The sequence below is a fragment of the Arachis hypogaea genome, chromosome 3, assembly GCF_003086295.3.
Source record: "Arachis hypogaea cultivar Tifrunner chromosome 3, arahy.Tifrunner.gnm2.J5K5, whole genome shotgun sequence".
Lineage (NCBI taxonomy): Eukaryota > Viridiplantae > Streptophyta > Magnoliopsida > Fabales > Fabaceae > Arachis > Arachis hypogaea.
This window is the reverse complement of record NC_092038.1, coordinates 57,748,006-57,820,094: the sequence shown is the minus strand read 5'-3', so window position 1 is coordinate 57,820,094 and position 72,089 is coordinate 57,748,006. Positions and strand designations below refer to the sequence as shown.

Here is a 72,089-nt window from a genome sequence, read left to right as displayed (position 1 = left end):
CCACTTAGCCTAAGACATTCCATGTAATTACAATGAAAAATCTAACTGCCCATTAACTGTGTTTACCACATATTCATGCATCCCAAATTCAAGTACAACTCATGTGCATTGATATTATTGCTTAACTTGGGGTATTTTATCCCCTTTTTATTATTTGCTCTTTTTTCTTTTCTTTTTCTCATCAGTTTTTTTCTTCATTTTCTTCTTTTGTTTTTCTCAATGCATATGGTTAAGGTATTGCATGCATGAACATGTTCTCAACATTCTTTCACATTTTTAGAAAATTCTAACATACTCAATTCTCAAACCAAATATTTCCAAACCCAATTTTCCCACACTTAAATCATAAGCACTCTCACTAGTCTAAGCTAACCAAGGAGTCAAATTAGGGACATTATTGTTTTCCGCTTAGAGTTAATGATGTGCTAAAATAAAGAATAAAGGGGTAAAATAGGCTAAACTTTGGTTTGCAAAGGATAATGAAAGGGTAAGGCCATATGGGTATGTAAGCTCAGTGAAACAAAGGCCTCAATCATATAAGTGTATGCATACATCAAATAATGAAAATATAGAATTAAGCAAGACAAAGATTACAATTTTAGAGAGAATAACACACACCAAAAATAAAATATTGGTTGATAAAATGCAACCAATCAAATAGGCTCAAAATCTCACTGGTTTTGTGTGTTCGAGCTCTAAACCATGTTCCAAAATAAAATTTCTTCAAACAAGTTTATCAAAAATTTAATTTCAAATTAGTGAAATACTCTGAAGTAGTTTCTTGAAAAGAAAATCATTACTTCAACCAAGTAGTGGTAAAATATGCACAAAGTCTATCTATAATGCAATCAAACACGCAAATGCAACAATGAACTAACAAAGAAAATTAAACATTGGTGTTGAGAAGAAAAAAACTAACCCGCAGAAGTTGGTATCGACCTCCCTACACTTAAAGATTGCATCGTCCTCGGTGCATGCAGAGATGTACAAGTAGACGGGTGGCTCCAACTGATGCTTTTTCTTCAAGGATCGTGCGCTAGACTTGTTTACTGCTCCAGTTAGAAACCTTTCCTTTTCCCTCTTGGTGGCCATCCTGAAAGAAGAGAAAAGGGAAGAGAAAGAGCCCACAAGCAAAGATATGAAAAGAAATTAAACATATGTGGACTAGTGCCAAATAACAAGGTTCTCAACTACATGGTCGCGACAACATGTAAGTGAGAAAATAGTAGAAGCACATGGCATGTCAACTAAATAGCAAACAAGTCAAGGTGCACCCAAAATAATGCAAAAATATGCAACAGTTGAGTAAGAGAATTTTAACACCAATGTGAAAACAACAAGTATAGAAAAGAAGGGGAGAAGAAAAGGAAGAAGAAAGGAAGGGGGAAAGAATAAGAAAGGAGAGAAGAAGGAGTAATATGGAAAACAGGACGCGACGCGTACGCGTCGCTCACGCGTACGCGTGGGTGAGTAGAATCACAAATGACGCGTAAGCGTCGGTCACGCGCATGCGTGACCTTGGTCGTGCTACTCGCGCGAGGCCAGCTCTGCACATGCACAACTCTCTGTTTGCTTCGCGCTGTGGCCAAAATTGCATTCTTCGTGTGCGCGTCAGGCACGCGCACGCGTGAGTGGCCAGAAATTGAAAATGACGCGCACGCGTGAGCTATTTTGGTCCTCTAGTACAGTACCAGCATCAAGCCATCATAACTTTCGGGCAAACACCTTTTTACGCCGATTTTCAGGGCCACGCGTGCACGTCAATCATGCAAAAATCCCAAGTGACGCGTACGCGTGGGATATGCGTACGCATGGTAATGCTTGTGCGATTGGCACACTTTCTACACTGCTCGCACGTAACTTTCTGCCACTTTTTTATGCAATATTCAGATGAAGATGCAAACTATATGTACTAATAATGAGAAGAGTCACTTAAAAAGAAAACTAAGAAGAGAGAAAAGAACGATCATACCATGGTGGGTTGTTTCCCACCTAGCACTTTTAGTTATTGTCCTTAAGTTGGACATTTGGTGAGCTCCTTGTCATGGTGGCTTGTGCTTGAACTCGTCTTGAAACTTCCACCAATGCTTGGACTTCCAATAAGCTCTATCAATACCAGGTAAATTCCTCATGCTTTGATGGAGTTCTTCACAAGCTTTGAGCCCCCAAAATTGATCGTCATATATTCCCGAATCCCAAATCTTGATACTACACCTGTCTTTAAGTTGATTATCATGGTTCCATCCGGGTGGTAAGCAATCCGAATTCTCACTAAGGCATCCAAACAACTTCATAGACCTATTCAATTGAGCTCTACACCAACCTTTGCAGTTATACTTTAAGCTTTTAACCATATTGCACCTTGCATGACAACTACTACCACTAACCATCTTCCTCTTACTCTTAAAGCTACAAAGAGCTTTAAGTTGACCATCCGTCTCCAGTAGCCCATATTCAAGTGGGAAAGTAAAGGTTAAGGCTAAGAATTTTACCCACTTGAATGTTGTATTTGATGGTAATGGGTTTGGGAGAGGTGTTTCTAATGGTCTTGCAAGCTCCACTCCCTTGTGCTCTTCTCTGACAACTTCCACCTTCTTGCAAGCCTCTTCAATTTCAACCTCTTCCTCTTGGTAGCTTTCTTCCAATTCAATCTCATCTTTATTGCCTACCAAGGGCATGGAAGGTTGTGCTTCTTCTTCTTTAATCTCCATGTCAAGTTTAATGGGAGAGGATTCAATTGTAGATAAGGATTTATCAATGATTGAGTCTATCTCTTGATCAACCTCTTTAAAGTCTTCAACCAGGCTATGCCTTGGAGGTTGTACACCCTCCTCAACATCAATTTCAAACGTCTTTGAAGGAGGCTCTATAACTTGACTTTCCCATGGAAGTTCAGCATCTCCTAAGTCTTCAACCACTTTTTCCTCTTTAATAATTACAGCTTCCTTTAGTTGTTTTAGTATAAAATCGTACTCCTCCTTGATGATTTTCTTTCTATGACAACTCCCTTCAACTACTCCTTCATCTTCAAGGGTCTCTCCTACCTCCACATTTTGGGCCTCTTCTTGCTCCCTTGGAAATAAAGCCGCGTGTAACCGATCCATTACGATTGCATCCCTAAGACGATCCCTTCTCTCTTGTTCCATGTCCATAATATAATTGAGATCATCTTGCTCTTGGATTGATGGATGTGGGTGCTTTTCCATGGAGGGTGGTGGTGTGCTAAAGCTTGAGGGTTGAATATTGGAGGTGGAGGGTTGGTTCATGCGGGATATAAGATTTTGGAGTGTAGAGGTGAGACCAATGATATTGAAGATGAGTGTGATGTTATCCAATGGAAGTTGGGGTGGATAGGAGGGTTCATTTGTGGGAAGCAATGGCTCATAGTATGGATGTGGTTCTTCTTGCTAAGGATATGGAGATGGTGAATATTGAGGTGGTGGTTCCGGGTGTGGTTCATATGGTGGTTGGTGTGGTGGATAAGGATTAGGGTCATATAGAAGTGAATGGTGGAAAAGGGGCTTGTGAGTATGGTAGTTCAAAGCTATGTTGAGGAAGGGGTTCATAAGCATATGGTAGGGCTTGTTGGTAACTACAAGGGGGTCCACCATAACTATTGTCTTGGTATGTATCATGGAATGGTTGTTGGTTATAGCGCATTGGAGGGGGTTGTTGCCAAAAGGGTTGATCAAATCCTTGTGGCTCCTCCCATCTTTGATTATCCCAACCTTGATGCACGTTCTCATTATAGCTTCCATTCCCTACAACAACATTGGAACCAAACTCATAGCGACAGGGGTCAGAATTCATAGTAGCTTAGTGCACGAAATTGCAATCACACTTTTGCAAGACCGCACAACTAACCAGCAAGTGCACTGGGTCATCCAAGTAATACCTTACATGAGTAAGGGTCGATCCCACGGAGATTGTCGGCTTGAAGCAAGCTATGGTTATCTTGTAACTCTTAGTCAGGATATCAATAATTCTCAGGTTTAATTGTGAAAAGTAGAAGAACATGAAATAAATACTTGTTTTGCAGTAATAGAGAACAGGTTGAGGTTTTGGAGATGCTCTATCTTCTGAATCTCTGCTTTCCTACTGTCTTCTTCTTCATGCATGCAAGGCTCCTTCCATGGCAAGCTATATGTAGGGTTTCACTGTTGTCAATGGCTACCTCCCATCCTCTCAGTGAAAATGTTCAACGCGCTCTGTCACAGCACGGCTAATCATCTGTCGGTTCTCAATCAGGTTGGAATAGAATCCAGTGATTCTTTTGCGTCTGTCATTAACGCCCAGCCCTCAGGAGTTTGAAGCTCATCACAGTCATTCAATCCTTGAATCCTACTCAGAATACCACAGACAAGGTTTAGACCTTCCGGATTCTCTTGAATGCCGCCATCAATTCTAGCTTATACCACGAAGATTCTGATTAAGGAATCTAAGAGATATCCACTCAGTCTAAGGTAGAACGGAGGTGGTTGTCAGGCACACGTTCATAGGTGAGAATGATGATGAGTGTCACGGATCATCACATTCATCAAGTTGAGGAACAAGTGATATCTTAGAATGGAAGCAAGCGTGATTGAATGAAAAACAGTAGTAATTGCATTAATCCATCAAGACACAGCAGAGCTCCTCACCCCAACATGGGGTTTAGAGACTCATGCCGTAGAAGATACAATAAGAAACGTGTAATGTGTCATGAGGTAAAGATACAATGTCAAAAGGTCCTATTAATAGTGAACTAGTAACCTAGGGTATACAGAAATGAGTAAATGACGTAAAAATCCACTTTCGGGGTCCACTTGGTGTGTGCTTGGGCTGAGCATTGAAGCTTTCATGTGTAGAGACTTTTTCTGGAGTTAAACGTCAGCTTTTGTGCCAGTTTGGGCGTTTAACTCCAATTTTTGTGCCAGTTCCGGCATTAAACACCGGGAATTCTGAAGCTGATTTGCAACGCCAATTTGGGCCATCAAATCTCAAGCAAAGTATGGACTATTATACATTCATGAAAAGCCCAGGATATCTACTTTCCAACGCAATTGAGAGCGCGCCAATTGGGCTTCTATAGCTCCAGAAAATCCACTTCGAGTGCAGGGAGGTCAGAATCCAACAGCATCTGCAGTCCTTTTTCAGCCTCTGAATCAGATTTTTGCTCAGGTTCCTCAATTTCAGCCAGAAATTACCTTAAATCACAGAAAAACACACAAACTCATAGTAAAGTCCAAAAAAGTGAATTTTAAATAAAAACTAATAAAAACATACTAAAAACTAACCAAAACATACTAAAAACATACTAAAAACAGTGCCAAAAAGCGTATAAATTATCCGCTCATCACAACACCAAACTTAAATTGTTGCTTGTCCCTAAGCAACTGAAAATCAATTAGGATAAAAAGAAGAGAACATACAATAGACTCCAAAATATCAATGAAACTTAGCTCCAATTAGATGAGCGGGACTAGTAGCTTTTTGCTTCTGAATAGTTTTGGCATCTCACTTTATCCTTTGAAGATTAGAATGATTAGCGTCTATAGGAACTCATAATTCAGATAGTGTTATTGATTCTCCTAGTTAAGTGTAATGATTCTTGAACATAGTTATTCTATGAGTCTTGGCTGTGGCCCAAAGCACTCTGTCTTCCAGTATTACCACCGGATACATACATGCCACAGACACATAACTGGGTGAACCTTTGTAGATTGTGACTCAGCTTTGCTAGAGTCCCCAATTAGAGGTGTCCAGGGTTCTTAAGCACACTCTTTTTGCCTTGGATCATTTTTTTTGAATACACTGCTTTTTCTTGCTTCAAGAATCAATTTGATGATTTTTCAGATCCTCAATAACATTTTTCCTTTTCCATCATTCTTTCAAGAGCCAACTAGTTTAACATTCTTTAATCAACAAATTCAAAAGACATATGCACTGTTCAAGCATTCATTTAGAAAACAAAAAGTATTGTCACCACATCAAACTAATTCAACTAGTTTCAGAGATAAATTCGAAATCCTGTACTTCTTGTTCTTTTGTGATTAAAGCATTTTTCATTTAAGAGAGGTGATGGATTCATAGGATATTCATAGCTTTAAGACATGAACCTTAAATTTTATTAATCATGAATTAAGAACAAGACTCAAAAATAAATATAAGATAAGACTAATAATAATAGAAAACAAAAAATTAAATGACTCTAAAATAGACTCCTAATGATAGAGGTTATCACAGAGTTAGGACTCAACAACCTTGATTTTGAGAAGTGGATGCTCCCTCAACTTGTGGGGTATTTGACCCTTCAAGGGAGAGCTTCTGGCGCTTCAGCTCCTGTAGCTCACACCCCTGCTTCTCTTGTTCCTTCAGCAATTTGCAGAGCATGCAGTTTTGATTATGCTGTTCTTCCTTAATTTGTTCCATAGTTTCTTGCAGCTTGGCAACATATGCTTCAAGGCTGGCCCAGTAGTCAATTTCAGGAAGTTCAGGGAGGAACTCTTGCCCCCTCCTTTTGATAGAGTTATCTTGCATTTGTCCTTCCATTGACTTCTTGGTAATTGGATGTTCAATTGGGATGAATTCATCTACTCCCATCCTCACCCCAGCATCTTTACATAGCAAGGAGATTAAGCTTGGGTAAGCCAGTTTGGCTTCAGTGGAATTCTTGTTTGCAATTGTGTAAATCTCACAAGCAATCAGATGATGAACCTCCACTTCTTTTCCCAGCATAATGCAATGAATCATCACTGCTTTCTTGATGGTAACCTCAGAACGGTTGCTAGTGGGCAATATAGAACGCCCAATGAAGTCTAGCCAACCTCTTGCAATTGGTTTGAGATCTCCTCTCTTGAGTTAGTTTGGGACACCTTTTGAATTGGTTGTCCACTTAGTTCCAGGGAGGCATATGTCCTCTAGAACTTGATCCAACCCCATATCTGCTCTCACCATTCTCCTATTAAAGGATTCAGGATCATCTTGCAGTTGAGGCAATTTGAAGACCTCTCTTATTTTGTCCAGATGGAAGTAAATAAATCTTCCTCTGACCATGGTTCTGTAAGTATGAAAAGCAGTTCCAGTCATTCTCTGCTTATCTGTCAGCCACAGATTTGAGTAGAATTCCTAAACCATGTTCCTTCCAACCTTTGTCTCAGGGTTGGTTAGAACTTCCCATCCTCTGTTTCGAATTTGCTCTTAGATCTCCGGATATTCATCTTCTTTTAGATCGAATCTGACTTCCGGGATCACTGACCTCAGACCCATTATTTTGTGGTAATGGTCTGCATATTCTTTGGTTAAGAACTTTTCTTGATTCCAAAGATTCTTTGGAGTATTCTCTTTCTTGCCTCTTGAATTGGTTTGTTTTCCCTTAAGAGCCATGATATTAATAAATATTGGCTTAGTGATCACAGAAAAGCACACCAAACTTAGAGGTTTGCTTGCCCTCAAGCAAAAGAAAGGAAGGAGGAGAGAGAGGAGGAGAGCAAATTCGAATGGTGGGGAGAGGGGGATGGCCGAGCTTTATTTATAAAGGGAGGGGGAGAGATTTCGAAAATTTTGGAGGAGATTTGAGAAGATATGGAAAGAATTTGAGAAGATAATTGAGTTTTTAAAGAAGATTTGGAAAGGATTTGAAAGAGATTTGAAGAATGATTTAGAAAATTGTTTAATTTTCGAATTTTAAGGATGAATGATGAAAGTTTGTAATGTGTATATTCAGAAAATTATGGATCAAAACAAGAAAGTTTGAAAAAAATTTGAAGTGGAAAACAAAATCTCCTCCCCCTGCCTTTCTGGCATTAAATGCCCAGAATGGTATCCATTCTGGCATTTAACGCCCACTTGGTGGCCAATATGGGCGTTTAACGCCCAGCTAGGTGCCCTGGCTGGCGTTAAACGCCAGAAACCCCTTTATCACTGGGCGTTTTGCTAAACGCCCAGGATGCTGCACACCTAGCGTTAAACGCCCAGAATGGTGCCCATTCTGGCGTTTAACGCCCAAAATGGTACCTTTACTGGCGTTAAACGCCCAAAATGGTATCCATTCTGGCGTTTAACGCTCAGAGTACCCCTTACTGGCGTTTTTTTTTGCCAACAAGCTCCTTTTCTCTGCTTTTTGCACTGAATCCTTCTGTAACTCTGTGAATTCCTTCAATTTTGATGATCGCCCTTTGAGAATATGTATATCAAACTTTTAAAGAACAATTAACCTGCTAATGACTGGGTTGCCTCCCAGCAAGCGCTTCTTTATTGTCTTTAGCTGGACCTTTACTGAGACTCATTCAAGCCTCAGTTTTGAGCATTCCTGCTCAAAATTGCTTTCAAGATAATGTTTGATTCTCTGTCCATTAACAATGAACTTTTTGTCAGAATCAATATCCTGAAGCTCAACATATCCATATGGTGAGACCCCTGTAATCACATACGGACCCCTCCACCGGGATTTAAGTTTTCCTGGGAATAGTCTGAGCCTAGAGTTGAAGAGTAGAACTTTTTGTCCTGGCTCTAAGACTCTGGATGAAAACTTCTTGTCATGCCACTTCTTTGCCTTTTCCTTATAAATTTTTGCATTTTCAAAGGCATTGAGTCTGAACTCCTCTAGCTCGTTTAGCTGGAGCAATCTTTTTTCACTAGCTAACTTAGCATCCATGTTTAGGAATCTGGTTGCCCAGTAGGCTTTATGTTCCAGTTCCACGGGCAGATGACAAGCCTTCCCATACACAAGTTGGTATGGAGAGGTTCCTATAGGAGTCTTGAAGGCTGTTCTGTATGCCCACAGAGCATCATCCAAGCACTTTGCCCAATCCTTTCTACGGGCAATAACAGTCCGTTCCAAGATTCTTTTTAGCTCTCTATTAGAGACTTCAGCTTGCCCATTTGTCTGTGGGTGATACGGAGTTGCTACTTTGTGGCTAATTCCATATCGGACCATAGCAGAGTACAGCTGTTTATTGCAGAAATGAGTGCCCCCATCACTAATTAGTACTCTGGGAACACCAAACCTGCTGAAGATGTGTTTCTGTAGGAATTTTAGTACGGTCTTAGTATCATTATTGGGTGTGACAATTGCTTCTACCCATTTAGAAACATAGTATACTGCCACTAGAATATAAGTGTTTGAGTATGATGGTGGGAAGGGACCCATGAAGTCAATTCCCCATACATAAAACAATTCAATCTCTAGGATCCCTTGTTGAGGCATGGCGTAACCATGAGGCAAGTTACCAGCTCTTTGGCAACTGTCACAGTTACGCACAAACTCCCGGGCATCCCTATAGATAGTAGGCCAGTAGAATCCGCATTGGAGGACCTTAGTGGCTGTTCGCTCACCTCCGAAATGTCTCCCATACTGCGATCCATGGCAATGCCACAGGATCCTTTATGCTTCCTCTCTAGGTACACATCTGCGGATTATTCCATCTGCACATCTCTTAAAGAGATAAGGCTCATCCCATAGGTAGTACTTGGCATCTGAAATTAATTTTTTTCTTTGCACCCTGCTGTACTCCTATGGTATGAACCTCACAGCTTTATAATTTGCAATATCTGCAAACCAAGGTTCTTCCTGGATGGCAAAGAGTTGCTCATCTGGAAAGGTTTCAGAGATCTCAGTAGAAGGGAGGGACGCCCCAGCTACTGGTTCAATTTGGGACAGATGATCAGCTACCTGGTTCTCTGTCCCGTTTCTGTCTCTTATTTCTATATCAAACTCTTGTAGAAGCAATACCCACCTTATGAGCCTGGGTTTTGAATCCTGCTTTGTGAGTAAGTATTTAAGAGCAGCATGGTCAGTGTACACAATCACTTTTGACCCTACTAAGTAGGATCTAAACTTGTCAATGGCATAAACCACTGCAAGTAACTCTTTTTCTGTGGTTGTGTAATTCTTCTGTGCATCATTTAGAACACGGCTAGCATAATAAATGACGTGCAGAAGCTTGTTATGCCTCTGTCCCAACACTGCACCAATGGCATGGTCACTGGCATCACACATTAGTTCAAATGGTAATGTCCAGTCTGGTACAGAGATGACTGGTGCTGTGACCAGCTTGGCTTTCAGGGTCTCAAATGCCTACAGACACTGTGTGTCAAACACAAATGGTGTGTCAGCAGCTAGCAGGTTACTAAGAGGTTTTGCAATTTTTGAAAAATCCTTTATAAACCTTCTGTAGAATCCTGCATGTCCCAGAAAGCTTCTGATTGCCTTAACATTGGCAGGTGGTGGTAATTTTTCAATTACCTCTACCTTTGCTTGATCCACCTCTATTCCCTTGCTTGAAATTTTATGCCCAAGGACAATCCCCTCAGTCACCATGAAGTGACATTTTTCCCAGTTTAAAACTAGGTTGGTCTCTTGGCATCTTTTCAGAACAAGTGCTAGATGGTTAAGGCAGGAGTTGAATGAGTCTCCAAATACTGAAAAGTCATCCATGAAGACTTCCAGAAAATTCTCTACCATATCTGAGAAGATAGAGAGCATGCACCTCTGAAAGGTTGCAGGTGCATTGCACAGACCAAAAGGCATCCTTCTGTAGGCAAATACTTCAGAAGGACATGTAAAAGCTGTTTTCTCTTGGTCCTGAGGATCTACTGCAATTTGGTTGTAACCTAAATAGCCATCCAAAAAGTAATAATATTCATGACCTGCTAGTCTCTCTAGCATCTGGTCTATGAATGGTAAAGGAAAATGATCCTTTCTGGTGGCTGTATTGAGCCTTCTGTAGTCAATACACATACGCCACCCTGTAACTGTTCTTGTGGGAACCAGTTCATTCTTTTCATTATGAACCACTGTCATGCCTCCCTTCTTGGGGACAACTTGGACAGGGCTCACCCAGGGGCTATCAGAAATAGGATAAATAATCCCAGCCTCTAGTAACTTAGTGACCTCTTTCTGCACCACCTCCTTCATGGCTGGATTTAGCCGCCTCTGTGGTTGAACCACTGGCTTGGCATTATCTTCCAATAGGATCTTGTGCATGCATCTTGCTGGGCTAATGCCCTTAAGATCACTTATGGACCACCCAAGAGCTGTCTTATGTGTCCTTAGCACTTGAATTAGTGCTTCTTCTTCCTGTGAGTTTAAAGCAGAGCTTATAATCACTGGAAAAGTGTCACCTTCTCCCAGAAATGCATACTTCAGGGATGGTGGTAGTGGCTTGAGCTCGGGTTTAGGAGGCTTATCCCCTTCCTGAGGAATTTTCAGAGGTTCTTTTATTTCCTCTGGTTCCTCCAGGTCAGGCTGAACATCTTTAAAGATATCCTCTAGCTCTGATTCGAGACTCTCAGTGATATTGATCTATTCCACTAAAGAGTCAATGATATCAGCGCTCATGCAGTCATTTGATGTGTCTGGATGCTGCATAGCTTTGACAGCATTCAACTTGAACTCATCCTTATTGACTCTCAGGGTCACTTCCCCTTTTTGTACATCAATGAGAGTTCGTCCAGTTGCTAGGAAGGGTCTTCCTAGGATGAGAGTTGCACTCTTGTGCTCCTCCATTTCCAGCACTACAAAGTCAGTTGGAAAGGCGAATGGCCCAACCTTGACAATCATGTCCTCAATTATGCCTGATGGGTATTTAATGGAGCCATCAGCAAGTTGGAGGCATATCCGGGTTGGTTTGACTTCTTCAGTCAACCCAAGCTTTCTGATAGTGAATGCAGGTATTAGATTGATACTTGCTCCAAGGTCACATAAGGTTGTCTTGGTACAAGCACCTTCTAATGTGCATGGTATCATAAAGCTTCCTGGATCTTGAAGCTTCTCTGGTAAGCTCTTCGGAATGACTGCACTGCATTCTTTAGTGAGAAACACTTTTTCAGTTTCTCTCCAATCCTTCTTATGACTTAAGATCTCTTTCATGAACTTAGCATAAGAAGGTATTTGCTCAAGTGCTTCTGCAAACAGAATTTTTATTTCAAGAGTCCTGAGATAGTCTGCAAAGCGGGCAAATTGCTTATCCTGTTCCGCTTGGCGGAGTTTCTGAGGATAAGGCATCTTGGCTTTATACTCTTCAACCATAGTTGCTGCAGGTTTATTTCTTACAGAAGTGGTTGGAGAAGCCTTCTTAGAAGGGTTACTATCAGCACTCTCAGGTGTCTGATTCCTCATTGGCGTTCAAACGCCAGGATTGGGTGAGGAATGGGCGTTTAACGCCAACTTTTCCCCCCTTTCTGGCGTTTGAACGCCAGAACTGGGCAGGGAATGGACGTTTAACGCCAACTTTTCCCCCTTTTCTGGCGTGTGAACGCCAGAAGTATTCCTCTCTGGGCTCTTACTGTCCTCAGAGGGATTTTGGACAGTGGTTTGGTTATCCTCTGTCAGTTGTTCCTTTCTTAGCTTTCTGCTGCTTTGGGTTGATACATTCAATGTTTTCCCACTCCTTAATTTAACAGCTTGGCATTCTTCTGTTATCTGTTTAGATAGTTGCTGTCTTGTCTGATTTAATTGTGCTTCCATATTCTTGTTAGCAATTTTAGTTTCTTGGAGCATCACTTTAAATTCTACTAACTGTTTTGTCATCATGAGTAATTGCTGATTAAGCTCAACCATCTGTTCTTGAGGGTTAGGATCAGTAGTTACTGCCATAGCTTCTTCTTTTATAGAGGACTCACTGCTTGAGTATAAATGTTGATTTCTAGCAATTGTATCTATGAGCTCTTGAGCCTCTTCAATCCTCTTCCGCATGTGTATAGATCCACCAGCTGAGTGGTCTAAAGACATCTGAGCTTTTTCTGTGAGCCCATAATAGAAGATGTCTAACTGTACCCACTCTGAAAATATTTTAGAGGGGCATTTTCTTAGCATACCTCTGTACCTCTCCCAGGCATTATAAAGGGATTCATTATCCTCTTGTTTAAAGCCTTGGATGTCCAGCCTTAGCTGTGTCATCTTTTTTGGAGGGTAAAATTGATTCAGGAATTTGTCTGATAACTGTCTCCATGTTTTTATGCTTGCTGTGGGTTGGTTATTCAACCACCTCTTAGCTTGATCTTTTACAGTAAATGGAAACAGTAATAATCTGTAGACATCCTGATCCACCTCTTTATCACGTACTGTGTCAGCAATTTGTAAGAACTGTGCCAGAAACTCAGTAGGTTCTTCCTGTGGAAGACCGAAATACTGGCAGTTTTGCTGCACCATGATAATGAGTTGAGGATTTAGCTCAAAGCTGCTTGCTTTAATGGGAGGTATACAGATGCTACTCCCATATGTAGCTGTAATGGGGTTAGCATATGACCCCAGAGTCCTTCAGTACTGCTCAATTCCACTTAGGTCCATGATGGAGAAAGGGAAATGATATGGATTCACAAGTAAAGTATAGAATATTTTTATTTTTTATTTTTTTTAAAGTAACCGAAAATAATAAACTAAAATGAATGAAAAATAAAATAAAAATTTGAAAACCAACAAAAATAAAACAGTCTTAATCTAAGCAACAAGATACACCGTCAGTTGTCCAAACTCGAACAATCCCCGGCAACGGCGCCAAAAACTTGGTGCACGAAATTGCAATCACACTTTTGCAAGTCCGCACAACTAACTAGCAAGTGCACTTGGTCGTCCAAGTAATATCTTACGTGAGTAAGGGTCGATCCCACGGAGATTGTCGGCTTGAAGCAAGCTATGGTTATCTTGTAACTCTTAGTCAGGATATCAATAATTCTTAGGTTTAATTGTGAAAAGTAGAAGAACATGAAATAAATACTTGTTTTGCAGTAATAGAGAACAGGTTGAGGTTTTAGAGATGCTCTATCTTCTGAATCTCTGCTTTCCTACCGTCTTCTTCTTCATGCATGCAAGGCTCCTTCCATGGCAAGCTGTATGTAGGGTTTCACCGTTGTGAATGGCTACCTCCCATCCTCTCAGTGAAAATGTTCAACGCGCTCTGTCACAGCACGGCTAATCATCTGTCGGTTCTCAATCAGGTTGGAATAGAATCCAGTGATTCTTTTGCATCTGTCACTAACGCCCAGCCCTCAGGAGTTTGAAGCTCGTCACAGTCATTCAATCCTTGAATCCTACTCAGAATACCACAGACAAGGTTTAGACCTTCCGGATTCTCTTGAATGCCGCCATCAATTCTAGCTTATACCACGAAGATTCTAATTAAGGAATCTAAGAGATATCCACTTAGTCTAAGGTAGAACGGAGGTGGTTGTCAGGCACACGTTCATAGGTGAGAATGATGATGAGTGTCACGGATCATCACATTCATCAAGTTGAGGAACAAGTGATATCTTAGAATGGAAGTAAGCGTGATTGATTGAAAAACAGTAGTAATTGCATTAATCCATCAAGACACAGCAGAGCTCCTCACCCCCAACATGGGGTTTAGAGACTCATGCCGTAGAAGATACAATAAGAAACGTGTAATGTGTCATGAGGTAAATATACAATGTCAAAAGGTCCTATTAATAGTGAACTAGTAACCTAGGGTATACAGAAATGAGTAAATGACGTAAAAATCCACTTCCGGGGTCCACTTGGTGTGTGCTTGGACTGAGCATTGAAGCTTTCATGTGTAGAGACTTTTTCTGGAGTTAAACGCCAGCTTTTGTGCCAGTTTGGGCGTTTAACTCCAATTTTTGTGCTAGTTCCGGCGTTAAACGCCGGGAATTCTGAAGCTGATTTGCAACGCCGGTTTGAGCCATCAAATCTCGGGCAAAGTATGGACTATTATACATTGCTGGAAAGCCCAGGATGTCTACTTTCCAACGAAATTGAGAGCGCGCTAATTGGGCTTCTGTAGCTCCAGAAAATCCACTTCGAGTGCAGGGAGGTCAGAATCCAACAGCATCTGTAGTCCTTTTTCAGCCTCTGAATCAAATTTTTGCTCAAGTCCCTCAATTTCAGCCAGAAATTACCTGAAATCACAGAAAAACACACAAACTCATAGTAAAGCCCAGGAAAGTAAATTTTAAATAAAAACTAATAAAAACATACTAAACACTAACCAAAACATACTAAAAACATACTAAAAACAGTGCCAAAAAGCATATAAATTATCCGCTCATCATAGCTAATAAAAATTAAAAACAAAAACAAATAAATAAGCAAAAACAAATATTTACAATAACCAATAATAAGGTACACGTTTGCAATTACCCGAAAACGGCGCCATTTTGACGAGAGGACTTTTGTGTGGTCTAGAATTCACAAATAAATGCTCGTTGAAAGTATAGCTTTTAAACCAACTAAAATTCTTTCGTACAAAAGATTGTTTGTCACAAGTACAAACCTCTAATAAATAATAACCGAAGTATTTAAACCTCGGGTCGTCTCTCAAGGAATTGTAGATAAGTGTGCTTATAATTGGTTATAGAAAAGTATGTTTTGGGGGTTTTGGATAAGAGAACAAGAAAAAGTGAATTGTAGAGGAAATAAAATAATAATAAAAGCCTTGACTAGGAGAGATTAATCAGAAGTTCTATCCCTGTTGAATTTTTTCGAGATCAGTTAATAATTGATTGTTGTTTCTACCTAGTTGACCCTTACCGAATAAGGGAAAGTCAAGTAGTTAAGCCGACTTCTATTCACAAGTCCTAATCCTCTCCCTTGGGAAGGATTAGCGTTAGTAACTAGAGTGCTAGCCAACAACTTCCAATTACCAATTAATTCTTGAGTATTCCAACTCAAGGGTCTCCTCTTAATCAACTCCCAAGTCAAGTTATGAGTCTACTCTATCAACATGAATACCATCTTCCTTGTTAAGAAAAAGGAGTAGAAAAGAGACATGATAATTGGAATAAAATTGGAAGCAATTAAATAAATAATAAAATTAAATTCATAAAAGAAATCCAATTGTAACTCTGAACCAGGATTAAGAATATGGAAGAGTAAGTGATAAGTCAAGAAACAAACTAGAATGATGAAGTCTTCAATGGAGGTAGTGACTCTATAATATCCAATTCAACAGCATAAAACTAGGAATCCTAAATTTTAGAGAGAGGAGAGAACCTCTCTGTAGCCTCTAATTTGTATTTTCTGGGCCAAAAACTGGGCCAGAAACAGCCCAGAATTTTGGGTCGTACAATTCGCTGGTTTTTCTGCAGATTCACGTGTGTGCATGAAACAACACGTGTGCGTCGTTTAGCTGTACGAACACTATGATGAATTATATATCATTTTGAAGCCCCAGACGTTAGCTTTCTAACGCAACTAGAACCGCCTCATTTGGACCTCTGTAGCTCAAGTTATGACCATTTGAGTGCAAAGAGGTTAGGGTTGACAGCTTTGCAATTCCTTGTATTCCTTCCACTTTTGCATACTTCCTTTCCATCCTCCAAGCCATTCCTGCCCTGTAATCCCTGAAATCACTTAACGCACATATCACGGTATCAAATGGTAATAAGAGAGGATTAATATTAGCAAATATAAAGCCAAAGAAGCATGTTTTCAATCATAGCACAAAATCGGGAAGGAAAACGTAAAACATGCGAATTGTATGAATAAGTGTGAGAATAATGGATAAAATCTACTAGATTAAGCACAGGATAAACCCTAAAAATGGGGTTTATCATGTACTCTCCCTCGTTTATGTGGAAGGGTACTCTCCCTCGTTTATGTGGAAGGGTACTCTCCCTCGATTCTGTATTTTCCTCCTATGGATGCACGAAAGAGAGAGTATGTCCGGGTTAGCTACCGGATGTGTTGGATTCTAACAATATAAACGACACGTGAGCTCACGGCCAGTAGGACAGTCATGCATCATACTGCATTTGTTTGTATATTGGTTAAATTTGTTGTCTGTTTGTCTGTATTTATGTAATTAGAATGTGTAATTGTTTGCTTATTTGTGATTGAGATTGTTGGTCCAGAGTTGAAATGAGTAATAATAAGCTTTAAAGAAAGAGATTGACTAGATGGTAAATCTAGAAAAGAAATAGAAATTGAGTAATATACCCTATAATCGGAAGTATGAAAGTTGAGCAGCAGAGGAATTAAATTGGTTAATTACGAGAAAAGGATAATTTAGAAATATAGTTTGTCAAGAAAGAGATCGACTAGACAGTAAATCTAGAAAAGATAGAAAGCGAGTAATATGTTCCATGACCAAAAATAAAAAAAGTAAATCTTAGTAGAATTAAATTGGTTAATTATGAGGAAAGGATAATTTAGAAAAAAAAGAAAGGCATCGAGAAATAAGTTATGAGAAAGTAGCAGTTGAATCTTAAAAGTTGAGAAGGCGAAAAGGAATTCGCAAGAGAAAATTTCATAAGACAAGTATTGATTAACTGTCCTAAGGCAGTTTATGTTTTATATCCTTTTATGGCAGTTCTTAAACCCCTATTGAGACTCTGTGGTCTGGTTCTCACCTCATTTATATCCCAATATTTTTCAAGAATTAGATGAGTTGAGGAAGTCTCTAAAGAGTTTACTACTAAGCATTCGACGTGTAGCAGTTTATGTTTTTTTAAATAATTTTGAATTTAGTTATTTTTTTCTTGCTGTTATTTTAGAATTCATTCTTTTATGAAGAGCAGGAGATTGTATTTCATGTTGTATGTATATGAATATGTGTATAAAAGCATATGTGATCTATTTTAATCATGACAGTAGATGCCATTATTCGAGTTGTATGATTTATTAATTCCCTGTTATATTTGGATATATGGAATATGATGGTTTCAAAATGGTCTAGAGAAGGGGGGTTGAATCTATGCCTCCTTTTGAACACTTTTGGATATATGGAATATGAGGGTTTCAAAATGGCCTAGAGAACATAGTTGTTGAAGTGTTTGTCAAGTAAAAATTCAGGAGACAATTTTATTTTTTCTGTTCATGATGCTTTTAGGAACAGAGCAACTTTTACTTTTAGAATAATTGTGACTTCTGAGATAAAGATAATACAGGAGATATTTTATTTTATCTCTTCATGAAAGAAAATCAGAGGAAGGGTAGAGAAAAGAAATTCACACAGTCATATATTCTGGTTCAGCCATCATGTGCTATGTGACCTAGATCCAGTCTCTCCTACAACAGTGGAAGAATTTTCACTATCTTTTAAAGATTAAAAAAACCAATTTCTCTAGGATTCAACCCAATCCTATCTGGAAAAAATTCAGCTTCTACCCAAGCTAGATTTAACTAGGTTCACTCCTTAGATTTTCAACCACTAAGTGCTCACCCAACTTAGAAAGAAAATTCTTTCAAGATCATGATACAACCACTAAGTGCTTACCCAACTAAGCAAAGGAATCATTCATGATCATGTGTACAAAATAGAAAAATATACAAAAAGGCTTTGACATAATTTTCTGACTTTTTCTAATAACTCTCTTTGTCTTTTCTCTCAATGACCTTTACTGATTTCTCACTTATAGCCTTTTTCCATTAAAAAAAAAACAAAGAAAGATGAATATTGAAGAATAGAAAATCTAATGTAGAACTCTGAAGGTGAAGAATGGAATAGCTTGTAAGCTATGAGAACCCAAACAGTGTGCTCACTCCTTGAATCAATCTCTAGCCATTTACCATTTTAATAGAGGAGTAAAGCTTCCAAAGCTTGAAACTTGCCTTGAACTTGTTTGATTTCTTCTTTTACAAATTCAGCAACAGCAACAGTAGCGATGCAGAAGAGAGATAGAGTAGTAGCAGTGATTGAACCTTACATGCATCCACACCTACCATCTTCGCTTTCATCCTTTTTCAAATTGCTTTCAAGATTTGAGCCATTCATTTGTGCTTTGACTCCAAATTACTTTCTTGACTCTTGATTTGTAGCAGAGCTTTATAACATCCATTTTATTTAGATGTTCAGTTTGGTGCATGCGGAAGGAAGTTTTCTTCAATAATCTTCAATGAAGCACAAAAATGAAAACATTTTCTAATTTAGCCTTCAGATGTGATCTTTGCTTAAATCCCTAGATTATTTGACTTTTTTCTTCTTACTTGATTTTAGTAATTCACTTTTTCATCTTTGATTTGAGTCCTAATCAGACTACATTTTTCTTGCTTTCCTTTTGGAATGCTTCACGTGAGTGAGAGAGAAGAGAAAAGAGAGAGAACTGGTTCGGTGTTTTCAATTTAGTCCAGATAGAAATTAAGTTTCATTTCTTAGTTAGCAACCATTTTCATGGGCCATGAGAGTGTGATATGATCTTGGGCTTAGATCATCAATTTGGCCTTAAACTTTTTTATGATTCTGATGAAAAAATATTGGTATGATCAGCAGCTATTCTCTTAAAGCTTATGGGCCTGAAGCTTGTTATTAGGTCTGTTCTGCTTTTTATTAATTTCTACACAAATAACAAACTAATCAAATATATAATTGTGTTTTTAACTTAATAATAATTTTTAGTTATCATCAATTAATTTATTATTTCTTTAAACTCAACAGAATGTATGTATGCATAAAAGAAAAATACATTCGTTTTTAAAGGATCCTATAATATGTAAGTAAGTAATACAGTAAATATAAGCAATATCTTTGCTATTAGTAATATCATGACTTAAATATGATATTATAATAATAAAGATGTTATACAAATTATATACTAATAATATTATTAAATAAATTAATTTTTTAAATTTATTGATTTAATTAAATAATATGGATCATGACTAATATTATTAATAATACATTTACATATGTCTATCTACAATTACTTAATGTGACTACACAAAGAACATAAAATGTAACTAAATTAAATCGCATTTTTTTTCTTAAGTCTTAATCTCTTTCGCACTACCTCATCATCTCAGTAACAATGATTGTTGCAAGAAGAAAGAAAAAAGAAAAAGGGTAGATTGTTGATTCATTGCAAATTGTAAATTGTTGAGTATATGTGAGTTTGTAGATTTTTTTAAATAAATAAAATAAATATTTTAATTATTGAAATATGCATTTTAGAGCGTTTTTATCAAAAAGTATCACATCACTTATCTCGTTTACACTGTAAAGAGATAAGGCTGTTACACGATAGGTGTATAAACGTGATACGATCACGTCGTCCCGTGCCTTATTTCTTTTACAATATAAACAAGATATGTATTAACTTATTTCGTTTACACTGTAAACGAGATAAGAGGAGCAGAGAACTATATATGTATCTCATCCACAACATCCATTTTAACCCTTTCACTTCCATTTTTTGGTTGTTTTCTCCCACTTTTAACCCTTTCTAATCATATTTTTTAGTTACTCGAAAAATATGGCGCGCGCTGATCATCATGACGATAGAGACATTAACAGACTCAATGCGACTTGGCACATTACATGGGCAGAGGACTTTGAGGTATTATTTTCCATACATGTTAGGATAGGTTTAAATGCTAGGACGGTACAAGTTAAAATAGATGTTATTAATTTAGTTATTAATTAAGGTTATTAACTAAGGTTAGAATTTGTTTAAATGCTAGGATATGATGTTAGGTTTAAATGCTAGTATCCTAAGTTATTGTTAAGCATATCCTTGTTAATTTAATTATTAATTTAGGGTGTTAACAATTTGTAATAAACCTAATCAATAAGAAAAATGTTTATGTTTGCATTTACCAAATATCTACGTAAATTATTTTTTGTTACTTAAACTAAGTAATCTATACCGATGTACTTGTTGGTTATTATGTAAACGTTTTTACTTAATCTACCATATATAGGAGTTGTGAAATGAATTTTATTATTCATTATTTCACTAAATAATTTTATTTAAATTAATTAAAATAGAAAGTGTAGTCATTAATTATCTTAGGAGATATTTTCATTTGCATTAAAATAGACGTTAAAGTTAATTATTTATCTAAGTATTTCCATTATTTAAGTAAACTTTTTTATGTAAATAAATTTTTAATTTAAGTGTTTGTACTTATTTTCTTAAATAGTTTACTTATAAGCTAAATTAATTCCTAATTCAGTATTCTTATGTTTACTAGAGGCCTCGACTGCTTCTTTCGAAGAGAGTGAGTCACACACTCCCACCAGCAGACGTTATTGTCTTGTATCTGAGGGAGGCCAGGTTTGGTGATGCGTTGCCGCTCAGGAATTTTATCTTCGACAATCCCTGATCACAACATTCGTTGAGTGTTGGCGCCTAGAGACCCACACCTTTCACATGTCATGGGATGAGGGCACGATCACCCTACAAGATGTCGCATACCACATCGGGATACATGTTAATAGAGAGCCTGTGGGTGGTTGCTTTCGGAGCTTTCATACGTATGGGAGTTGGTTGAGAAGCTACTCGGTGCCAGGCCTCCTGCAGTTTAGCAGTAGGGAGCACAGAGGAAGGAGTCTTTCTCTCTAAAGCTGACATGGCTTCGTGATCATGTCTGAAAGATGCCACCCAGTACTAATGACCCAGCCACCCTCCGATAGTATGCGAGGTGCTACATACTGTTGATAATCGGAGGTTACTTGATGACTGATAAGTCGAATAATCAGGTTCATCTTCGGTGGCTCCCACTACTGGATGACTTTGCAAGGTGCCGTGGTCGGTCATGGAGATCTGCATTGCAAGCATGGACGTACCACTCCCTATGCTCTGTGGCCCACCGGTCCACCACAAAAATCGCAAAGTGCACTCCTCTGCTGGTTTCTTGGATATACCAGAGGTTCTCTAAGTGTTGTCCACCTGAGCGACAGATTCATGTGTTCCCTATGGTTGCGAAGGTAACTATTTAAATTGGTTTTACTATTATTCATTGTTTTCCTAACATTATTAATACAGATTGACTGAATGGTGGTTAATGTTGCAACTGTCCATAGGTTGATCGGCATGACACAGCAGAGCAGGGACCAGCATGAGCAGAGGGTCCGCAGATGGTGTTGGCAGTTGGATCAGTTACTCTAGGATGAGGTAAGCCATATATCATTTTATTTGGTTCTGTTGCATAAATTAGTCAAACTTTTATTCGGTGAAAACTATGACTGGTATACCCTAAACACAGCCTGCTGCGTGTACATTGGATTGACATATGGTCCTCAATCGATACTTGCAGCGGCACATGCGGCTTGTGCATGACGATATGGGAAATTGAGTGACTGGAAAAGGCTACAGTCACATGTGCCTCCCGCCAGTCGAACACGGAATGACCCCTGCGACCAACCCTCGAATGGCTCTACCTCATCAACCAAAAACACAGAAGCCCGTCTATTGCAGTGAGTGACGCGCATCTTTGAGATTCCCTCTCTGTTCTTCTCAATAGCCACCATGAGCCACTGCAAAAACTGATTACCCGCCATTAGCTGTGCGTGTGCCTCCCATCCCTTCCTCATGAACAACTGCTATAGCCTTTCGTAGGTGCATCGCACGATCGCCAACACCGGTAGATAGTGTGTACCCTAAAGAACGACATTCATGCACTCTGACAGGTTCGTTGTCATGTGACTGAACCTTTAACCGCCATCGTAGTATTGTAGACAGATCTCTTTGTTGAATCTACCATCCCAATCAGGCATCTCTCAGGACAACAATGTCAACGCATCTATGTACCACTCAAACTCGGCCTTGCTTGGACTATAAGTAGTATTTATCTGATACCTCTTTTCCTCAGCAGACTTGAAATGAAACATGAAGTTTGCTCCCATGTGTCAAACACAGTAAGCATGAAATACTCTCGAAAGATGCCAACCATTGTCCTCAGCTCTCAATGCAGCCTTGATCGCTTGAGATCTATCAGAAATAATCATCAAGCCTTCTTGTGTGGGGACGTGTCGCCTCAAATTTGTAAGAAAGAAAGACCATGATTATGTCGTCTCAAACTCAACAATTGCAAAGGCTATAGGAAGGATATTGCTGTTACCGTCTTATCCAAGTGCAATAAGGAGAACACCACCATATTTTCCATATAGATGTATACTGTCGACGAAGACAAATGGCTTGCAATGCTTGAAAGCTTCGACGCAGGGAGGAAAGGCACAAAATACCTTATCAAACATGCTGTAATCACGCACCATGAGGTGGCCATCATAGTATGGTGCAATGCTGATCATACACATCATTCCTGGACAACAACTCTGCAATAATTGCAGCAACCTCAACACCTTATTGTAAGACTCCTCCAAATCACCGTATATCTGTGCGATGCCTTTTGCTTCGCCTTCCAGACCTTTCTGTAAGAGGATTTGAAGTGATAGCTTTGCCTAACTGCACCTTGTAGGACTGAAATACTGAGGACGAGTTTGATTGTATCAACAAGAGGATGACACGGTAAATGAGACTATTGTCCAACTATCGATGGTTCTGCGACATTGTGGGGGATAAACACGTGTGCGCTCCTCCCAACCTACCCACCTCCCTAACAAAATAGGACAACAGTGGTAAACAGGTAAACAAGTTCAACAAGCATAACAAGGACAACTGACAACATTGAACACAATGAATCCTTAACTTAGCAGTATCCGAGTTTCTGTTAGAGAGCAACATGGAGACTCCAAGGGCAGCCTGCTGCATGTTGTCGGCAACGCACATGGCATTTTAATCAATTCGACTCTACTACTCGATATTCAGCACTTCTGTGAATGCTGTAATTCTTAACACCCTGCATTACTGCATCTCTGTTTTTGAATCTGTGGCCAATCCTAAACTCTACACCATCATCCAAGTTGTAATCTTCCTTACTCATGTTTGAAAATGAGTTCTTCTCATGCATCACATCCAGATGCAACGTAACATAGTGACTGGGTACAGATGACAATGCCAGGATTGGATGCGGAGGAGGCAAAAGATACCTATGTGATGCCTTAACCGAGGTCTAAGGTACAAACTCTTCCTCATCATCATCCTCAGAGAAACTGCTCTCATTGCTACTCGCAACATACTCCTCATCAGAGTTCTCACCGTCGACCTCCTTGGCTTCCACTAGACTAGCAACATGAATCGATGGTGGTGTGAGAGGTGGGTCATCTTGGGTGAAGTTTGACGAGCCAGATCCACCGTCACCGATGTCGCCAACCTCCGCAAAAAGATCTATCACTTGCTCCGCCATGATTCTTCTATGGATGTCAAACATCAGGCGCACATGCTCCTTGCCATGGAGCCAAAATAGACAGAATTAAAAAATTCTATTTTTCATTAGTGCTAGCAACCTATACCCCACCCTTCTGATCTCTTTTCTCCCATTACCACCGACGCTACCCAATATCAGACTCTTCAGTTTCGACAATGAGCTTACTGGCCGGGCATGCAACAGAATGGGATTTTCACACTCAAATGTTACCCCATTATCACTATTTCTCATACGACAATTGAGAATACACACTAACAACCAAGAAACCACTACTACTTAACATTTTGGCCTATTTTCGAAAGGAATAGGTAGCAAAGAAGTAGTGAAATACTTGTGGAGGATACAAAAGGTTGCATATTCTTTTATAACTGCTTGAAATTTGTCTTACGTATCTCGTTTACACTATACATATTATAATTATCCTTTTATCACGTTTACAGTTTAAACGAAATAAGTTAACAAGTATCTCATTTACACTATAAACGAGATATACATTGCATTTATTTTCAGCTTTATCTCGTTTACAGTGTAAAGGAGATATGTATTAATTTATTTTGTTTATAATGTAAATGAAATAAATAATGTAATACTTTTTGATAAAAATACTTTAAAATACATATTTTGGTAATTAAAATATTTATTTTATTTATTTAAAAAAAGTTCGAGTTTGTACCAATTAAATCAGCATTTAATTAAGAGCGTATATGTTAAGATTGTCGATTACAAAGGTTTGTATAAAAAAATATAAATTTAATGTATTTATTGATTATTAATTAAAATGAAAAGAATTAATAATTTTTACTAATAATAACCTTTCCATGTGACTTAAGGATAATTGAACCATACTATAAGCAAATATCATAATAAAAGCATTACAAGTACTAAAAATAAGCAAGACGAATTTCTTCCTAATCTGATCAATTTATTTAATATTTCTTCCATTCGACGGAGGATTTATTAATATGTCAATTCTAATTTGCCAACCTACAACAAACACAGACAAATTAAGATAGAGGTTATCTGGTTAATTAGAAAATAATTATTGGGAAATTATTATCCATATTCCCCTAATCGTAATCGTAATGGTAATTATAGTAGTATACTGTTTCAAACTTTAACTTCACAAAATATAGAGACCAAAATAAAATATCCAAGTACAATAAAGAAAATCAGAACTAAACTAAAATTTTAAAATATTTATTTCATTTTATCATGGCCACATGCAATATTAATATACCATGATTTTCTCTCTTTGATAAACTTATTTTGTATGTTATATGAGCGAATAATTTAAATATTTTTTCAATAGTTTATTACTCTTTCAAGATTTAGATAAGAGTAAAGAATTTATAACATCAAAAATTCACAAATTAATTTAGATCTAAAAGGCCGCTTTATTTCATAAGGATAATATTAACATTGTATTTGCAAAAATAGTATTTCAAGTTTGTTTACGTTATATTTGATTGTAATTAGCTACTATTGTCTCATAGATATATTATAATTAAGTTTAAGTATAATTTTAGTCCGTAAAGTATAGGCCAAAAAAATTTTTTTTTAATATTTTCTTATATGAAATCATTTCTAAAATTTAAAACCAAATTTTAAAATCGTTCTTAAATTTTAAAATTTTAAATTAAATTATCCATAACAAAAAAAATTATAAAAAAAAGTATTTTTACTTATGCAAAGAAAAAGAAAAGAAGAAATTATTTATGATTCACTTTTGCTTTTATTCTCACCGCCACTTCTGTACGATTTTAGTCCCTAAAATAAGGACGATTTTAAAACTAAATTAAATTTTAAAAATAATTTTATATACAAAAAAAGTTAAAAACAAAAAAAAAATTTTAACCTGTATTTTAAAAAACAAAATTATACTTAACCCTTATAACTACATTATTGAAACCTTAATTGAAGTACGATACAACATAGTAAAGATCATAAACAAGTGTATTATGTATCGAAAATCAACATTGTAGATTACTTCCTAGTCAAACATTTCTTTTCACATCACAACTAACTTTTAAAACAATAAAATACGATTATTTAAATTTAAGAATGATTGAAGCATAAAACAATAAAATAAGATTGTAATTTTTTTTCCATACATCAAAACAAATATTGTAATTAAAATCAATATATAAGCCAAATAAATGGTTAGATTGAATTGCTTCCTAGTCTTTTTCGAATTGCTTAAATAACGTCCCATTATAAAAATTCAAATTGAACAAGCTTATAATAAACTGGTGCAATGAAACAAAATATTCAAAACTGAAATAAACTTTTGAAATATTCATTTCGTATATTTTAATTTTAGGAGCTACGTCAAAGTACCACGAATTTTGAAAATGATTCAATCCTTGCATTTTATACCATAGAGGTGAATACTTTGAAAAAGTTTTCCGTAATTCACAGTGGCGAAATTTGAGAAAAAATTTTGAAGGGGCAAAAATCTTAATAAAAAATTATATAATAGTATTTATATTAAAATAAAATTTATAAATATAATTATTTTATTTTTAAATTTATTATTAATATGTAGGATTATATATGGTTAAGATTAACAAAAAATAATTTTAATTTTAATTTAAAAAAAATGTTTAGATTAATAAGCCAATTTGATTTCAAATAAAAAATTAATTTAAAAAAAATCAGTTTTTACATGAAAAAAAATTAATTTTTATACATAAAAATCTATTTTTATTTAGAAAACTAATTTTTATCTAAAAGCTGATTTTTTTTAAAAAATTAATTTTTTTATTTAAATTATATAAAATCAATTATAATTTATAAATTTTTTTTAATATTTTAAAAAATTAATTTTACTTTTGATAATATTTATCTCTTAAAAATCTCAAGATTAATTATTTTTATTATTATTTTTATTACAAATTAAATAATATAATACAATAAAATAAAATCTTAAATTTCTATTAAAATAAAAATATCAAGATTTATTAATTTAAACAGTATTATACTATAATGGTATTAAATTTATAAAGTTAATTTAAAAATAAAATAATAATCTTTTTATTAATAACTGATATTACTATATATTAGTTATATTATAATTTTTATTATTCTAAAAATAAAATAATGTATGAAACTATATGAGAAGTTAAACATAATTTAGTGTTAATTCTATAATGATATTTAATTTGTAACGTTAATTTAAAGATATACCATTTATTATTGATTTAAAGATATGCTATTAAGATAAAAAGTTTGAAAGAATGATAAAAATGCACATAAAACTCAAATACATAAATTAAAAATATATCAATTTAATCAAACAAACTAATTTTATTTTTTTTAAATAAAATTATTAATCTTTTTACAAAAACTTTGGGACCATAACCCCATATCCACACAAAGTTCCGCCACTGGTGATTCATGAGATTTTCCAAACTCTTAAAAAAAAAAAAAAGAGAAATAGACCCATCAAGTATTTATATAATTAATAATATAATATAAACTAAAAGCTTACATTCTTACCGTTATTATATTGCTACTTCTTGTAATAATGAACACGAAGTTCGTCAATGCATGCCACGATCTTCTCTTTATCAAGTGGATAGTGTTTAATGCATTCGAACGCAATACAGTCCAACTTAATACAAATTTCCATTTTCAATTGGTCATGTTCATAACGTTTCTGACATCGCTTGACACATTCGGCAACGGCTTTATGGACTTTAATATCACTAAAATTACCAAATGTAGTCGAAGATTCTGCAACGATAACTTTCTGGAATTTAACATTGCCAGAACAAATTACGACTCCAGTAATCAATATTACAATTGCATGCGCCACACAATTTTTAGCCATAGATCTTCTCTTTCTCTCTTACAATAGACAAAACTTTATATAAGTTCATGTCCCCTTCTTAAAAGAAGTTCTCTAAATAAGTTTATATATATATATATATATATATATATATATATATATATATATATATATAATAGAATAATCAAACCAATCTTATATAGTAGAATAATCAAATTAAAACTATAACAGGTGAATAATCAAATATTTACAATATATAATAATTCTTTTTATAATTCTACCAAGTCTACACTCTTTATAAAAAACACTATTTTAATATCAGTATTTTTTTAAGAATCAAACACGTATTTTTTTATTTTATTAATTAAAAAATAATTTAAATACATAATTAATTAATAATAACCGTATTTTTATGAGTGTCAAGAATAGTATTTGATATATTTATAATATTTTTATAAAATATTAAATATCCATTTTTATATATAATAATTGATTAAAAATTGATTTTTAGCGTACGTATAAAATTCTTATGATACCAAATAGAGCTACAAATTATTAATTTAACAATTGCTTAGCTTCTCATTGTAGCGAAGTATTGTTTTAGCATAATTAATTATTTTTGGTTAATCTTGAATGTCAATTAAATTTGATGACTTTCGTATAGGAATCTAAATTATATATTAGACATAAGATAACATTGAACATATATCATAGGTAATAAAGAAATAGAAAGCATCCTACCTTATAATATAATTTGTACTAGAAATCTCTAGTACGGGTTGTGAGATGGATTGGGAACTTATAGGTCGAGGCGATTTGTCGCATCGTTTGCTGGGAGTGATGGGTGGTGATATCTGCAAAGACACTTCGACGTCTAAGTCAGAATAGATCTAAAAGGTATAAAGTGTGTGGAATGAGTAACGTACCTGAAGAGGCTTCTGACTCCCCTTTATATAACTTGGGGTAGTTTATTTTATCTTACTTTATTAGCTAAAATAAGGGGAAGTATTTGAATTCTGAATATCGGTTCAGACAGTTATGATTTTGGGCCGGGTTGGACCATGCATGGTGATGGCCTAGGCCTAGATGCCCGGGTCGAGACGACTTGGGGGAAGGAGACCTGAAAACCAGGTCCGAAACAGTTGCCTCCAGAGCGAGAGAGCGGGTGGGCCTGATCTTGTTGCTTGGGAGTGCCTGGTTATGCGAACCGTGAGGCGGGGTGCTTGTGAGTGCGCGAGGGCAGTTCTCTTCGGGGGACCGTGTGTAACGACCCAATTTTCAGTACGTCATGATCATATTGAAATTCGAACATCACTAACTTGATTTCGTAAAAATTAACTAAATATTTATTATTAAGCCAGTAATCATATTAGCGCGAGATTGATTTCTCGAAAAAACTAATAATTGACTAAGTACGATAAAATAACACAAACATCAAAGATAGAAATAATATACATCATACATACTACTTACATATATATATATATATATATACTGTCATACAGGTCATATATAAGTTAGTGTACAATCCTTCACATCTTGTTACTGTATATATAATCAACACTTCGGACCCTGATCCATATAGGAAGTCCCTAAGCTGGCGCCCGAAAATTAGCCTAGTCAACTATATACATCCTATTCTCTCAGTGAGGCTAATCAAAGTGAGAGACTAAACACAAAAGCTAGGCTAACACAAAAAAACTCCCAAAAGTCACATCGTTAGCTCTCAAGCATCAACTGTCGTCGTCATAGGAAATCTCAATCACATCTGAACACTTCTCAAGATCTCCAAATATATAGGGATGGTCCATCTTACAGAACAGGATGCTCGTCTCTATCTTATGTGGAGAAAAGGAAGGGGTTAAAACTGGGGTTCTTAGTAGGGTCAGGGGTAGTTAGTTAAGTCAATATTATCACAGTTTAACTAGTTCACAGCCAAATATTCAAGAATCACAGAGAAATAGCCAGTCACAATAATTCAGAATACCATTAAGGAATGCACAAATACAAGAAGACAATCATAAACAACTTTACATTATCAAGTAAAATGCACATGCACAGCAAGGATGATGCATGTCTAGTCCTATCGCAGGTAATGAACTCATTTTTCGATTTCAACCCGCACCCGACACAATCCGACTCACATGTCAGATAAGGCATTCTAGCGACATAACCTCTGTAAGTTTCTACTTCTTGCAGGCGTTGTTAGCTGAAGTATGTCGAACATGACCTCTATAAGTACTTGCAGGCGCTGATTCTCCAACTAAAGCCATTCCATATTTACGAGCATCCCCGCACAATCATTCACATACAAAGCCCACAGCTTGTTAACTTTTATCCTTCGGCACCGTAACCATACTATTGTCACCCTCTTGTGACCTTTCCATAATCACACGTGCCGATTTATCTCCTCTCTTTCTTCAGTCTCTTACTTATTTATCCTTAATAGTTCAAACTATCTTCACACTGTTCTCTCATCATCTACTAAGTAGTTTATGGAAAAAGAATCATAAGGTTCTTTAATTAAGTCGGTGTTCTCTAAAGCTTTTAAGATTACTCTATTTACTACTCTCTACTTTATTCTTCATAATACATATAATAATATTCTTATAAAATAATATCTTTGATAAATAATAATTATAATAATAATTTACTCTAATATAAATGAGTAATTTTAAACAAATATTTAAAATAATATTTCTAATACTCTTAAAACTTATTTTATAAAACCTTATTCTCAAACTTTTATTAATTACTTTCTAAACTACGAACTCTTGTGTATTTTATTTTTGACCTCAACATTTTATAGAATTATATTTAAACCCTCACTATTGGTTTCATATTTATTAAAATAATCCTAAACTTTTATAAAATATCCATTTTATCCCTGAACTTTATTTATTACCCAAATTACCCGAAAAACTTATATAATTATAATATTAAACTCAATCTTTTCATAAAAATACATTTATATTCCCCAAAAATAATTCTTCATGGCTGTTTCTTCTCTTCACAAAGAATCGAAACCCTTCTTATTTAGTTTTCAAAATATACATTTAAATCTTAATCCGTTTCCGAATTTTACGGTTACCAATTTTTCCAGCTTTTAATTTAATATCTCGGCCCTTTCACCACAAAAACTTTACTCAATTTTCCAATATAATTCCAGCTCCAAATTTTCCAAAATAATTCGGTTCTTGAATGCACTAACACTGGCCGAACCATCGTCGTCATAAAAAAATCAATATACCACAAAAATTAAACATAAATTCAATTAAACTCAATCAATAATCAATCACAACATCAATTCACTTATCCAATACAATGAAACCTGTAAGAAATTACCAAAATCCTACTTTTGTACGAAACAACGAAAACTCTGGAGAAGCTTTTGACCAAGCTGCTGAAGAAGAAAACGTCAGAAATCGTCTGTGCCTTCTAGAATTCCAATTGGCCAATATCAAGGGAAAGGAGAGCTATGTCACCATCAAATTCTACCGAACAAAAATGATGCCAATGTGTAGAGGAGGAGGATACAAAAACTTTAATCGGATTAATTTTTTTATTGGAATTACGGATCACAAGAAATTGAAGTCGAAAATTAATGGAAAGTCATGGTTCTTCAAGGTACACCCTTGGCCTCTCTCTCTTTTCTTTTTCAAGTTCATTCGGTGAGAAGGCTTGGAGAAGGGGAAGAGGGTTGAATCTATGACCTTCTTTTAAGTTACTGAAAGAACCCTTTTAATACAAACTTGCAATCTGAATCTGTTTGAACTCAGCAGCGAAAAATTTATGAGACCAATTTCATTTTGTCTCATGAATATAAAAAAACAGAACAGAGCAGAGAAGAGAGAAGCTGACACCATCATGTATCCTGGTTTGGTTGCCTTGTGCAATGCAACCTACGTCCAGTCTCCACCACAACAGTGGTAGAATTTCCACTATAGTTAAGGTATTACATACACCAATTTCACAGGATTAACACAATCCTTCCACACTCAAGTTCTAACCTAACTTAACTTGGTTATGCTAATACCTAACTCTTCACTCTTAGTGCTAACCCAACTAAGAAAGGGGTACCTCACATGTACAAGATGCAAGACACAGACTTAACCTAAAGAAATCTGAAATCACTCTAGGCTTTTCACTCATGTGTATCTCTCTGCCTCTTTCCACTCTTAGGCTCTTTCAATGACTCTCTGATTCAGCCTTTTACCTCAAGAAATTACAGAAAGATAAACATTGAAAAGTAAATTACAATCTGTAAAACATAAAGGAGATTAATGCTTCAACAACCTATTTGCTATGTGATAAACCAGATTTGCTAGCCTCTGATTTAGTTCTTCATTCTGGTGGAATGCTCCTTTGACTAGGAAGCACTGTCCAGGTAGATGAACTTCTTCAAAGAGCTCTTCTCAGAACATGCACCTCAAGAACACTGGTTATCTCTCCCTCCCTTCTGAATTATGAACCAACTTCTTTAGTATCTCCTTGTATGTTGCTTAGTTGCTCTCTCCTAGGTCAACTCTCGAGCTTTGTGCTTCACCAACCCACCATCTCACTTTTTTCCATTAATCCTCAAAATAGAAACTTTGGTTCTGACCTTCTCTTGTTGATCGAAAGCCACAGGACAGCAAAAACAAATGTTTTCAATGGTAAACCCAGATCTTGGCCATTGAAAAACAACTTGGTCCCCAAGACACACATATGACTGTAGATGCACAACAGTGAAGAGTAGAGATCATCTTTCCCATGTAACCCATTTCGGACTGGCAAAGAGTTGGGAAGGAGAGAAGAAAGCAATATGCATGAAATAGGAAATATGTTACCTTTGACCTTTGCCTTAGCTTGAGTTGGTTTGATTTTGTTGATTTGATCTCAACCTTTCTTGCCTAATCTTCTCTTTCTTTCTTCTTCTGTGAATAACTTAGGAACTAAGCACTCTCTCACTTCTGTGATTTCTGACCAAGAGGAAAAAAGTGAACCTTGCTTTTGGTGAAAGCAAGTAGGAGGGAATTGCTTGCTATCGGGTTTGGATTTGATCAATTCATTTGGCCCGTTTTGATTTATCAGCTTTGTTTCCTTTTGGGCTTTGTTTGTATTGTCATCCCATCAGCATGATTAATTTGTTCCATAGTGGGCTATAGCTGAATATTGAATTTTTGGCCTGCATCACTTCAACCAAAATAATCAAAACTAATTAGTTAGTTTGCCCAATAAAGTAATATTTGTCATCATTAATTAATTTAGTTAATTTCTTAAGTCAACAATCTCTCCCTTGATGACAAACATAATTAAACATTAATAAAAAAGAATTGAATTTTACTAAAGTTAAGAAACTTCCCTTTGAATGATGTTGCTTGCTTTTGTGTTACTCCCCCTTTCCTTTTCAAGGGTAGCTCCCCCTAGATTTATGCACTTCTTTTTGTATTATACTTTTAGAGAGCACAATAAAGAGCTTCATATAATTCAACTTTGACTAAGTGAGATTAAACATTCAGCATTACCAAACCAGCCCAAAATACAACATGTCATGTCAGCACTTTTGACAAAAAAACTATTTCAGAAAATGATCATGCTTTGACAAAGACATAACATTAAGACTAGCATTCATATAACATAAAATCAATTTTCATATCTTATGCCAAAACTTCACAGCATTAGCAAATTTTGCAAATCAATTTTTTTATGCCAATAACATTGTAGCAGCAGCAATCAATATTCAAAAAATCAATCAAAGATTCACAATCCTGCTACTCATGTGTTATTACTCCCCCTTTGTCATCAAAGGTGGAAAATAGGCAAATCCAAGAAAAAAATTGCACTATATAACTTGCAAAAAATGTTAATGCATAGTCTAAAATACCAAATTAATTTAAAGTAAATGCAGCAGTTGTTAAAGTATTACAGTCATCCGGAATAACAAACAGAAGTTCAAAAATAATAAAAGAAACAGTTTTCATGAGACAAAAGTGAGCAGACAGCAGCAGCTTCATGAGACAAATCTAGGCATCTGAACCAGTTCCCTTCGAATCAGCCTCCTCTTCAGCATCAGTGGCATGATCTTCATCTTGTTGAAGATTATCAATGAACTTCATGAATACAACCACTCTATCCCTTGATTTTCGGAGAAAATTCTCATGCTTGCTTACTAGCTTCCTTTGTTCCTTACTCATGGTAATCATGTAATTGGATTGGGAGACAAACTCTTGGACTACATCTCAAACAACATTAAACAGAGCAGATTTTTGTCCAGTAGAGATGGAGGTGTCCTCGGTGGAAGGAGGAGAAGATTCCTCAGCAATAAACTCATCATCTTCATCATATAGAACTACTCTCTCAAAACGAGTAGGTCTTTTTTGCTGTTTCACTGAACCAACCCCTTTTAGATATGAATCTCTATTTTCATAATCCTCAATGGACAAGTCAACACCAAAATGCTCAAAAATACAAGTTAGAAACATTCCATAAGGAAGGGCTTTGTCTTTCACACTTCTAACAGAGCCAAATATGTATCTAACCATCAAATAAGCAAAGGAAATTTCTGTTTTAGTGAGCAGGGCATACAAAACAAGAGTGTTAGTATAAGATACCCTTTGATATGAACCATTTTGAGGAAGTATGATGTGGTTGACAATTCAGTGAAACTGAGCACGTTCATATCCTAGGGCTTTGTGAGTGGGTGTAATGCCATCAATCAAGGAAACATGTTCACAAATATGAGCCAAAGCATCATTGAAGGAAATACCAACTCCTTCATCCCACTTAACAGAGGTATAAGCACAAACCCCAACATCAGTATATTTCAATAAATCACTGATTGTTTCATTATTTAAAACAATATCTCGGCCCTTGACATAAAAATGCACACTACCCTAATGATATGTCATATTAGCATAAAACTCTTTGACCAAAAGTGGGTAAACATGCTTTTTGATGTTAAAAAGGTGATTCCAGTCTTAAAATTTCAAATTTTCAACAAATGAAAAACTTTTCTTTTGTAGGTTTGGCAAATCAGTAAGAAAAGATGGACACAGGATACGATACTTAGTAACTCCTTCATAAAAGTCATTATTCATGGCAGACCTAAATCTATAAAGGTTATAGTTGGAATGAAATGTCATGAAGTGGGATTTATGAGTAAAAGAATCAATGTCTGGTTCTTTAACAGATTTGAGAGGGAGACGAGGTTTACCTCTTTGAGAACGCAAGGGAACAGACCTTAGCTTAGGCTGAGTTGACTCAGGAACTGGTTCTTCAACAGCAGAAGGTTTTCCTTTGGATGTGCTGGGTTTTGAAGAACTGGGTTTTGAAGGTGGTTCTTTGGTGGTGGCATCGGCTTGGCGAAGGCTGGATATCTTGGTGTGGTCTTGGTTTATGCCATGGGGTCAGTGCGAGGAGGAGAGGTAGGAGGAGAAGGTGAGGGAGTGAAGGTCTGATCTCTTGAATGAGTAGAGGGCCTCGGTTTTGATGGAAGTTTGAGAATCTTTTCACGAGGAAGTTTATGAGAAATAGTTTTCTTCCTCATTTGGGTGGTTTCTGACAAAGAGGAAAGAGAAGCAATAAAGGTAGTGGAGGAAACCGAAGAGTTTGAGGAGGAGTTATGGAGGGAGAGGAAGAAGTATTGGTAACCGTATCCAAAAGAAATTTTCTTAAACCATGCAACTGCATCACCTCTAATTTGACTTGAGAGGACTTGACATCATAAAAAGAAAGATTTGATTTTATTTAAAATTAAAATGGAAATTTATTTCAAAATTAAAAAAAACCTTTTGGACAAAAAAAGAGAAATAAACTAAAGTAAACAGGCCAACAAAAAAAAAACTCATGTAACATTCATATTGGGCCTAGAGGTGGTTTGGTTTAAGGAAACACATTGGACTACTCATGTTCAAATTTTTGAGGTTGGCCTAGATAAATCTACACGTGCAACAAGCCCAGAGAACACTGATTGAAGAGAATGTTCTTCACTTGCCCAGAATTTTCTCATACCTGTTTCTGAGACAAAATCTCCAACAAACACATCGACAACTGTCAAACAAAGAATCATGGCTTAAAATCCCTAGACTAGTCCTAAGCATGCAAATCTGTCCTCAGCTAGTGGTTTAGTGAAAATATCTTCTAATTGCTCCTCTAATTTAACAAATTGAATGATAATATCCCCATTTTGAATATGTTCTCTTATTGAGTGAAATTTTACTTCAATATGTTTAGTTCTAGAGTGCAAAACTGGATTTTTAGAAATATTAATGGCACTCATATTATCACACAACAAGGGAATATTTTCAGTATTTAATTTGTAATCAGCAAGCTGTATTTTCAACCACATAAGCTGAGAACAACAAAAAGAAGCAGCTATATACTCAGCCTCAGCAGTGGATAAAGCCACTGTTGGCTGCTTCTTACTTGACTGATGAGCGGATAATTTATACGCTTTTTGGCATTATTTTTAGGTAACTTTTAGTAGGATCTAGCTACTTTTAGGGATGTTTTCATTAGTTTTTATGCTAAATTCACATTTTTGGACTTTACTATGAGTTTGTGTGTTTTTCTATAATTTCAGGTATTTTCTGGCTGATTTTGAGGGACCTGAGCAAAACTCTGATAAGAAGACTGACAAAGGACTGTTGATGCTGTTGGATTCTGACCTCCCTGCACCCGAAATGGATTTTCTGGAGCTCCAGAACTCCAAATGGCGTGCTCTCAACGACGTTGGAAAGTAGACATCCAGAGCTTTCCCGCAATATATAATAGTCTATACTTTGTTCGAGATTAGATGACGCAAACTGGTGCTCAACGCCAGTTCCATGCTGCATTCTGGAGTCAAACGCCAGAAACACGTCACGAACCATAGTTGAACGCCAAAAACACGTTACAACTTGGCATTCAACTCTAAAAGAAGCCTCTGCACATGTAAAGCTCAAGCTCAGCCCAAGCACACACCAAGTGGGCCCCGGAAGTGGATTTCTGCATCAATTACTTACTTTTGTAAACCCTAGTAGCTACTCTAGTATAAATATGACATTTTATTATAGTATTAGACGTCTTCTTTTGACCATTCGGTCTTTTGATCATTCATGGGGGCTGGTCATTCGGGCATGCCTGGACCACCATCACTTATGTATTTTCAATGGTGGAGTTTCTACACACCATAGATTAAGGGTGTGGAGCTCTGCTGTACCTCGAGTTTTAATGCAATTACTACTATTTTCTATTCAATTCATTCTATTCCCATTCTAAGATATTCGTTGCACTTAACCATGACGAATGTGATGATCCGTGACACTCATCATCATTCTCATCTATGAACGCGTCACTGACAACCACTTCCGTTCTACCTTAGACCGAGCACATATCTCTTGGATTCCTTAATCAGAAACTTCGTGGTATATGCTAGAATTGATGGTGGCATTCATGAGAATCCGGAAAGTCTAAACCTTGTTTGTGGTATTTTGAGTAGGGTTCAGGGATTGAATGACTGTGACGAGCTTCAAACTTGCGATTGTTGGGCGTGATGACAAACGCAAAAGAATCAATGGATTCTATTCCGACATGATCGAGAACCGACAGCTGATTAGCCGTGCTGTGATACAGCATTTAGACCATTTTCACTGAGAGGATGGGATGTAGCCATTGACAATGGTGATGCCCTACATACAGCTTGCCATAAAAAGGAGTAGGAAGGATTGGATGAAGGCAGTAGGAAAGCAGAGATTTAAAAGGAGCACAACATCTTCATACGCCTATCTGAAATTCCCACCAATGATTTACATAAGTACTTCTATCTTTATTTTTTGTTTATTTATTATTATTATTATTCAAAAACTCCATAACCATTTATTATCCGCCTAACTGAGATTTACAAGATGACAATAGCTTGCTTCATACCAACAATCTCCGTGGGATCGACCCTTACTCACGTAAGGTATTACTTGGACGACCCAGTGCACTTGCTGGTTAGTTGTGCAGAGTTGTGATAAAGTGTGATTCACGTTTGAGAGTGCTACCAAATTGTTGATGATCACAATTTCGTGCACTATTGACCAAACATTCAAGGACTTTCCAAGGAAACAACATAAGTCTGATGTGCTTCTTCTATCAACTCTATCACCGGCAAAATCTGCATCACAATAACCAACTACAGAAAAATCATGAATCTTAGGATACCAGAGACCAAAATTAGATATGCCATGAACATATCTAATGATCCTCTTAACTGCAGAAAGATGAGACTCTTTTGGTTTAGATTGGAATCTTGAACACATTCCAACACTTTGCACAATATCGGGTCTAGAGAAAGTTAAGTACATAAGAGAGTCAATCATTCCTCTATACTTAGTCTCATCTACATCTTTCTCAGTTTCTCCCTTGTCTAATTTTGAATTAGGGTGCATGGGAGTTTCCATAGGTTTGGCATTTTTCATACCAAATTTCTTAACTAGTTCCTTGGCATACTTCTCTTGATGGATGAAAGTTCCATTTTTAGTTTGTATAATTTGTACCCCAAGAAAAAAGTTAAGTTCACCCATCATAATCATGTCAAATTCACTTGTCATGAGTTTTCCAAATTCAGTACAAAGGGATTCATTGGCTGATCCAAAAACAATGTCATCAACACATATTTGGACTAGAATGAAAGAATCATTAGAATTTTTGATAAATAGAGTTGTGTTTATGGTGCCTCTTTGAAAACTATTTTTCAAAAGAAAAAAGCTAAGTCTCTCATACCAAGCTCTAGGAGCTTATCTTAAGCCACAGAGAGCTTTTGATAATTTGAAAACATGATTGGAAAATTCTTTATTTTCAAAACCTGGTGGCTGCTCCACATACACTTTCCTATCTATCACACCATTTAAAAATGCATATTTTACATCCATTTGATATAATTTAAAACCATAAAATACAGCATAAGCTAAGAGAAGTCTTATGGCTTCCATTCGGGCAACAGAGGTAAAGAATTCATCAAAGTCTATTCCTTCTTCCTGGTCATATCCTTGTGCCACTAGCCTTGCTTTGTTTCTTGCAATGCTACCATCCTCTCCTAGCTTGTTTCGAAAAATTCACTTGGTGCCTGTCACTTTCTTTCCATTCGGCCTAGGAACCAATGTCCAAAGTTGGTTCTTCTCAAACTCATGAAGCTCATCTTCCATTCCCTTTACCCAAGAAGGGTCATCAAGGGCTTCCTTGACATTTTGAGGCTCCATTTGAGAGACAAGGGCAATGTTTGTTCCTTCATTTTCCTTTCTAGTTGAAGATCGAGTTTTAACCTCATGAGAGACATCCTCAATGACAAATTCTTCAAGATAATTCTTCAAGAATCTCCGTTCACGAGGTCTGGTGGACTTGGAGGCAGATTCAGTTACTAAGGGATTCTGGGTACTGCTGGTTTCAGGATCTCCTTAAGATTCATGAGACAAAATGGAATTGTCTCTTAAATTTTCAGCCACTGCAGTTTTTGGTTCAGCTTGTCCAGAATTTTTATTTTCATGATTTTGTGCAGTTTCATCATCCTTTTGAGCTTGATTTCCTACATCACAATCTTCCAAAACACTTTGCACCAAGTTAGTATCACAAAATGTAACATGTATGGACTCCTCACTAATCCTAGCATCTTGATGATAAACTCTATATGCTTTGCTAGTTGTGGAATATCCTACAAATAAACACTCATACGCCTTTGGATCAAATTTCCCTAAATTATCTTTGTTATTGAGAACAAAACATTTGCATCCAAAGATGTGCAAGTAATCCAAGTTTGGTGGGTAACCTTTCCAAAGTTCATAAGGGGTTTTCTTTAAAAATTTTCTTATGATGGTTCTATTCAAAATGTGGCAAGCCGTGTTAACCGCTTCAGCCCAAAGAAATTTTGGAATATTGCCCTCACAAAGCATATCTCTTGTCATTTCTTGAATGCTTTTATTTCTTCTTTCCACAACACCATTTTGTTGTGGTGTCCTTGGACAAGAGAAGTTATGAGATATTCCAAATTCTTCACAAAAGGATTCAAATAAATGATTTTCAAATTCAGTTCCATGATCACTTCTTATAAAAGAGATCTTTGAATCCTTCTCATTTTGAATTTTCTTGCAAAAGATTTCAAAGGTCGAAAAGGCTTCATTTTTATGTGCAAGAAATAAAACCCAACCAAACCTAGAATAGTCATCCATAATCACTAAACCAAAATGTTTACCACCTAGGTTTTGAGTTCTTGTTGGACCAAATAAATATATGTGTAGCAATTTAAGTGGCCTTTTAGTAGAGATGTCTTCCTTTGATTTAAATGAGCTTTTTGTTTGTTTTTCCATTTGGTAAGCATCACAAGTGATGTCTTTGTCAAACCTTATCAAAGGAATATCTCTTACTAAACCTTTCTTGACAAGTTTCTTTATTGGAAACATACTTGCATGACCCAATCTCTGGTGCCATAGCCACTTTTCAGATTTTTTGGAATGAAAACAAGCTACATTTTGATCCTTTACTTCATCAAGGGTAAGTCCATATACATTATTACAACGCTTAGCAACAAAAAGCACTTCATTGGTCTTTTCATTTACCACACAGCATTCAAGTCTTTTGAAAGTCACTAAATATCCTAGGTCACACAGTTGACTTATACTCAAAAGATTGTGCATCAAGCCATTTATCAAAAATACATCATCAATAAAAGTAGAGTATTTATTACCTACTTTTTCAACTGCAACTATTTTACCTTTTTCGTCATCTCCAAAGGTCACAAAACCTCCATCATACTTGTTTGGTTTGATGAAGAAAGTTGACCTTCCAGTCATGTGCCTTGAGCATCCACTATCCAAGTACCACATATCCCTTTTATTCTTGGATGCTAGGCAAATCTGCATGAAAAACTTCAAGTAACCTTAGGTATCAAAATTAATTTGGAACCTTTGAAGTTAATCCATCTTGGTTGTCCAAGTGCATTGAAATCACACACAATATTGTAAATTTGGTTATCTACAATTCTTTTCTCAATGAAGTATTGTAGATATGAATGACCAGATTTCTTACAACTAAATCAATGGTTTTCTAATACATATTGCTGAAATTGAGGTGATTTATTTTGCTGGAAATGATTAAAGGACTGAAATTTTTTGGTTTTTGGAAGAGATGCATTTCTTTTGACAAACTGATTTTTGTTATAATTATTCCTCTTTGCAAAAATATTTCCACCAGAATTTTTGAAAACTTTGGGACTCTTTGAATATGAAGTTTTGTTGTAAAATGGTGGATTTTTGAAAGCAACCTCATTTTTCAAAGTGTGTCCCAGACCTGGCCTATTTGATGTAGGTTCGGTCCTTGATGGTGGCTCAGTTTCACTTGTGTAAACTTCATCAAATTTCTCCTCAAGTGTGGGAACATTTCCAATATCAGATTTGTTGGATGTAGATTTTGTATTTGATGAAGAAGTCACAAATTTCATAGAGGAATCATTAAAAACTACACTTTCCTTGGTTACATAACCTAAACCAGATTTTTCAATGGTCTTTGACTTGCAAGTAATTTATCCAAGTTACTAGAACTTTGAGCAAATTTTGCTAAGTCACCATTTAGTCTTTTAATCTTTTCATTTAATCTTTCATTTTCAGTAATTAGCTCTTGAGAAGGATCCACAATGTGCTTTCCTTTTAATGTTTCAAGTTCAGATTTTAGAAATCTGTTTTCTTCCATAATATCCAAAACACATTCAGTTTCCTTCACCTTCACTCTAAAAAATCATTTTCAGCTTTCAACACATCTTTTTCAGATTTGCATTTAGTGTACTTATGCAACAGTTTTGAGGAATTCAGTGTAAGATCATCAATTATAGCATGTAAATCATCTATGGACAGGTCATAATAATTTACCTCATCAAGATGATCATTACCAGCCATGAAGCAGATTTTATCTTCACCTTCAGAATCTTCTTCCTCATTCGAATCATTCTCAAGCTCTTCCCAATATGCCATGAGCACTTTCTTCTTTTCCTTCTTCCCTTTGTCCTCCTTCTTGAGCTTCGAACAGTTTAGCTTGAAGTGTCCAACCTCCTTGCAATGATGACAAGTTACCTTGCTCAAGTCAATTTTGTGTTCCTTTGAGCTTGAACCCTTGGACTTGCCCTTGTTCTTCATCATCCTTCTAAGTCTCCTAACAAAAAACATAAGCTCATCATCTGAAATACCATCACTGGACTCACTCTCTTTTGATTCTATTTTTGACTTGAGGGCTATTCCCTTTTTCTTTGAGTTCGGGTTTGTGTGTGTGGTTTCATAGGCAAGGAGTTTTCCTCTCAGCTCATCATAGGTTATAGGGCTTAGGTTATTGCTCTCGGCTAGGACAGTGGCAGTGGTTTCCCATTCCTTTATGAGGCTTCTAAGGAGTTTCCTCACTAGGGTTTGTTCTGAGTAGTTTGTACCCATAGCATCAAGGTTGTTGATTATGATTAAGAATCTCTCAAACACTTAATCAATGCTTTCTCCATCCTTCATATTAAACATCTCGTATTCTTTTCACAGCATATCAATCCTCGTTTCTTTGACTTGTTTAGTGCCCTCGTGTGTAACCTGGAGTTTTTTCTAGATTTCTTCGACTGTCTTGCATCTAGACACCTTTCAGTACTCTTCAAAGCTGATAGCACAGTGACGAAGGTTGATGGCTTTAGCATTCAGCTCTCTTTTCTTCTTATCATCTTCATTCCATTCAGCACTTATTTTTGTTGGAATCTTGGGACCGCTCACAACAATCTTCCATATGTTGTAGTCAATGGATTGGATGAAAATCCTCATCCTCTCTTTCTAGTAGGCATAGTTCTTCCCGTTGAAGAAGGGAGGTGTATTCTTTGACTGACCTTCAGTTAGAGTGTAGGCAACTGTGGTTGTATCCAAGTTGTTTGCCATTGGACCTTTGCTCCAAGCGGTAAAGCTTGATTCTTGAGACCAAGGCTCTTGATACCAATTGAAGGTTGTAGAAGACTTAGAGAAGGGGGGTTGAATCTATGACCTTCTTTTAAGTTACTGAAATAACACTTTTCAAACAAACTTGCAATCTAAATTTGTTTGAACTCAACAACAGAAAATTTATGAGACAATTTCATTTTGTCTCATGAATATAAAAAACAGAACAGAGTAGAGAAGAGAGAAGCTGACAACATCATGTATCCTGGTTCAGTTGCCTTGTGCAATGCAACCTACGTCCAGTCTCCACCACAATAGTGGTGGAATTTCCACTATAGTTAAAGTATTACATACACCAATTCAATAGGATTGACTTGGTTATGCTAATACTTAACTCTTCATTCTTAGTGCTAACCTAACTAAGAAAGGGGTACCTCACATGTACAAGACACAAGACACAGACTTAACCTAAAGAAATCTGAAATCACTCTAGGCTTTTCACTCATGTGTATCTCTCTGCCTCTTTCCACTCTTAGGCTCTTTCAATGACTCTCTCATTCAGCCTTTTACCTTAAGAAATTACAGAAAAATAAACATTGAAAAGTAAATTACAATCTGTAAAACATGAAGGAAATTAATGCTTCAACAGCCTCTTTGCTATGTGATAAACCAGATTTGCTAGCCTCTGATTCAGTTCTTCATTCTAGTGGAATGCTCCTTTGACTAGAAAGCACTGTCCAGGTGGATGAACTTCTCCAAAGAGCTCTTCTCAGAACTTGCACCTCAAGAACACTGGTTATCTCTCCCTCCCTTCTGAATGGTGAACCAACTTCTTTTGTATCTCCTTGTATGTTACTTAGTTGCTCTCTCCTAGGTCAACTCTCGAGCTTTGTGCTTCACCAACCCACCATCTCACTTTTTCTCATTAATCCTTAAAATAGAAACTTTGGTTCTGACATTCTCTTGTTGACCGAAAGCCACATGACAGCAAAAACAAATGTTTTCAATGGTAAACCCAAATCTTGGCCATTAAAAAATAACTTGGTCCCCAAGACACATAGATGACTGTAGATGCACAGCAGTGAAGAACATAGATCATCGTTCCCATGTAACCCATTTCAGACTAGCAAAGAGGTGGGTAGAAGAGAAGAAAGCAATATACATGAATTAGAAAATATGTTACCTTTGACCTTTGCCTTAGCTTGGTTTAGTTTGATTTTGTTGATTTGATCTCAACCTTTCTTACCTAACCTTCTCTTTCTTTCTTCTTCTGTGAATAGCTTAGGAACTAAACACTCTCTCACTTCTCTTTCTTTCTTTCTGTGAATATTGCTTTTGGTGAAAGCAAGTAGGAGGGAATTGATTGCTATCGGGTTTGGATTTGATCAATTCATTTGGCCCGTTTTGATTTCTCAGCTTTGTTTTCTTTTGGGCTTTGTTTGTATTGTCATCCCATCAGCATGATTAATTTGTTCCATAGTGGACTGCAGCTGAATATTGAATTTTTTTTGGCTTGCATAACTAATTAGTTAGTTTGCCCAATAAAGTAATGTTTGTCATCATTAATTAATTTAGTTAATTTCTTACACTATAAAAAAGTAATATTTGCAACAAAAAAAATTGTTACAAAAAATCGAAATTTCGAAACAAAAAAATTTTGTAACAAAAAAGGGGGCCGTCGCAGTATGTCCCGTTACAAAAAGTTTTTGTAACAAAATGTAGAACTGTTACAATTCAAAGTAATATTTTAAAACTAAATTTTCTAATACAAAAAAATCGAAAGTAGTTACAAAAGTGATAACAAATTTTATCCAATGAGATGTTTTTCGTAACAATATAATTTTCTCTATCACAAAATTTTGTTACAAAATATAACTTGATTTTGTAACATTTTTCATTCCTCTAGTTACAAAAGCACAATATTTATTTTATAACAATTTTTTTAATACAAATTACACACATAACTTGCCAAATTGTATTTTTTTAAAATTAATTGATATATCACTACAAAAAGTTACAAAAATAGCGACCGATTTAGCAACCAATTTTTCTTGAAAATCGGTCGCTAAACCCTTATTCCATTTACATGAAGAGGAAAAAAACTATGTACATTCAGAATCCAAAGATGGAAATATATTTAAACAAGGACTCGTAATATCACGGAGTCTACAAATACTATACCAAAACAAGATTCCTGTATTCTACTTTTCATGAATACATTTCATTTTAACCCTTGGGATTCATTTGGAGGCAAATAAACTCAATTTAACTGAGAAATTTTATGATCACCAGCAGATGGTAAACCAAATTGCAAAGAACAACATCAGCAAAGACACGTTCAGGAGCAACATCCAGCCGTAGCATGAATAAGCAAAATTTTATAAGAATATGTCAAGCGAAGAAAGCAAACATAGAATAACTATGCTTTCTATTTTAGTATCAATACCAAACAATTCCTCTAGCATATTTTCATTTAGTAAAAATCACATTACTTATGCAATGCAAGCATGTTTATAAGTTATAACTTACTATAAAAGTCTAGCACCATCCCCTATAATCTCAAAGGATAGGAGTGGCATATTTAATTCAAGCATATAGATTCACTATGATTTCCACTAACTATAAAAGTCTAGCACCATCCGTCCACAATCTCAAAGAATAACTACTGTATATACCTTATTCTAAAACAGAACTAATTAAAATAATAGCACTTCCAAAATAATTTTTTAAAGATAAAGATAAGTGCTCAAACAACCAACAAAATTATTACCAAAGATCTGTTTGGATTAGCATGATGCACTGGAGTTTAGTTTTGACAGTTGAATCTGAGCAGTCAAGTACCGACTCAAGTTCCGCTTTCTCCGGATGATCTAACAAAGGGAGTAAAGACCTCTGCTCTAACTTGCCTGATAAAAACATCAAGCAGAAATAAAATAACCCGCATTTCAAAGTAAATACCAAGATACCAGACACTTGAACCTTAATAAAAATAAAATAATAGTAACAATATTTCATTTGGGACTGAATTATGAGTTCAATTATATGAGTTGGCCATTGTTGTATATACTTTCATAAAATTTAGAGTGTGACTTTATTTTATCAACAAAATTGACTGAAATGCAGGCTTGAAGCTTTCAAACCTGAAATAACTCAATCACAGATTGCATCAGCAGCAGCAATCATATTACTATGCTATGCATTTTATATAATGGACACAAATTAATACAGCACTAACATTTCCTTCTAGCACCTTATAGAAAATGCAAGTAATTAACAAAGGAAACCCATTATTATATCAAACAGTTGGCAGTCATAACTAACAAAGAGGGAAAAAAGAGGAAACTAACCCAGATCGTGGTGAGGATGGTTGCAGCAAGACAATGATTCGAATTGGATGAGAATCAAAAGCAAACATAACTCTGGAAAATTCAAAACAAATCCAAGACTAGGATTGAATTAAAAGAAGAACATGGCAATTAAAATTGACAAAACAGAACTTGCAAATGGTTCAGAACCAAGGAAAAGAATAGACCAGAATCAATGTAACAGAATCAGAACCAGCAGCAGCAACCCCGGCAGCCCTCTCTTCACAGAATAATTCCTCTCTCTAACAGACAACAACAGCAATTATAGTTTCCAGTAGCGATGACAACCAAGCTAGGGGATGATGGCAGCAGCAACGGTGGTTCTGGGAAGCAAAGACATGACGTTGGTTCACCTCCACAGCGACGACGACAGCAACATCACCCTCCACTGCCTCCCTCTTCGAGTTCTGTTTCTTGCGTTAGTGACAGTGGCTTCCTCTGGTGGCAGCAACGGTGACGAGACATGGTGCCGGTGACAGAATCGACAACTTCCTCCTCAGTTCGCGATTCCAACCGTGGTGGCAACTTCCCTCGACGGCACCAGGGCACAACGGCGACACGAGGAGGGGGCGACGGCGCAGACAATCCGAGCTTGCAGCAGCTCCCTCGACGGCCAGCCCGCGACGGTGCTCTTCCTCTCCTTGGCCTTTGCTCCCTCGCACGCTCTCCGTCTCAACATGTCTCTTTCTCTTCTTCGTCAGCGCCGGCGGCGACGCATGGGTCAGCGGCTCCAAGGCAGATCGGCGGTTCAGCGGTGACGATTTGGGCTGGACGGCGCAAAGCACGGGTCCCTCTTTCCCTTCCCGATCTCTCTTCTCTGTGTGTATGTTGCGTTTTTGGAAAGAAAAGGGGGTGGGTGGAGGCTGCGTTTTGCGGAGGTGAAGGAGGGGGTGTTTAGGGTTAGGTTCCAATTTAGGAATTAGGTTTTTTATTTAATTTGAAAATTTAGAGTTAAAAATTAGGAATTTTATAAAATAATAAAGATAAATATAAATAGATATTTTGATAAAATTGGAGAGTAAAATAATTTTAAAACTAAATATATTTTCTTAAAAATATTTAAGAATATTATTTATTAACATATTACTAAGTTCAATTAATTATTTTTAATTTAAATTATAAAATAAACATATTAATCACTTTCTATAAAATATAGTTCATGCTCAAAATATTGATTATTTAAATTAAATAATATAATTTTTTATTATTTTTTCTATCACTAGACTTTAATTTCAATTTATAAAATAAATAATTATTAATAAAAATTGTACATAAATATTAATTGACTTAAACTTAAAGTATTTATAAAAATAAATTTAATCATTCTTAATAAATTAATCTCTAAAAACTCAATTTAATAAAATAAACCGTAATTTAATCATAATACAAATTTCTCAAATTAAATTATATAATACTTCTATTACTGAATTTTAATTTCAAATTATATGAAATAACCAAATTAATTATTTTTGAAATACTATTTTATTATTAAAACTTTAAATTAATTATTCTTGAAATATTATAAATTTTTATATTTTTTTAATTACTAAAACTTTAAATTATAAATAAGAAAATACCTGTTTAATATATAAATCTCTAAAAATGTATTTTGAATAATATAATAAATCATAAATGACTTATTATTTAATTTTTAAAATAATTTTAAACTCAAAAGTATCATTAATTTGACTTAAATATTTTTAATAAAATAAATTTTTGAATATAAAATCTTAAATAAATATAATAAATCATAAATAACTCATTAGGTTAATTTTCAAAAATTTGAAGTCTTACATTTAATATGTTGAAACAAAATTTTTTATTAATTACAAAAAATCTTTGAATTTTGTGACAAATAAATAACTTATTACAAAAATATTGTATTTTGTGATAAATTAATTTTTTGTTACAAAATATTTAGAACTTTTGAAACAAATAGATATTTTGTTACAAAATGTTTTGAATTTTTACAACAATATAATCTTTTGTTATAAAATATTATAACATTTTGCAACAAAACAACAATTCGATATAAAAGCCAACATAATTTGTAACAAAAGAAATCATGTTGTTACATACAAAATATTGAAATATTTTGTAACAAATTTTTTTGTTGCTACAAAATATTCTTATTTTGTAACAATAACTAATTATTGTTATGAAAAAACTATAATTTATAACAATTTTAAATTTGATACAAATTTTTTGTTACAAATGTTCTATTTTTTTGTAATGTTAACTCAACGTATTCACATAAGTCATGTTTCTAATTCTTTCTTTTGGTTATATATATACATGCATATAAGCCAATTTCTTTTTCTTGTTCCCAAATGGCTTCGTTGACGATGATGATTAATTGGTGATAAGTGTGATTATTGGATAGGTGTCATGGTTCATTAATAAAGGGGTCGGGTGTCAAGGTCTAAAGTTGTTGAATCACCAGTTCAAGTTATAAATATTTTAAACGATAATTATGAAAATTAAATATATTAAAACATATATATAATGACATTAGTAACAAGATATTTAATGAAGTATTAGTAATTCTAAACTCTCAAGAAATACCGATAATTACTTATATCGAAAAATATCGGAGTTGATAATAATAATAATAATAATAATAATAATAATAATAATAATAATAATAATAATAATAATAATAATAATATATAAACTCTATTATAACTATAGCATGTAAAATAAATTAATAACATAATAATAAAATTATATTATCATTTATTTTACTTCGAAATTCGGAATTGATTCCTCGGAATAAAATTAATTGCTGAGAATAACATTTTTCGAAAAATATCGTGTTGGCATAAAAATTTGGGTTGTTACATCGTGTGCATAGTCTTGTGTTTTTGTGTGTTAGGGTGTGATTTTGGTCCATCATGTTTCTCTTGATGGGATGCTTCGCCCGCTACGTTTTCCTAAGCGTCATAATGATGCTTAGTGAGAGGAAAGAGATTGTGTGTTTCCCTCTTTGCCCCTACCCTTTCAAATTTCTTTTTTGAAAACGTTGGATTTTCATTCTAATGAGTCCATATTTGATGGTATATTTTGACTCAATTTGGATGGATTCTAGAACATAAACTCACATTTAAGCACCAAAATAGCATACTTTTGTGTTTTGTCCCCGATTTGAGCCTAAATGTGAAAACATGCATTTTTGTGCCTAAATGAGTTATTTTGATTCCAGTTTCATTCCATTCGATGCCATGACATGTTTGTTGAGTAATTTCAGGTCATTTAAGTGAGAATGGATGGCAAAAAGTGGAATAAAGCATGTACAAGGGAGAAAATATGAAGAAAACAAAGAAAAGCACACACAGCGAAGTGTGCGTGCGCACAACCCTGTGGCGTACGCACAAGCGAGAATTTTCATGTGTGCGTGCGCACGAGTACCTGTGTGTACGCACATGTCAACTTTCAGCCAAGTGTGCGGACGCACACATCTGTGCGTCCGCACAGGACCCAACACGTGATTGCATTAATGAAACACATGCTGCGCAAATTTGGAGGCCCTTGGCTCATTTTTGGAAGGCTGAATTGCTGAATTGGAGTGCTATATAAAGGAGACTTCAACACTTATCAAAGGGGGGACACATTGGAGCACAATTTTACATAGTTTTTCATAGTATTAGGAGTAGAAGTAGGAGTAGAGTAGAGAGCTCTCCTAGGGTTTAATTTCCATCTTCATTATTGCATTTTATAGCAAGCTTTGATCCTTGAATTTACTTCCTTGATTGTAAGTACTCTCAATTTCTTCTTTAATTAAAGCTCCTTTACCTTCATTCCCTCTTGGTTCAAGTTACTTTGTTCATATTGCAATTTTGCGTTTCTTGAAGTTTTGATTAATAAATTTTATGTTTCATGCTTCCTTTTGTTTGATTGCTTGTTTACATTTGGTTTTGTTGATAGTTGGTTATAGTTTCCTAATTTTCTTTGTAATTTTCCATGTTTTACTTTTATAAACACAAGGTGTTTGTGAAAATGCCACTCTTAGATTTTGAGTAGATTTTCATACCTTGGCTTGCGGTTTGAGTTCCTAGGATACTAGAGTCATAATGTTCGACATTTAGTGGTAATTCTTGGGTAGTTAGTTGACTCTTGTTTCTATTGACGCTAACCTTTTATCAACTAGTTTGGTAAGTTAATTAGGACTTATGGATTAAGGTCAATTATGCTTGCTTGACTAATGACCAGAATTCACACCCCACAAAATTTTTTATTATGAATCTGTTCTTTTGGCAAGCGCACCAAAATTATCATCAAGTAATAACCCACAGTGGAGTGGGATCGTATCCACAGAGATTGGTATATTTAAGCAATTTTAATTAATTGGTGAATTAGTCAAGCTAAACAGAATAGATTGTGATTACAAAATTATAAATGGGCAGAAATCTAAATGGCTAAAAGGTAAAGAAAAGCAGTAAAGTGCAGAAATAGAAATGGCAAGAATGTAAAGGGCAGAAGATTAAATGACTTAATTATAAATGGGAATGGAGATTTGTAGAATATAGAAGAAAGCTATAAAGAATGTGGAAGATGATAATAAGGGGATTCATTGAGATCAGGAGATGTTGTCTCTTTGGATTAAATCCAGCTTAGATCCTCTTCAATCATGCAACTCATTGACCTCTTGGCAATCATGATTGATTGTGTCCCAATCCCTTGGTGACTCAATCTCTCAAATCTTGATCAATAGCCAATTCCTTGGTCTAATTGCTCATGAAGAGAGATATGCTTGGTCCCTGATTATACCACACATCATCATAGGTCAAAGTAGAGGGAGGATTATATGTCACCATATCCAAACACCAAAACCCATATCCTACTCAAGTGTGAGAAGGGATTTCTAGCATGGTTTCATGTTTCCTTTTCCAAGGTTCTCATGAAACCCATTTTGCATTCAATCTCTTTCCCAAGATAATTGAACACTAACCATGAAGAACAAAATTCCTTCTAGAAAATCAAAGAGAAGATGAAGAGAAGAAGAAATACACTATCATTAATCCATCAAATACAACAGAATTTAGCTACTCATAGCTCAGAGAAAAGTACTCAAGATGGAGAAGATGATGAAGTGAAAAGTAAATCTAAAAGCTCTATTCTAAAACTTAGCTTCTTAATTGCTTAACCCGCTTTCTCGGTACTTTTTGGGGTTATTTATACTACTCCTAGCTCTAAAAATAAAGAAAATATAAAAGTGAAAAGAAAAATACAATTTGGAAGGAAAAGAAACTCAAAAAACGTGATCTCCTAGCTGGCGTGTGGCTGGCGCTTCAGTGGCGTGCCACGCCTTACTCTGATTCTGGCTTGGCGTGCCATGCCCAGCTCTTCAAGTGGCACGCCCTCTGACAACGAGAGGACTTATTATATGGTTTAGAATCGATCAAAAGCAAGAATCAATTCATTAGTAGCATAGTCCAAACCAACAACAAACTCTCATAATCAAATAATAAATTCAATACAAAATAAACCGAGAGTATTTAAACCTTGGGTCATTCTCCCTAGGGACGCAATTGAAGTGTTTTATGCTTTCGGTTATTAAGAGAAAAAAGGGGGGATTTTGAAATCAAGAATTGCAAGATTAAAAGAACTAAACAATAAAAGAACTAAGGAATGCTCAAAATTGGTAATTAACGCAAGTAAAAAGGAAACAAGATCAAAACTAGTGAAAATGCATAAAAAGAGCCTTGACTTGGGAATGAGGATCCAAGGAATCCTATCATTGCCATAACCACAACTATGGTAATTGTCATGCGTCAATCTCGCCTAGTCAACCCCAACCATCGAGGAGTAAGTCAAGCAAGCATAATTGATCTTTATCCATAAGTCCTAACCAACTTATCAAACTAGTTGATAAAAAGCTAGCATCAATGGAAACAAAAGTCAACTAACTACCCAAGAATTACCACTAAATATCGGACATTATGACTCTAGTATCCTAGAAACTCAAACCACAAGCCAAGGTGTGAAAATCTACTCAAAATCTAGAGTTGGCATTTTCACAAACACCTTGTGTGCATAAAAGTAAAGTATGGAAAATTGCAAAGGGAATTGGAAAGCTATAACCAACTATCAACAAAATCAAATATAAACAAGCAATCAAGCATAAAGAAAGCATAAAACACTAAATTCATCAATCAAAACTTCAAGAACTCAAAATTACAAATATAAACAAAGCACTTGAACCAAGAGGAAATGAAAATAAAGACAATGTAATTAAAGAGGAAATTAAGAGTACTTACAAAAGAGTTGATCAACATCCAAAATTAAAGCTTGCTATAAAATGCTACAAGAAGACTACATAAACCCTAGGAGAGCTCTCTTTTCTACACTACTCCTACTCCTAATTACTATGGAAAAATATGGAAAAAAAATTCTAAGTCCTCATGCCTTCAAATGTGTTGATTCTCCCTTTATATAGCACTTCAATTCAGCAATTCAGCCTTCCAAAATGGGCCAAAAGCCCCTAAAATACGTGCTGCACGTGTTTCATTAATGAAATCACGTGTTGGGTCCTGTGCGGACGCACAGATGTGTGCATCCGCACACTTTGCTATTTTGGCTCCTATGCATACGCACGGGTACCTATGTGCATGCATGCATAGAAATTTCCACTTGTGCGTACGCACGCTGGCTTGTGCGCACGCACGCTGGCTTGTGCGCACGCACGCTTTACTGTGTGTGCTTTCCCTTGTTCTCTTCATCTTCTCTCCCTTGTACATGCTTTCTTCCACTTTTGCCCATCCATTCTTGCCTTCAAGGCATGAAATCACTCACAAACCATATCACGGCATCGAATGGCATAAAAGTGGGATTATTTTGCTCTATTAAAGCACAAAATTGCATATTTTCACATTTAGGATCAAATTAGGGATCAAACACAAAAGTATGCTATTTTGGGTGCTTAAGTGTGAGTTCATATGCTAGAATACATTCAAATCAAGCTAAAATATATCAGAAAATATGGACTCATCACCTTCCTTCATTAGTATCCTTGGCGTGCCACGCCTTCGAACCTAAGTGTCACGCCCAGGGTCTTTTAATCACTCGTGTAGCCTAGTGTGCCACGCCTTCGAGCCCAAGTGGCACGCCCAGGCCTTCTCCCTCTTCTTCTTGCTTCTGGAAAGTTGAACTAGCGTGGCACGCCCAGGGTCTGGCTTGCCACGCCCATTTGTGTGCTTGGCTTCTTCGCTGGTGTGCCACGCCCAGCAAACAAGTGGCATGCCCAGCTCCTCTTTTGGTTGATTGGTGATGATGGCGTGCCATGCCTGAGACTCAAGTGGCACGCCTGGGTGGAGAATGGTAGCTGGCGTGCCACGCCTTTGACACCACAAGGCATAAACTTGATTCACTCAGAAACTGTCTCTCAACAAATTTCTTTCGGCAAGTGCACTGGATTATCGTCAAGTAAAAACTCACTGTAGAGTGAGGTCGAATCCCACAGGGATTGGTAGATCGAGCAATTATAATTGAAGAATTATGCTAGTTGAGCAAAATCAGAATTGAGATTGAAATTGCAGAAGTAAAATGGCGGGAAACTTAAATTGCAAGAAATTAAAGAAGCAGAAACTTAAATTGCAGGGAATTAAAGTGCGGAAGCTTAAATTGCAAGAAATTAAATGGGAATGGGGAATTAGCATGAAATTAAAGAGAAGAGAGTAACTAGAAGGGGTAATATCAGAGATGGGGGAATCATTGGGTTTAGGAGATGTATAATTCTCCGGATCAAATTTATTTTCATCTCTTCCGCAATCAATGCATTCATTGATCTCCTTGGCAATCTTAAGTGATCGGATCCCAACTCCTTGGCTCACCAATCTCTCTAAGCATGAACAATTGCCCAATTCCTTAATTTAAGTGTTCATGGAAAGAGATAAAGTTTGGTCACTGTTTATACCATACAAATTCATAGATCAAAGTGTTGGTAGGATTACATGTCACTATATCCATCCAAACCCCAATCTAATTCAATGTGAGAAAACAATTCTAGCATGATCTCCTCATTCCTCTCCCAAGGTTCTGAGGAGATCTAATTATGAATAGCTTCTTTCCTAAGATAACTATCCAATTTAATGAAGAACAAAAACTTTCTAGTAAAATCAAGAGAAAAGAAAGAAGAAGATGAATGAAAACTAATATTGATCCATTGAATTACACAGAGCTCCCTAACCCAATAAAATGGGGTTAGTTGGTCATAGCTCAATTCAATTTACAGAGAAGAAGAGTGCAGGAAAATTAAAGCTTAGCTAGAAAGTAAAAGAAAAAGAAAGTATATAAACAAAAGGGAAAAGTGCATAAGAAAAATAAACAGAGTGCTGAGCTCCCAGAGCCTCCTCAGGGCCTCCCCAAAAGCTCCCTTTCAATCTTCAACAATTCTTCTATTTATAACCCTCTTCTCATCTTCAATTGGATCAAGTACTTGGACGTGGGCCATGGCTAAAGCAGTTAGGTGAAGAGAGGTGCCAATGGTGCATTCTGGTCTTTAAAGTTCGAGTCAACGTTTGGTGGCCAACGTTGACTCAAACACCTTCCATAAGAAAACCAGAAAAGAAAACAGACTTTGCTGCTTTTGGCGTTTGACTCAGCGTTGGAGGGCCAACGTCAGCTAACCCACGCATACGTGTACCGTGCGCTTCCGTGCAAAATGCCAAAAATGCTTGATGACATGTCACCTTGTCATGTTTTTCTATACTTTTTCATACAAGAAATTGATGATTTATGCTTAAATATTGAATATTTTTGTGCTTAATTGTTATATTTCTTTGATCTTTTAATTTTATAAATCTTGTAGAAAATAAGAAGAAAAAGAAGCAAAGAAGCACAAAATAAGCTAAAAAGGAGAAAAAAAGGGCTTTGGAGAACACTTTGAAGTTGGAGCACACTTTGGAGCCTTAGGCCACGCTTTTAAAAGCGTGGCCCATGACCAAATTAAAGGAAAAATTGCAATCAGCACACAAAGCTCCGCTCATGCCAAGAGCGGAGCATCATCCTGATGCATTTTCAACTTGGAAGCAAAATTTTGGCTAAGTTAAAATCTGGGCGCTTACAGCATGACCATGCCTCCTTCAAGGGCCTATAACTTGAGCTACAGATGTCCGATTGATGTGCTTCTAGTTGCGTTGGAAAGCTGACATTCAGAGCTTTCCAACGATGTATGACAATCTATATTTGGCATGAAATTGAGGCACGAATGAAATGTATCTTTAAGAGCCAAAAACAAGCAAAAATAGACCAAAGTGCAACCACCAAGATTCGAAGAGGGAGCCTCACTCCAAGGCAAAGAGGCGCTTCTAATAGCGCTCACTTGGAGAGCACAGCGCTCACTTGGAGAGCATTGTTGTGCTCTCTTCATAAAAATTCAAGGAAAATCTTTTCTCCAAATGCTTTCACCAAGGCTTGAACTTGGGACCTCCCCTTGGAAGCCAATGCTCAGCTCACAGGGTGATCAGAGCGCTACTCATGAGTGCACACAAACATGCTTGACACGGTCCAGGGAAGGAAGGTGCGCATCATGACACGGCCAAGGCACGCTACAAGGGATCTCCAACATAAGCTCCAATGTTCTACTCCCCACTTGAGCTGAGCATCCTCCTAGGAGCAATTTTCACATGGGCCAAAAATTCAATAAAAATCCAATTTAATTAAATTCTTCTCCAAATTGAATCAAGGCCAACCAAACCCATTTCTCCTCAAATTCAAAGCAAGCAAAGCCCACATCATCACTCAAAGGCACAAGAACAAGCTAGAATTAGGATTTTCATTTAATTTGTTTTTCATTTCAATTTCATTTTGTAAAAAGCCTATATAAGGCACCATTTTCATCTTTGTTAAGGGAGTTGGCTCTAATAGAGAGCATTGGGGGCTGGCTCCATTAGGGAGCAATAGGAGTAGGATAGAATAGCTCTCTCTTTTAATTTTCTTTTGAATTTTTGGATTGGAAAGGAAGGAATTCTGTTTCATTCCTGATTTGAGATTCATCTTGTTCTTTTACTGCATAATTCAATTTTCAATTGCTGTTTTAAATCTTCTTCTTCTGCAATCTGTTCTTTTACTTTTCTGCAATTATTCTCTTGTTGGATCAAGGAAGGACTTGAGATCTAGACTTGTTTTCTAGTCTCTTCCACTCCTGAGATCTTCAACCCTCTTTTAAATTGCTGCAAATTAAGCATCGCTCACTTTCTGTTCTTAAATTTTCAAAGCATTTTTACTTTTCTGTTTGAGATCTACCTTAATTCAATTCATCTTCTACTTGTCTATTTATTGCAATTCACTTGTTCTTGTTTAAATTCTGCAATCCCAATTCCCAATCCCTTTACATTTAATGCAATTTACATTTCTTGCAATTTAAGTTTCAGCTATTTTACTTTCTTGTTCTTTGAGTTACTTGCAATTTTACTTTCTGCATCTTTTAAATTCCTTGTAATTTACTTTCTGTTGGGCATATTTCACACAATTCACTAAATGTTAGCTTGACTAAACTAATCACCCATTAAAGTTGCTTGATCCATCAATTCCTGTGGGATCGACCTCACTCTAAGTGAGTTTTACTACTTGATACGACCCGGTACACTTGCCGGTGAGTTTTAGGTGTTTTGGAAATTCGTTTTTCCACAAAAATACCATCAAGTTTTTGGCGCCGTTGCCGGGGATTGATTTAGATCAACAATGATTAAGTGGGTAAGAAGTCTAGATTAAGCATTTTTTTATTTTTGTTCTCTATTTTAAAGTGAAACCAAGGTGTTTGAGTTTTTGCCTCACTAAGAAATTCTCATCTCTGATATGAGTAATTTCAATTTTCATTGGTGTTGTGTTTTACAAAATTCAAATGGAGTTCAACTCATCTTATGATCAAACAAATTTTATGGGATATTACCCACCATCACCAATTTCCAATGATGGCTGGGAATATCACCAACAAATTACAGATCTCGAGCACTCCAATTCATGGAGATTTGCTTCAGAGACACAAGATGAGCAGGAGAATCATATGGGATACTTCCCACCACCACAAAATGATTCAAGTCATTATTCTAATGGTGGCTGGGAGTATCACCAAGGAATGAAAGAGCATCCACCCTCACGTCCCAGTTTCTCATTTGAAAGTTCTTCATCACTTGATTATGCCTCAACACAGTTTCCTCCAAAATGCATACAAGTCATCCCATCAATCACACAACTCATTCCACACCCCTCAACACAACTTCACCACAACACATCCACGTCACCAAAATTACTCTCAACCTTCATCTCTTGAACCAGCAGATGAGGATTACCTTCAAGCCATTGAAATACATAGAAAACTCGTGGAAAGATACACACAACCCCAATCCTGGAAAGAAATCATCCTCAAGAAGATGAATGGGCCCTTAGAGCAAACAAGGGGGAACTTAGAACCAACAAACAGTGAGGATGAAGACCAATTTGTGAGTGAGGAAGTGGAAAAACAAGAACAAAAGGTCCCTGTTGCAAGTAAAATTGCAATAAAGGATGAGGGACATGAGCCAAGGATTTTACAATCACAAAAGCTACTTGAGGTGACAATGAAACATAAAGATTCCCTCCCAAAGGAATTAATGGAAAATCATGACGAAAAAAGGGAGGAAGATACTCAAGAGAATTCACACTCAAGTGAAGTAAAGAAGAAAGAGGAAAGGCTCAAGGAACCACTAATACAAGAGGCTCTTGATGAAAAGAAGACTCCAACGATCACACAATCACCAAGACTTGGATTCAAGGAAGTGAAGGCAATTAACAAAAGCACCAAGAAGAGGATTGTGACCAAGCTACCAAAGACAATATTCATGAAGAAGAAAGGGTCAACCACAAGCAATCCAACCCCTGGACCATTAGCAAGCAAGCTCAGTCAAGCCATGTACAAAAGAAAGCTTGCTAAGAGGAAACCAAGACAGGGGGCAATAGCTGAATCTTCTCCCCCCTTGAGGTCATTCCTCTTAACAAATTGGAAGAAGAGAAAGAAAGTGAAGAACAACATGCCAACAGTAGGTAATGTTTCTCTTCCTTGCTTTGCTTTTTTTCTTTGCTTTGTTTAAATTCAATAAATTGGCATATGGTTACATTCCAAGTTTAGTGTTGCCTTGCAACAAATTGTTTTCAATATTTTTGGATGATTGCATCAAATCAAAAATGAAAGTGACACACCAAGATTCTAAGTTTGGTGTGCCACTTATTCTTCTAGGCAATTCATTCAAGCAACACTACTTGTCTGCATAATCATAATGCCTCTGCAATTTTATTTTTCTCTTTTGATTTAACATTTTAGTTTCCTCTTTATTCATTTACGTGTTTTTAATGCTTTCTTTTATTAACTATATTTGTTTATACATCACTGATGAGCGGATAATTTATACGCTTTTTGGCACTATTTTTAGTATGTTTTTAGTACAGTTTAGTTAGTTTTTAGTATGTTTTTATTAGTTTTTATTTAAAATTCACTTTTCTGGGCTTTACTATGAGTTTGTGTGTTTTTCTATGATTTCAGGTATTTTCTGGCTGAAATTGAGGGACCTGAGCAAAAATCTGATTCAGAGGCTGAAAAGGACTGCAGATGCTGTTGGATTCTGACCTCCTTGCACTCAAAGTGGATTTTCTGGAGCTACAGAAGCCCAATTGGTGTCCTCTCAATTGCGTTGGAAAGTAGACATCCTGGGCTTTCCAGAAATGTATAATAGTCTATACTTTGCCCGAGATTCGATGGCCCAAACCGGCATTGCAAATCAGCTTCAGAATTCCCAGCGTTTAACGCCAGAACTGGCACAAAAATTGGAGTTAAACGCCCAAACTGGCATAAAAGCTGGCGTTTAACTCCAGAAAAAGTCTCTACACATGAAAGCTTCAATGCTCAGCCCAAGCACACACCAAGTGGACCCCGGAAGTGGATTTTTACGTCATTTACTCATTTCTGTATACCCTAGGTTACTAGTTCACTATTAATAGGATCTTTTGACATTGTATCTTCACCTCATGACACTTTACACGTTTCATATTGTACCTTCTACGGCATGAGTCTCTAAACCCCATGGTTGGGGGTGAGGAGCTCTGCTGTGTCTTGATGGATTAATGCAATTACTACTGTTTTTCATTCAAACACGCTTGCTTCTATTTTAAGATATCACTTGTTCCTAAACCTGATGAATGTGATGATCTGTGACACTCATCATCATTTTCACCTATGAACGTGTGCCTGACAACCACCTCCATTCTACCTTAGATTGAGTAGATATCTCTTGGATTCCTTAATCAGAATCTTCGTGGTATAAGCTAGAATTGATGGCGGCATTCAAGAGAATCCGGAAGGTCTAAACCTTGTCTGTGGTATTCTGAGTAGGATTCAAGGATTGAATGACTGTGACGAGCTTCAAACTCCTGAAGGCTGGGCGTTAGTGACAGACGCAAAAGAATCACTGGATTCTATTCCAACCTGATTGAGAACCGACAGATGATTAGCCGTGCTGTGACAGAGCGCGTTGAACATTTTCATTGAGAGGATGGAAGGTAGCCATTGACAACAGTGAAACCCTACATACAGCTTGCCATGGAAGGAGCCTTGCGTGCTTGAAGAAGAAGACAGTAGGAAAGCAGAGATTTAGAAGATAGAGCATCTCCAAAACCTCAACCTGTTCTCCATTACTGCAAAACAAGTACTTATTTCATGTTCTTATACTTTTCACAATTAAACTTGATAATTATTGATATCCTGACTAAGAGTTACAAGATAACCATAGCTTGCTTCAAGCCGACAATCTCCGTGGGATCGACCCTTACTCACGTAAGGTATTACTTGGACGACCCAGTGCACTTGCTGGTTAATTGTGCGGAATTGCAAAAGTGTGATTGCAATTTCGTGCACCATGTTTTTGGCGCCGTTGCCGGGGATTGTTCGAGTTTGGACAACTGACGGTTTATCTTGTTGCTTAGATTAGGAATATTTTATTTTTGTTGGTTTAGAGTCTTTTATTTTAGTTTAGTTTCATATTTTAAGTTTGGTGTCTTCTTTGTGTTTTCCCTTAGGTTTTCAAAAACTTGTGTCTGATTTTCTAAAAATTTTAAGTTTGGTGTCTTTTGTGCTTTTACTTACTTAAATTTTTTTTTAAAAAAAATAAAAAAAATATTTTGTTCTTGGTGTTCATCTTGATCTTCAAAGTGCTCTTGGTGTTCATCTTGACATTCAAAGTTTTCTTGTTTGTTCTCTTTGTTTTGATCTAAAATTTCTAAGTTTAGTGTCGTTTTGTTCTTTTTCACTTTCTTCATTAAAATTTAAAAATAAAAAAATATCCTTTCCTTATTTTACTCATAATTTTCGAAATTTTGCATTAAATTAGTCAAAGATTTTCAAAATCATATCTCTTTTTTTTAGTCAAGTCAAAATTCTAATTTCAAAAATTGATCTTTTCAAATCTTTTTCAAAAATCAAATCTTTTTAATTTCTTCAATCATATCTTTTCAATCATTTTTTTTATTTGCAATCATATCTTCTCAATCATATCCTTTTAATTGCTAATTCCAAAATCTTTTTAATTAATTAATTAATTTAGTTTTCAATTTGCTTTGATTTTATTTTTCGAAATTTTATTTTATTTTTCATTTATTTTATTTTATTATTTTCGGTCACTTTTAATTAAAATAAAAAAATAAAAATAAAATAATATCTGCATCATCTCCCTTTCTCCATCATGGACCTAAGTGGAATTGAGCAGTCCAGAAGGACTCTGGGGTCATATGCTAATCCCATTATAGCTGCATATGGGAGTAGCATCTGTATACCTCCCATTAAAGCAAGCAGCTTTGAGCTAAATCCTCAACTCATTATCATGGTGCAGCAAAATTGCCAGTATTCCGGTCTTCCACAAGAAGAACCTACTGAGTTTCTGGCACAGTTCTTACAAATTGCTGACACAGTACGTGATAAAGAGGTGGATCAGGATGTCTACAGATTATTACTGTTTCCATTTGCTGTAAAAGATCAAGCTAAGAGGTGGTTGGATAACCAACCCACAGCAAGCATAAAAACATGGAGACAGTTATCAGACAAATTCCTGAATCAATTTTACCCTCCAAAAAGGATGACACAGCTAAGGCTGGACATCCAAGGCTTTAAACAAGAGGATAATGAATCCCTTTATAATGCCTGGGAGAGGTATAGAGGTATGCTGAGAAAATGCCCCTCTGAAATATTTTTAGAGTGGGTACAGTTAGACATCTTCTACTATGGGCTTACAGAAAAAGCTCAGATGTCTCTAGACCACTCAGCTGGTGGATCTATACATATGAGAAAGACAATTGAAGAGGCTCAAGAGCTCATAGATACTGTTACTAGAAATCAACATTTGTACTCTAGCAGTGAGCCCTCTACAAAAGAAGAAGTTATGGCAGTAACTACCGATCCTAATCCTCAAGAACAGATTGTTGAGCTTAATCAGCAATTACACTTGATGACAAAACAGTTAGCAGAATTTAAAGAGATGCTCCAAGAAACCAAAATTGCTAACAAGAATATAGAATCACAGTTGAATCAAACAAAACAGCAGCTATCTAAACAGATAACAGAAGAATGCCAAGCAGTTCAACTGAGGAGTGGGAAGACATTGAATAACATTGCTCAAAGTAGCAAAAAGCCAAGAAAGGAACAATTGACAGAGGATGACCAAACCACTGTCCAAAATCCCTCTGAGGACAGTAAGAGCCCAGAGAGGAATACTCTTGGCGTTCAAACGCCAGAAAGGGGGGAAAAGCTGGCGTTAAACGCCCATTCCTTGCCCAGTTCTGGCGTTCAAACGCCAGAAAAGGGGGAAAAGTTGGCGTTAAACGCCCATTCTTCACCCAATCCTGGCGTTCAAACGCCAATGGGGAATCAGACACCGGACAGTGCTGATAGTAACCCCTCTAAAAAGGCTTCTCCAACCACCTCTGTAAGGAATAAACCTGCAGCAACTAAGGGTGAAGAATATAAAGCCAAGATGCCTTATCCTCAGAAACTCCGCCAAGCGGAACATGATAAGCAATTTGCCCGCTTTGCAGACTATCTAAGGACTCTTGAAATAAAGATTTTGTTTGCAGAGGCACTTGAGCAAATACCTTCTTATGCTAAGTTCATAAAAGAGATCTTAAGTCATAAGAAGGATTGGAGAGAAACTAAAAAAGTGTTTCTCACTGAAGAATGCAGTGCAGTCATTCTGAAAAGCTTACCAGAAAAGCTTCAAGATCCAGGAAGCTTTATGATACCATGCACATTAGAGGGTACTTGTACCAAGAAAGCTCTATGTGATCTTGGGGCAAGTATCAACCTAATACCTGCATCCACTATCAGAAAGCTCGGCTTGACTGAAGAGGGCAAACCAACCTGGATATGTCTTCAACTTGCTGATGGCTCCATTAAATACCCATCAGGCATAATTGAGGACATGATTGTCAAGGTTGGGCAATTTGCCTTTCCCACTGACTTTGTAGTGCTGGAAATAGAGGAGCACAAGAGTGCAACTCTCATTCTAGGAAGACCTTTCCTAGCAACTGGACGAACCCTCATTGACGTCCAAAAAGGGGAATTAACCCTGAGAGTCAATGAGGATGAGTTCAAGTTGAATGTTGTCAAAGCTATGCAGCATCCAGACACATCAAATGACTGCATGAGCGCTGATATTATTGACTCTTTGGTGGAGGAGGTCAATATGACTGAAAGTCTCGAATCAGAGCTAGAGGACATCTTTAAAGATGTTCAGCCTGATCTGGAGGAACTAAAGGAAATAAAAGAAATTCTAAAAATTGCTCAAGAAAAAGATAAGCCTCCTAAACCCGAGCTCAAGCCACTACCACCATCCCTGAAATATGCATTTCTGGGAGGAGGTGACACTTTTCCAGTGATCATAAGCTCTGCTTTAAATCCACATGAAGAGGAAGCACTAATTCAAGTGCTAAGGACACACAAGACAGCTCTTGGGTGGTCCATAAGTGATCTTAAGGGCATTAGCCCAGCAAGATGCATGCACAAGATCCTATTGGAGGATGATGCTAAGTCAGTGGTTCAACCACAAAGGCGGCTAAATCCAGCCATGAAGGAGGTGGTGCAGAAAGAGGTCACTAAGTTACTAGAGGCTGGGATTATTTATCCTATTTCTGATAGCCCCTGGGTGAGCCCTGTCCACGTTGTTCCCAAGAAGGGAGGCATAACAGTGGTTCATAATGAAAAGAATGAGCTGGTTCCTACAAGAACAGTTATAGGGTGGCGTATGTGTATTGACTACAGAAGGCTCAACACAACCACCAGGAAGGATCATTTTCCTTTACCATTCATAGACCAGATGCTAGAGAGACTGGCAGGTCATGAATATTACTGCTTTTTGGATGGCTATTCAGGTTACAACAAAATTGCAGTAGATCCTCAGGACCAAGAGAAAACAACATTTACATGTCCTTCTGGAGTATTTGCCTACAGAAGGATGCCTTTTGGTCTGTGCAATGCACCTGCAATCTTTCAGAGGTGCATGCTCTCTATCTTCTCAGATATGGTAGAGAAATTTCTGGAAGTCTTCATGGATGAGTTTTCAGTATTTGGAGACTCATTCAGCTCCTGCCTTAACCATCTAGCACTTGTTCTGAAAAGATGCCAAGAGACCAACCTAGTTTTAAACTGGGAAAAATGTCACTTTATGGTGACTGAAGGGATTGTCCTTGGGCATAAAATTTCAAATAAAGGAATAGAGATGGATCAAGCTAAAGTTGAAGTAATTGAAAAATTACCACCACCTACCAATGTTAAGGCAATCAGAAGCTTTCTGGGGCATGCAGGATTCTACAGAAGGTTTATAAAGGATTTTTCAAAAATTGCCAAACCTCTGAGTAATCTGCTAGCTGCTGACACGCCATTTATCTTTGATAAGGAGTGTCTGCAGGTGTTTGAGACTCTGAAAGCTAAGCTGGTCACAGCATCAGTCATCTTTGCACCAGACTGGACATTACCATTTGAACTAATGTGTGATGCCAGTGACCATGCCATTGGTGCAGTATTGGGACAACGGCATGGTAAGCTTCTCCACGTCATTTATTATGGCAGCCATATTCTAAATGATGCACAGAAGAACTACACAACCACAGAAAAGGAGTTACTTGTAGTGGTTTATGCCATTGACAAGTTCAGATCTTATTTAGCAGGATCAAAAGTGATTGTGTACACTGACCATGCTGCTCTTAAATATCTACTCACAAAGCAGGATTCAAAACCCAGGCTCATAAGATGGGTGTTGCTTCTGCAAGAGTTTGATATTGAAATAAGAGACAGAAAAGGGACAGAGAATCAAGTAGCTGATCACCTGTCCCGGATAGAACCAGTAGCAGGAGCATCCCTCCCTCCTACTGAGATCTCTGAAACCTTTCCGGATGAGCAATTATTTGCTATTCAGGAAGCTCCATAGTTTGCAGACAGTGCAAACTATAAGACTCAAGGTTCTTCTTCTGTAACCATGGAAAGGAAGCATGAAGAGCTTCTCTCAAAACAGAGTCAAACAGAGCCCCCACAGTCAAACTCTAAGTTTGGTGTTGGGAGGCCACAACCAACTTCTAAGTTTGGTGTTGAACCCCCACATTCAAACTCTAAGTTTGGTGTTGGGAGGTTCCAACATGGCTCTGAGTATCTGTGAGGCTCCATGAGAGCCCACTGTCAAGCTACTGACATTAAAGAAGCGCTTGTTGGGAGGCAACCCAATGTTATATTTATTTTTTTCCTTTGTTATTTTATGTTTTCTATAGGTTGATGATCATGGAAAGTCACAAAATCAATTGAAAAAGCAGAAACAGAATGAAAAATAGAAAGAAAAATAGCACACCTGGAGGAAAAACTTGCTGGCATTTAAACGCCAGTAAGGGCAGCAAATGGGCGTTTAACGCCCAGTCTGGCACTATTCTGGGCGTTTAACGCCAGAAAGGGGCACCAGACTGGCGTTTAACGCCAGGAATGGGCACCAAGCTGGCGTTAAACGCCAGAAATGGGCACCAGCCCGGCGTTTAACGCCAGGATTGGCAGAAGGAGCATTTTTGCTCGCCACTTGGTGCAGGGATGAATTATCCTTGACACCTCAGGATCTGTGGACCCCACAGGATCCCCACCTACCCCACGACACTCTCTCTCTCTTCTTTCTTCTTTTGCTCGAGGATGAGCAAACCTTCTAAGTTTGGTGTGGTAAAAGTGTTGCTTTTTGTTTCTCCATAACCATTTATGGCACCTAAGGCCGGAGAAACCTCTAGAAAGAGGAAAGGGAAGGCAAAAGCTTCCACCTCCGAGCCATGGGAGATGGAGAGATTCATCTCAAGGGATGCACTTTCCTCCACAAAACTATTGGGAGCAAATCAACATCTCCCTAGGAGAATTGAGTTCCAACATGGGACAACTAAGGGTGGAGCACCAAGAACATTCCATCCTCCTCCATGAAATTAAAGAAGATCATAGAATCATGAGAGAGGAGCAACAAAGGCAAGGAAGAGACATTGAGGAGCTCAAGCACTCCATGAGATCTTCAAGAGGAAGAACAAGCCGCCATCACTAAGGTGGACCCGTTCTTTAATCTCCTTGTTCTTTATTTTCTATTTTTCAAATTTTTATGCTTATGTTTATCTATGTTTGTGTCTTATTACATGATTATTAGTATCTTAGTGTCTATGCCTTAAAGTTATGAATGTCCTATGAATCCATCACCTTTCTTAAATGAAAAATGTTTTTATTTCAAAAGAACAAGAAGTACAGGATTTCGAATTTATCTCTGAAACTAGTTGAATTAGTTTGATGTGGTGACAATACTTTTTGTTTTTTGAATGAATGCTTGAACAGTGCATATGTCTTTTGAATTTGTTGTTTAAAGAATGTTAAATTTTTTGGCTCTTGAAAGAATGATGGAAAAGGAGAAATGTTATTGAGGATCTAAAAAAATCATCAAATTGATTCTTGAAGCAAGAAAAAGCAAAAAAAAAATGAAAATAAAAAAAAAGAAAAAAAGAAGAGAAGAAGAAAAAGCAAGCCGAAAAAGCCAATAGCCCTTTAAACCAAAAGGCAAGGGTAGAAATAAAAAGTGATCCAAGGCAAAAAGAGTGTGCTTAAGAACTCTGGACACTTGTAATTGGGGACTCTAGCAAAGCTGAGTCACAATCTAAAAAGGTTCACCCAGTTATGTGTCTGTGGCATGTATGTATCCGGTGGTAATACTGGAAGACAGAGTGCTTTGGGCCACAGCCAAGACTCATAAAGTAGCTATGTTCAAGAATCATCACACTTAACTAGGAGAATCAATAACACTATCTGAATTCTGAGTTCCTATAGATGCCAATCATTCTAAACTTCAAAGGATAAAGTGAGATGCCAAAACTGTTCAGAAGCAAAAAGCTACTAGTCCCGCTCATCTAATTGGAGCTAAGTTTCATTGATATTTTGGAGTCTATAGTATGTTCTCTTCTTTTTATCCTATTTGATTTTTAGTTGCTTCGGGACAAGCAACAATTTAAGTTTGGTGTTGTGATGAGCGGATAATTTATACGCTTTTTGGCATTATTTTTAGTATGTTTTTAGTACAGTTTAGTTAGTTTTTAGTATGTTTTTATTAGTTTTTATTTAAAATTCACTTTTCTGGGCTTTACTATGAGTTTGTGTGTTTTTCTATGATTTCAGGTATTTTCTGGCTGAAATTGAGGGACCTGAGCAAAAATCTGATTCAGAGGCTGAAAAGGACTGTAGTTGCTGTTGGATTCTGACCTCCTTGCACTCGAAGTGGATTTTATGGAGCTACAAAAGCCCAATTAGCGCTCTCTCAATTGCTTTGGAAAGTAGACATCCTGGGCTTTCCAGAAATGTATAATAGTCCATACTTTGCTCGAGCTTTGATGGCCCAAACCGGCATTGCAAATCAGCTTCAGAATTCCCGGCGTTTAACGCCGGAACTAGCACAAAAATTGGAGTTAAACGCCCAAATTGGCATAAAAGCTGGCGTTTAACTCCAGAAAAAGTCTCTACACATGAAAGCTTCAATGCTTAGCCCAAGCACACACCAAGTGGACCCCGGAAGTGGATTTTTACGTCATTTACTCATTTCTGTATACCCTAGGTTACTAGTTCACTATTAATAGGATCTTTTGACATTGTATCTTCACCGCATGACACTTTACACGTTTCATATTGTACCTTCTACGGCATGAGTCTCTAAACCCCATGGTTGGGGGTGAGGAGCTCTGCTGTGTCTTGATGGATTAATGCAATTACTACTGTTTTTCATTCAAACACGCTTGCTTTTATTCTAAGATATCACCTGTTCCTAAACTTGATGAATGTGATGATCCGTGACACTCATCATCATTCTCACCTATGAACGTGTGCCTGACAACCACCTCTGTTCTACCTTAGATTGAGTAGATATCTCTTGGATTCCTTAATCAGAATCTTCGTGGTATAAGCTAGAATTGATGGCGGCATTCAAGAGAATCTGGAAGGTCTAAACCTTGTCTGTGGTATTCTGAGTAGGATTCAAGGATTGAATGACTGTGACGAGCTTCAAACTCCTAAAGGCTGGGCGTTAGTGACAGACGCAAAAGAATCACTGGATTCTATTCCAACCTGATTGAGAACCGACAGATGATTAGCCGTGCTGTGACAAAGCGCGTTGAACATTTTCACTGAGAGGATGGGAGGTAGCCATTGACAACGGTGAAACCCTACATACAGCTTGCCATGGAAGGAGCCTTGCATGCTTGAAGAAGAAGACAGTAGGAAAGCAGAGATTCAGAAGATAGAGCATCTCCAAAACCTCAACCTGTTCTCCATTACTGCAAAACAAGTACTTATTTCATGTTCTTATACTTTTCACAATTAAACTTGATAATTATTGATATCCTGACTAAGAGTTACAAGATAACCATAGCTTGCTTCAAGCCGACAATCTCCGTGGGATCGACCCTTACTCACGTAAGGTATTACTTGGACGACCCAGTGCACTTGCTGGTTAATTGTGCGGAATTGCAAAAGTGTGATTACAATTTCGTGCACCAATCACCAAGAGAGCTTTATTCATGACAAGATTCTTGGCTTGGTGATTGTATTTAACATACAACAGTTTCATTTAGTCTTGTTTCAAATAAATTGACAGAGGATTGCATTCTAAGTTTGGTGTTGCTATGCAACAAAATTTGGTTCCAATTCTTACAAGATACTTGCATTAATTCCAAGTGAAAGTGTCACACTAAGTTTGGTGTGTCACTTATCTTTTATGCAATGTATTGTGCTCACCTTCTTATGTTTGCAATCAAAATGTCTCTTTCTCTTGTGCCTTGATTGTTATCTTTAATTTTGCTTGCTTAAACACATGTATTGCTAACATTTCATTGTGTAAGACATTCATGATCCATCTTAGCCCCATAGCCATTGTTCTAATTGTTGCTTGAGGATGAGCAAGCATTTTGAGTTTGGCAAGGGAAAGAGGAAGAATAGAGGAAAAAGGACAACAATAATGAAGATGAACTACAAGGTTGTAGAGTTCCTTTTCTTCTCATTTGTTTCCAGCACTCTAAATTGCATGATTGTCTTTATCTCTCTGTTTGTATGTGTAGTATGACTAAGCATAGCTTGAATTTTGATTTGTAACATGTTGCTGTGGCATTATGACTACCAACTTGAGTTTTGTGAGTTTAAAAGTAATAAAGCATCATGATCATAAACAAACAAGGAATTAAAGAAGAGTTTAGCATGTGCATACAAGTATTAGAAAGCTAGTATGATTAATTGTTGCTCAATTGCAGTTGATTTTATTTAATTGAAGTTTTCATCTAGTACATTTTGTGAAATCTTTTGAAATCATGAAAACTTTGAAGAAGCAAATACAATTAAAGCAAGAAAAGAAAAAGGGAAAGAATGAGAAAGCCGAAGGCTCTGAGTACCAATGGCAATTTATTTGCTAAGTGCTTGTGGTATTTATGTATCAAGCCAAATGCTTGAAAACAAAACACTTAGAAGTCAAGGCTAGGCTCAAGTGCAAAAGAACTCCCTCAAAGCTCAAGGTTCTGAGCATCAATGATTAGAGAGTCAGGAAAAGAAAAGAAAAATGAACTTAATGAAGTCCTCTAATTCAAATGCTTGTGGTGCTTATGTATCAAGTGGTAATACTTGAAAACAAAGCATTTAGAATCGTAGCTTTGTTATTAACTCATGGGGGCAAAGCACCCAAAAGGAGAAGCTAATAAGAAAAATCAAAAGCTTGTTTCAAGGAAGAAATATAAGAGAAAAATTTCATAAATTGAGCTAGATAGAAGCATCAATCATTTACATCTCTTTTGTGATTGTAGCATGCTTAGAAAACTAGCTAACCATGAACATTGAGTTGCTATTCTTCTTACCTTGGATTGTCAATCTTTAATGCATGATTCTTTTCTTGCTTGGGGACAAGCAAGGTTTAAGTTTGGTGTTGTGATGACATGTCACCATGTCATGTTTTTCTATACTTTTTCATACAAGAAATTGATGATTTGTGCTTAAATATTGAATGCTTTTGTGCTTAATTGGTATATTTCTTTGATCTTTTAATTTTATAAATCTTGTAGGAAATAAGAAGAAAAAGAAGCAAAGAAGCACAAAATAAGCTAAAAATGAGAAAAAAAAGAGCTTTGGAGAACACTTTGAAGTTGGAGCACACTTTGGAGCCTTAGGCCACGCTTTTAAAAGCGTGGCCCATGACCAAATTAAAGGAAAAATTGCAATCAGCACACAAAGCTCCGCTCATGCCAAGAGCGGAGCATCATCCTGATGCATTTTCAACTTGGAAGCAAAATTTTGGCTAAGTTAAAATCTGGGTGCTCACAGCATGACCATGCCTCTTTCAAAGGCCTATAACTTGAGCTACAGATGTTCGATTGATGTGCTTCCAGTTGCTTTGGAAAGCTGACATTCAGAGCTTTCCAACGATGTATAACAATTCATATTTGGCATGAAATTGAGGCACGAATGAAATGCATCTTTAAGGGCAAAAAACAAGCAAAAATAGACCAAAGTGCAACCACCAAGATTCGAAGAGGGAGCCTCACTCCAAGGCAAAGAGGCGCTTCTAATAGCGCTCACTTGGAGAGCACAGCGCTCACTTGGAGAGCACAGCGCTCACTTGGAGAGCATTGTCGTGCTCTCTTCATAAAAATTCAAGGAAAATCTTTTCTCCAAATGCTTTCACCAAGGCTTGAACTTGGGACCTCCCCTTGGAAGCCAATGCTCAGCTCACAAGGTGAGCAGAGCGCTACTCATGAGTGCACACAAACATGCTTGACACGGTCCAGGGAAGGAAGGTGCACATCATGACACAGCCAAGGCACGCTACAAGGGATCTCCAACATAAGCTCCAATGCTCTGCTCCCCACTTGAGCTGAGCATCCTCCTGGGAGTAATTTTCACATGGGCCAAAAATTCAATAAAAATCTAATTTAATTAAATTCTTCTCCAAATTGAATCAAGGCCAACCAAACCCATTTCTCCTCAAATCCAAAGCAAGCAAAGCCCACATCATCACTCAAAGGCACAAGAACAAGCTAGAATTAGGATTTTCATTTAATTTGTTTTTCATTTCAATTTCATTTTGTAAAAAGCCTATATAAGGCACCATTTTCATCTTTGTTAAGGGAGTTGGCTCTAATAGAGAGCATTGGGGGCTGGCTCAATTAGGGAGCAATAGGAGTAGGATAGAATAGCTCTCTCTTTTAATTTTCTTTTGAATTTTTGGATTGGGAAGGAAGGAACTCTGTTTCATTCCTGATTTGAGATTCATCTTGTTCTTTTATTGCATAATTCAATTTTCAATTGCTGTTTTAAATCTTCTTCTTCTGCAATCTGTTCTTTTACTTTTCTGCAATTATTCTCTTGTTGGATCAAGGAAGGACTTGAGATCTAGACTTGTTTTCTAGTCTCTTCCACTCCTGAGATCTTCAACCCTCTTTTAAATTGCTGCAAATTAAGCATCGCTCACTTTCTGTTCTTAAATTTTCAAAGAATTTTTACTCTTCTGTTTGAGATCTACCTTAATTCAATTCATCTTCTACTTGTCTGTTTATTGCAATTCACTTGTTCTTGTTTAAATTCTGCAATCCCAATTCCCAATCCCCTTTACATTTAATGCAATTTACATTTCTTGCAATTTAAGTTTCAGCTATTTTACTTTCTTGTTCTTTGAGTTACTTGCAATTTTACTTTCTGCATCTTTTAAATTCCTTGCAATTTACTTTTTGTTGGGCACATTTCACACAATTCACAAAAATGTTAGCTTGACTAAACTAATCACCCATTAAAGTTGCTTGATCCATCAATCCCTGTGGGATCGACCTCACTCTAAGTGAGTTTTACTACTTGATACGACCCGGTACACTTGCCGGTGAGTTTTAGGTGTTTTGGAAATTCGTTTTTCCACAAAAATACCATCAATGCTCATCCACAGGTATGCGTACTGTGCGCTTAGGCGCCCATTGCTTTTTTTATCCGTGCGTACGCGCATTGACGCGTGCGCGTCGATTCAAATTACTCAACTCTAACTTCTGAGCTTGGCATCGCAGACGTTGGAGCCAACGTTTGAGGTAACGTTGGACCTCCAACGTTCGGTTGTGGCACGTACGCGTACCGTGTGCTTCCGCGCAAATGAGTCAAAAACACACATTTACGCATACGCGTGCTACACGCTTCCGCGCGGATGCCCAAATTTGCAAGTTCCAAAATGAATTTTTTAAATCAAGCTTTGGGACGTCACTTTGTCCTATTGTCAACGTTGTAAATTTCATGCTCACTATAGACTATTATAAATGGTTGGAAAGCTCTGAATGTCAGGTTTCTAACCCAACTAGAATCATCTCAATTGGACATCTGCAACTCAAGTTATGCTCCTTTGAATGGGACATGGTCGCTGGCGTCGGAGTGCAACGTTGGAGGCAACGTTGGACCTCCAACGTTTGCGCAAACGTTGAGAACATTGCCAGATTTGGAAGCTCAAACGTGCTGTCCACCCCATACTATTATATATTGTTGGAAAGCCCTGAATGTCTATTTTCCAATGCCGTTGAAAGCGCATCATTTAGAGCTCCATTGCACG

At 36.6% G+C, this 72,089-nt stretch overlaps 1 long non-coding RNA gene across 1 annotated transcript; it reads right to left on the bottom strand.

Moving 5' to 3' along the window:
- Positions 1 to 24,762: 24,762 nt before the first annotated feature.
- Positions 24,763 to 27,835, bottom strand: LOC112770717 (uncharacterized). Its single transcript, XR_003186666.2, has 2 exons — positions 27,440 to 27,835; positions 24,763 to 24,925 (listed from the first exon to the last, which is right to left on the bottom strand). It is a non-coding gene; the product is annotated as an uncharacterized lncRNA (long non-coding RNA).
- Between the last annotated feature and the right edge of the window lie 44,254 nt (positions 27,836 to 72,089).